Source organism: Myiozetetes cayanensis, unplaced genomic scaffold, assembly GCF_022539395.1.
Source record: "Myiozetetes cayanensis isolate MyiCay16 unplaced genomic scaffold, myiCay2020 scf22, whole genome shotgun sequence".
Classification (NCBI taxonomy): domain Eukaryota; kingdom Metazoa; phylum Chordata; class Aves; order Passeriformes; family Tyrannidae; genus Myiozetetes; species Myiozetetes cayanensis.
The window spans coordinates 2,424,168-2,492,344 of record NW_026087434.1 but is presented as its reverse complement, the minus strand read 5'-3'; the positions used below and the strand labels follow the sequence as shown (position 1 = coordinate 2,492,344).

General features: G+C 51.3%; 4 protein-coding genes across 6 annotated transcripts in view; 2 read left to right on the top strand and 2 right to left on the bottom strand.

The window, feature by feature from the left end:
* The window catches only part of ARSG (arylsulfatase G), a 19,147-nt gene extending 13,131 nt beyond the window's left edge, over positions 1-6,016 (top strand). For both annotated transcript variants that reach the window (XM_050319270.1, XM_050319269.1), the window contains exons 10-12: positions 1,071-1,191; positions 4,296-4,386; positions 4,641-6,016. In XM_050319270.1, coding sequence (XP_050175227.1) covers positions 1,071-1,191; positions 4,296-4,386; positions 4,641-4,969 — 541 coding nt within the window. In that variant the 3' untranslated portion in view covers positions 4,970-6,016. The remainder of the gene's footprint in view (positions 1-1,070; positions 1,192-4,295; positions 4,387-4,640) is intronic.
* Positions 6,017-6,026: 10 nt separating this feature from the next.
* WIPI1 (WD repeat domain, phosphoinositide interacting 1) lies at positions 6,027-26,188 on the bottom strand. 2 transcript variants are annotated; one of them, XR_007629372.1, is made up of 13 exons: positions 26,061-26,188; positions 24,227-24,309; positions 22,742-22,911; positions 19,288-19,384; positions 16,023-16,120; positions 14,916-15,008; positions 14,574-14,644; positions 13,799-13,906; positions 13,274-13,438; positions 13,005-13,112; positions 11,583-11,704; positions 8,680-10,885; positions 6,027-6,608 (listed from the first exon to the last, which is right to left on the bottom strand). XR_007629372.1 is itself a non-coding variant. In XM_050319273.1 (13 exons), exons 1-13 carry the CDS (start codon positions 26,120-26,122, stop codon positions 6,561-6,563), a joined length of 1,326 nt encoding a protein of 441 aa, XP_050175230.1. In that variant the 5' UTR covers positions 26,123-26,188; the 3' UTR covers positions 6,027-6,560. The 2 variants fall into 2 exon arrangements, 1 of the variants encoding a protein (XP_050175230.1); XM_050319273.1 differs by having other exon boundaries at positions 10,785-10,885.
* Positions 26,189-35,174: 8,986 nt separating this feature from the next.
* On the top strand, positions 35,175-51,429 carry PRKAR1A (protein kinase cAMP-dependent type I regulatory subunit alpha). The gene is made up of 12 exons (XM_050319097.1): positions 35,175-35,271; positions 36,113-36,176; positions 37,651-37,829; positions 43,011-43,184; positions 43,764-43,855; positions 44,054-44,115; positions 44,619-44,665; positions 45,202-45,360; positions 45,809-45,869; positions 46,144-46,265; positions 46,932-47,013; positions 48,818-51,429. The coding sequence occupies exons 3-12, from the start codon at positions 37,653-37,655 to the stop codon at positions 48,988-48,990; spliced, it is 1,149 nt and encodes a 382-aa protein (XP_050175054.1). The 5' UTR covers positions 35,175-35,271; positions 36,113-36,176; positions 37,651-37,652; the 3' UTR covers positions 48,991-51,429.
* Positions 51,430-53,680: 2,251 nt separating this feature from the next.
* Positions 53,681-67,190, bottom strand: FAM20A (FAM20A golgi associated secretory pathway pseudokinase). Its single transcript, XM_050319096.1, has 11 exons — positions 66,841-67,190; positions 61,951-62,135; positions 61,749-61,799; positions 61,083-61,161; positions 60,539-60,631; positions 58,895-59,010; positions 58,264-58,444; positions 57,885-57,994; positions 57,496-57,577; positions 57,356-57,415; positions 53,681-54,351 (listed from the first exon to the last, which is right to left on the bottom strand). The coding sequence occupies exons 1-11, from the start codon at positions 67,164-67,166 to the stop codon at positions 54,087-54,089; spliced, it is 1,548 nt and encodes a 515-aa protein (XP_050175053.1). The 5' UTR covers positions 67,167-67,190; the 3' UTR covers positions 53,681-54,086.
* Between the last annotated feature and the right edge of the window lie 987 nt (positions 67,191-68,177).

Sequence of the window (68,177 nt, the reverse complement as noted above, 5' to 3'; positions counted from 1 at the left end):
TGGGGGGACCTGATGTGACCCCAGCGAGGTGCTGCAGGGGTGCTGCAGGGAGCCAGGATTTCTCTGGGCGCCTCCCGGCTCGCCTGGCCGCGGGGCTGGCTCCGTGAGCGCGCCGGCCGGGGCTGCCTCGCAGCAGTGTTTGTTCTTATTTGTTCTCTCCGTCTCTTAGCAGCTGAATTAAAACTTGTTGAGTGGGAGAACCGGGGGCCGTTGAGCCCGGGGCTCTTTTCTCTCCACTCAGCTGCCATCGTGCTCCAGGCAGGAGTTTTGTAGCCAGAAGGTTGTGCCCAGGCTGCGAAGGGCTGGCAGCAGGGCCAGGTGACCCCTGTCCCACCCCAGCCATGGTGGTGCTTGACCTCCACGCGGCGGGGATGTGCTGGAAGGTGGGGAATTGCCACGGCCAAGCTCTGCTTTGAGCCACGGACAGCAGGTGGAGAGGCAGTGGCTGTCCCTCTGCGCATCCCAAAGGAGCCAGGGGGACTGTGGATCACCTGCTCCTTCCCCACCGTGTGTCCCTCCACACCGGGGGAGCCCCGAGGGGTCCGTTGTGTCCGAGGCCCCTGCAGACGTGGGGGGCTGTGGGTGGGAGCGCTGTCGGGGTCGGGTGGGATTTGCTCCCGCTCCATCCCGGCCGTCCTGCCCGTGCAAAAGCCAAGCCCACATTTTCCCCGGGGCCGCGGGATGTGCTGTCGTTGGCGTGAAAACTCCCTGTGCTTGCACTTTCTCCGGAGGGGTGACCCGCTGCCTTCCCCCCGCGTGTCCGGGGGGCTCAGGAGGGGCTGCCCCGCCGTGCCCCGGCCCCGCGGGGGGAGGCACAGCCTGGCTGAACCTGCAGCGCCTGGCGAGCAGCCGGCTGGGGTGGGAGAGACGTGGAGCCGGGGCTTGCCAGGGCCAGAGCCAGGCTGGAAGCCGGGTTTAACCTCTTCAGCTGCTGGGGTGGGTGCTGGGAAGCAGCTGCCATCCCCCCGCTCAAGGCACTTTTGAGGGGTGGCAGGGTGCAGGTTGGGCTGGGGGGGAACTCTTCAAGGATTCTTGTTCCTTGCACTGATGGCAGCCACCTCTTTCCCCAGCACCCTGGACATCTTCCCCACGCTGGTGGCCCTGGCTGGGGCGGCCCTGCCCCCTAACAGGCGCTTTGACGGCTTGGATGTGTCCCCAGTTCTCTTTGGGCGGTCAGATGAGGGGCACAAGGTAAGGCAGAGCCACCCCCTCAGTGACACCCCACTCCTGACAGCAGGTCCCTGAGCTAAAACAGGTACGTGTGGGTGGAAAAAGGCTCAGAGCTGGTGATGTGTGGACCCATGGGAGCATCACTCCCAGACCTGGAGGAGGAGGAGGAGGGCAGCTGGAGATGGCTGGGTGCTGTACCAGGCTGGGCTTGGGATATCAGGGTAAAAGGGCTTTGGGTTAATGAAGACTGCTTTGTGTCTCACTCACAAATCTGGGATTATGGGTAGAAATGCCTGTGCATGCAGCTTGGCACCTTCCTGTGTGCCACCATCCCAGGGACACCATCCTGGGGATGCTCAGGCCTGTGGCAGCCCGTGGTGCTCTGCGTGGTGTGTCTCGTTCCCAATCACAAAGGTACATCAGTGTGGGGAAGAGAAGATCCCAGGGGCTCAAACCTAGTTGTATCCCTTTATTTATCATGCCAGATGAAGGTGGAACAAAGCCCTCCTCCCAGCTCCATGGCTGGGGAAAGTGTTACCGTGTCCATCGGGGCAGCCCACCCTGTATCCCAGAGCTCTGTCCATACAACCAGCTGGTGCCAGCTCCTTTAAGCCCAAAAACCCACAGTTTGCAGGACAAGCAGGATGGCCACACGTTTGTCTCAGAGTTCCATGAGATTTTTGCAGAACCAAAAGATAAAGAAAGGAAAAAAAAAAAAAGTGGCTCTAATAGCAGTCCCATGGATGAATCCTGATTTTGCTTTTAAAGTCCACCCTCCTGCGAGCACCGTGAGCCAGCTCCCAGCGGGATCCTGGATTTGCTTTCTGTGTCCATCAGGGGTTTGGTATTTGCTTTGTATTTATGGAACCCTCTGCTGAACTGGGAGATGAAGCAGGGAAGCGGATGGGATGTGGCCAGCGTGCTCTGCTGTGTTCCTTGGGATTAACCCTCCTCTGCACGTGCAGTGCTGGGAGGAGGGGACTGGTGGTTTGCTGGGAATGGTGGTTTGCTGGGAATGGTGGTTTGCTGGGAATGGTGGTTTGCTGGAGGTGATGGTTTACTGGGAGCAATAGTTTGCTGGGAGCAATGGCATGCTGAGAGCAATGGTTTATTGGGAGTGATGGTTTGCTGGGAGCAGTGGTGTGTGGAGAGTGATGGTTTAGTGGGAAGGATGGTTTGCAGGCAGCAGTGGTGTGCTGGGAGCAGTGGTTTGCTCGGTGTCAGGGCTGAATGGGAGAGGGATGCACAACTGCACCGAATTCAGGCAATGGGTTGCCTGGGGAGAAAAGGCTTTTCACTCCCCTCCCTTTCCAGTTTTTTATTTATTGAAATAACAAAGTCACAGCTTAATGGAAGAGTTCCAGACCTGGGAATGTTTCTTGAAAGGGCTCAATCGAAACAAGCTCCTTAATTATGCAGTAAATTATAACAGATTTCCTTAGTGAGGGGTTTTAAGAGGTTTAGGAACGTGGTTGTTGGTAGGAAGGGAGGTTTGAGTGCCCTTACACGAGGCTGGCAGTATCCCAGCTGTGCTGCTAAAGGTGTAGGCAAAGCTTTAAAGCTGGAGGCAGATTAATTGGTTCAGTTCCCATTTTTGGCTTCATGGGGCCTTGAATATTTGCTGATTCCTGCTTTGGAGCTGTTTTATCCTGACCGAGGAGCGTCAGCAGAAGGGGACTCTGCTGCAGAGGTTCCTCCTTGCAGCAGCTCACACTGCACCACCTCTTCCACTTTACACCCTTCTATTTCTTTCCCCTAAAACATAAATATTAAACCAAATTCCAAAAGGTGATAAAGGAAACTGAGAGCATTTGGAAATCACCCCCTACCTTGAATCCTGGCGTTTTTTGGATGAGGTACCAACTGGGCCCTGAAGACAGTGGCCACATCCAGACCAGGCAGCACAGGATGGACATCTCTGGGTGCCCAGGGGGGCTGGAATGCTCCGTGCTGGGCAGTGTGGGATGGACATCTGGGTGCTCTGTGCCGGGCACCTGCTCAGGCACTGCCACGCTCATCAGCTGTGAGTGCTGTTACTAAACTTGGCACCACAGCTGCCTACAACTCCAGCAGATGTTTCTAATCTTTTTAGCACAGTGGAAATTTCTTGAATCACTTTTAAACTCGAATCCCAGGGAGGAAACCTCAAGTGACTCATCCCTCAGTGAAGCCGCTGGCTCCGCGGCAGATCTGATCTGAGCAGAGGAGCTGCTGGACGGGCCAGCTCACTTGTCTCCTCTCTCCCGTGTGCCAGAGCAGCTGTCCTGTGTGGATCAAGTGTCCTCAATACCAAGGGGGAGAGATTTGACCCACCCTTCCCTCCTTCCCTTCCTTCTCAGCCCGTTCCCTGTGCTGTTGTCAGGGAAGGGAGCCCTCGCACAGCGGGGTGAGTCAGCGGTGGAGACAGACACGGGATGATGTTCCAGCACCTCACCTTCCCGTGTGGCCTCTGCATGAGCTCACCCTCAGCTCGGGGCTGGCTCCTGGCTCCAGGCAGGGATTTGGCTCCCTTGGAGCACCCAGGGGGTGGGTGACAGAGCGCCTGGGACCATCCCGGCTCCCAAATGTTGCACAGGCATTCAGTGGTAGGACAAGGGGGAATGGTTTTACATGAAAAGAGGGGGGATTTGGGTTAGATGTTAGGAAGAAATTTTTCCCTGTGAGGGTGGGGGGGGCTCTGGCACAGGTTGCCCAGGGAAGCTGTGGCTGCCCCATCTCTAGAAATGTCCAAGGCCAGGTTGGACAGGGCTTGGAGCACCCTGGGATAGTGGAAGATGTCCCTGCCCATGGCAGGAGGTTGGAACTAGATGAGGTCCCTTCCAACCCAAACTGTAAGATTCTAGGATATTCTGTCCTGCTCTGCTGAAGGCCTCTGCACCTTTGTGATCACCTTCTTGACATAGAATTGATCTGGGGAGGTAAATTCAGAGGATCCTGAAGAACCAGGAAGGCAAAGGGAGATGTTGGTGTTTCCTTGGGTCCTTCTGCCACCATCCCACCCTTCAGCAATCAAAACTCTGTTGGTTGCTCAGTCCAGGGGGTGAGTGGTGGCTGCAAATAGATGCACAGGTGGAGCAGGTTTTCCCTGCCATGGGCTGACAGGCACTTTTCTGTCCTTCCTTCAGGTTCTGCTCCACCCCAACAGTGGGGCAGCTGGGAAGGTCGGCGAGATCGAGGCGCTGAGGCTGGCTCAGTACAAGGCCTTTTACACCACAGGTATTGTGTCCCTGCTAGAGACTGTAAAGTCTGGGAGGACGCTTCTGGAATTCTTGGATCCCTGCAGATACAGGTGGAAACCAGCCCAGGTTAATTCAAGCAAGAGCCAGCCCAGCTCTGCAGCCTGGCATTGTTGGCCCCAGAAACGTTCTTGGGCTAAGAGCTGGGACAGGGTGGGCCTGGGCCGTGAGGAGTACAGAGGTGATCCCTGGGCAGCCCATAACTCCAGGGTTTTTCCCTCACTTCCTCCCTAGGAGGGGCGATGGCTTGCGATGGGAGCACTGGGCCGGCTGAGCATCACCAACCACCCCTCGTTTTCAACCTGGATCGCGACGTCCAGGAGCAGGAGCCTTTGGACGTGGCATCCAGAGAGTACCAGGCCGTGCTGCCCGTGATCAGCAGGGCTTATGCCCGGGCCCTGGAGGACATTGCAGCAGACAACGTGTCGGTTGCAGATTATTCCAGGGATCAGGCCGTGATTCCCTGCTGCAACGCGCAGCACGTGGCCTGCCGGTGCCGCGGGGCTCCCGCGGCCACGCTGGGTTTTCACACGGAGGGAAGAGCAACACGGCTTTGTCTCTAAGCAAATAATTGCTCAGGCTGCTCCTTTGCCAGTCTGGTGTCTGTGAATGGGATGTGCTGGCTCCAGGCTGGCCGTGGGTGGAGGCTGGGTCACCTCTGCTCCGTGCAGGAAGCAGGGAGGTGAGTTGGTTGTGGCTCTGGGGCAGCACACAGAGGGTCCCCTTCGCTGCAGAGCAGGGCGCTGCAGCACCTGCTGGCCCTGGGCATGTGGAAGGCTTTCTGTAGGGCTCTTCAGCTGGGAGAGAGCCAGCTCTTGGATTAAAACTGCCTTCTGTGAGAGCTGGCTTTTTGGGAGAGAATTCCTCTGGGAAATTTGCTTGGCTTTCCCTCCAAAATGGGAGTTACAGGAGCGGCTGGTGGGGGCACAGGGCAGGGCAGGACGGGGCCTCTGAGCAAACATCCCTTCTGGTGCTGAGAACCTGGAAGTCTGTGGCTGCAGAGGGAAAATTCCCGGCTGGCACGAGGTGAGCGCTCTGGGAAATGGAGCACCTGCCCCAGCAGCTGCCTGGGGAGGTTTGTTAGTGGGGCCATGGTTAGACCCAACTGTCTGTGGAAGGAAAGGGGTCCTGGGCTGTCCCTCAGAGCTGCTCTCCGTGTGGGCAGGATGCTCAGCTTGTCCTGCCCAGCAGAGCTCAGGGACTCTGCTGTGACACACCCGAGCTCCAGTGTTTGGGAAGGGCTTTTTCTGGGAAGGTGTGGGGGAAGAGGTGGTGCCAGGGGCACGGGTGGGATGAAACAGCTCTTATGGGGCCATTTCTGGGCAGGTGCAAAGGCCTGGGGAGATGCAAAGGCAGAAATGAAGGTGCAACTGCAACTTATGAAACCACTGGGATTTCTCAGCAGCCGAGCGAGGGTTTTCTGAAACAATTTTGGATTCTGATTTACACACCCAGATCTTTTTTTGGCTGAGCTTAAGTGAACTTGTGTGGACTTGGCCAGGTGGGTCAGGTCCTGTGGGAGCAGCTGTCCTCCCCCCCCCAGCTCCCAAACCCACTCTCCCACTCCCAAAACTTAATCCAGACTGACATCTTTAGGGCCCCACAAAGAACAGCAGAAGCTGCCAGGGACAGACTGTGACTTTATTCTGTCTTTAAACATAGCAAATGGCATCTTCTCTAATATCACTGCAAAAATACTTTGCCTGGGTTAAAATAGTATGTATATACTGTACAAAGACATAAGTTTAATATCTCTTCCTATAAGTACATTTATACACATAAAACAGCATAAATTAGAAAAGGGACAAAAATGGGTATATAAAATTCTGGTTACATACAAATCTGATTAAATTAGCATTTACACTGTGGTTCTAACATAGGGTTTGTTAAACAGAGCAATGTGCATACAGTACATTGACACCCCACCCAATTTGTACAGCACAAATTAAACCAGGGGCTATGACAGGGCCAGGTACTCACTCACACACACTGTAGGAGAAAGCATGGCCCACCTCAGATTTTTTTCTTTTCTTTTCTTTTTTTTTTTTTTTTTTTTTTGTTCTCATCTTGGGGACTCTCAGATGTGTTCTTCGAAATTCCTGGCTTTTTCCGAGCGCTCCCGACAGCCTGTCCTCCGTGGATGTTTGCTCCTCATCACGACCTCTTGGCCTTGCCCGGCTGACCTCCACGGCTCAGGATTATCTACCAAAATCAAAACAGAGCTGCCTTACTTTTCCCAGCAACAGGGAGCGTTTCCAGTTGGTTTTACGCACATGGGAGGAAAAGGGGGAGGGATGTCCCGCAGTGTTTTACTTTCCATTCAAAGGCAGATTTGTGAGAGGTTTATTTATTTACTCTCTTCCCCCTCCCCTTCCCCCCCCCTCCCCAAATTTACAGTCCTGGGAACGGGAACCATCTGGTTTGATGATAAGTGTGTCTTGCCTCTGGCTGGCATTGGGCTGAGCACAGCCACGCTGGTGGGAGTGAAGCCCATTTGCCTCGCTGAGTCCTCCCAAAAAGCTCCGCTCTGGCATGGCAGGAGGGGACAGGCGTGTGCTGGGTATCACCATGTCTCTCTGGATGGATCCCAGAGTAGGACACCCACGTGTTAGACAGCATTAGGACAGGGAAAGCCCAGCCCAAGGACCAGCAAAGCCTCTGAGTGAAAGAGTGAAGCAGGAGCAGAGAAGAACATGCAGCAGCAAGGACCCTGATCCAGTTCCCATCAGCTACTCGTGCCATGGAGACCCTGGGGTAAGATGTGCCCCTGCTCCTGGGTGAGGCTTGGGCAGCGCTGTGGGGCTGCTGCAGCACCTCAGGCAGGTGCTTGTGGGCACCAACCATGAGCCCAGGCACAGATCCCCCCTTTCCCAGCTCCAGCCTTGCCGGACGTGACCTGTGAGGGATGTGAACCTGGAGCCCCAGCTGGGCTCTCCCAGCTCCTCCTCCCAGGAGTTTCAGGACCATCACTCGCTTGGTTTGGAGGCATTGACACAGGACTGCATGATTCCCAGGGGACCTAAGATAATGTACTGATAAGCTGGGCTTAATCCTGCAAGCCCCAGCTGCCCAAAATGCCAGTCTGATCTACCAGGGCAGGAGCAAGAGGCCATTCAGGCTCTGCCAAACTCATTCATCCCCCATGAAACACAATTACAAGTAGAGCTTCACTGGAAAACCTGTGGCCTTTCCTCTGCTAACAGCCAGTTGTTGGAAAAAAAAAATCACTTAAAATAATTAGTGTCCATATCCCTGCAACAGGATGAGTGAAACCCCATCCAGCAAACACCGAGGAGGAATCTGGGCAACCACAGAGCCAAAGGTGTATCTGCAACCTGGTTTCTTGTATTAAGCTCCGTGGTTTGGAGCAGCAGAGGGGTGGGTGGACTCCAGGCTGGGGTACTGATTTCTCCCCCTTTGCAGACTCCCCCCTGAATTTCTCCTTCCTACAGGCAGCAGTGTCCTTTGGCAGCACAGCAAGCTGCCCAAACCATTTTTGGAGTAGCCAAAAATCGATATGAAAGAGATGGGTTTTAAGAGTGACAGAGTATCAGTGAGGGGAAGCTGTCTTTGAAGAGGTGACCACTCTATGTAATGTCACCTGACTTAATGAAATGGCTCTTTTGATAAAGCCTTCTCATCACCTCTGGCCCCTGCAGCCAAATGCAGGCTGGATCATGTTTGCCTGGAAAAGCACCGAGCAATCCGCTGGAACAAATCACCTTTCCTACTGAATCCCAGGATATTTAAGAGGATTCCCTGGCTGCACTCCTCAGGTGCACACAGGCCGTGCTGCTTGCAGAGTCCTGTAGGATTTCATCTGCCAAACCTCACAGCACTACCCCAGAACTGTTCTGACCATGCCTTGGTGGGAACAGCCACTACAGTGGGTCCCAAAAGTGGAGCTGGCCAAGTGATGCCCTGCCTGGCCCAACACACACACCAACAGCTCCCACCACCACTGGAAACCTTCCTCATTGATGCACCCTCAGAACAGGGGCAGCTGACCAGAAAAACAGCTGTAATTGCCACAACCATTTGCAGCCAGAGCTGGGTTTGACTCTTCCCACCCCGTGAAACCTCCTGACCCTGCAGGGCGAGGGCTCCGCAGCCCCCTCCCCACACATCCTGCACGGCACCTGCTCCTCACCCACGGCTTCAGCCCACTGTCCACCTCCATAACACCTCAGTCCTTCCTGCCTCACATCAACAGTGACCTGGGAGTGCTTAATCCACCCCATCAATGCAGGAGATGTCATTGAACTGGTTTAACCTCTTGCCACGGGATCCTTCTGCAGTCCTGGCACAAATCAGCAGCAACATCCACGTTCCCTCTTGTGAGGCCACTTTTTACGAGTCCTCCTTGGGCTTCTTATCTCTTCTCTGATCTGTCCCTCCTTCCACTTAATGAAGAGGCAGTTTCTGACAGACTTCATGTCAGGCTGAAGCTGTTTTTCCTCACCCTTTAAGAGTTGAGCCTCTGAAGTCTCGCTTGAGGTCAAGGGAAGACAAGATGTTTCAAAATGGAGAGGAACTGTGGGGTTTGAGCACTGCTGTTTCTCCAGAGCCATGTCTGAGTTCAAAGCCATACCGTGGGCTGCGGGTGAATATTCCATTTTGTCACAAGTTTTGAGGTTTTTTAAATGTCTTTTTGTTGCACACTGGAAAACAAACAAAACCCTTCCCATGTTTCCGCAAAGCAGAACGCTGTCAAAACATTTTTGTTGGATAAGGTCAGGTTTTCTGTCCCTCCTTCTCCACACAGGAGCGGTGACCGACGCCTGAAACCCCCCTCGGACGCGTCATCGAGACCGAGTATCTCAGTGCTGAGAAAACAGCCAACTTCAGTGAAATTCAGAGCACCAAAACATCCTGCCCAGCTCTCCTTGTGCGCTCACCCTGCGAGGGGCAAACCCAAAACCCGACTGCAGGGCCTTTATCTGGAAGGTCCACTCGCTAAGCCACCGTATCGGGGAGTATTTCCCTCCCACACCTCCTCCTCCCGCACATCACACACGTCACTTGCTCTGCCGGGTCGATGGCAGGATTTGGGGAGATCAAAGTTCATTTAATGAAGCACCTGCTGTGGTACAGCAGGGGTCTGGGGCTGCTTTTGCACGGCCCAGCCCCAGCAGGGAGGCTCGTTCAGGAGCAGCGTGGTTCCTGCCTGCTGGGCATTCGCTTGTCCCCGAACCACAAGTTCAAGAGCAGGTTCAGCAGAAGGAAACAAAGGATTTCTCTCTGGCCCTGCTGCTCCTTCCAGCTTCTCCGTGGCCACACAGCTTGACCAGAGGGGAGACATTTTAAATTTCCTTCATGGCTAATGGTGTGGGACAAGTAGGAAACCCCTGCTCCCAGTTTGCAGCAGATGAAGTTAGAGGTAATGGAAGAGAAACGGTCTGAAGGTTATGTGACTGGAGCTGGATTTAGGTGGTGTTTGTTCAAAGGGAGTCATGAACCAGTCACCTTTTATCTAAGCAGCACTTTGCATCAGTTAACAGGAACGTGCCTTACAGAGGTCAGCTCAGCACATGGAACAAACCCTGGGATAAAGTTTTTACTTCCTCCTTTTCAGGCAAAACTCCAACAGCAGGATATTTAAAAACCAAGTAAGGGATTCCAAAGCCTGTCAAGGCTGCAACCTGAAATCCATTACAATATTCTGCTGTATTAATGCATTACTGTTATGAAGACACCACTGATTACAACCAGATCACAGCACAGACCAACATCTGTCCAGTTAGGGGTTAGATACTTAACACAGTAAATGAGTGTGGAATAGGAAAAAGAAGCCAGAAAGACACTGCCAGGCTTGAGTTAGATTTAAAAATCCAGTATCTCCTTCCAAGGGTAACTGAGAAAGTGCCATATAAAAATCATAAAATGGTTTCAAACTCTCTTGCTCCTTTCATCTTTGTACTTGGAAAAGGAGTTTTCTTCTCAGTTAGCTTGGAAATGGAGAGTCTGGTGAGGTTCAGGTACATTCCAGCTGCATTCCATAAACTAATACAACTGACTGTAAATGCAACAGGGAGTATTAAGTTTTTATTTCTAAATGATGGTATTGTTCCAGTTAAAACTAGTCCTGGGAATACTAGAAATCTGCTCAAGGCACAAAGGCTATGTCTGCATCTGGCCATAGCAAGTTTGTTCAGATCCACCTCTAATTAACAGGTTTGATCATCTTTGCCCCATCCCCAGATGCCACTTAGTGGGGGTGTCACTTTCCTGGCACTGTCCCTACAACTAATTCAGTTATTTTGGGCTTCACAGCGAGCTGGGACAAGGAGGGGGCAATGGGATCTCTTCTGCAAGAGGTTACTACTTCCTTCTGAGCACGAGGGCTGAGCTGCAGTTTTAGGGGTCCCGAATGCTCACAGGAGGGAACTCATTCTCATCGTCCAGACAGACCGGTCCCGTGGCAAACTCGTGCTCTGGGATCACCTCTCCTCGCAGGGCCCCGCCGTCCTCCGAGTAGCCTGCCCAGGGAAAACCACAAAAAACGTTGTGGGTGAGTGGATGGAAGGAGGCTGGAAACAAACAGCAGGCACTGTGCCATCGCCTCTTTAGCACAGAGCTCTGGGGGACTAAGGAAAAGGAAGGTATCTCCATCGGCAGTATGGATTAGGGATGGAGTAATGGCAGCTTTCCTCCTCCTACCGTGAACGTGAGCACCGATTTCAGAGTAAGATCTACCTGCGTGTGGACCTTAGATTAGGGAATATAGTAAGATAGTCACCCAGTGTTTCCCTGCAGCAGTTTATTGCTGGCTTTGTGGGTAAGTTATAACAGGTTCAGAGGATCTGTAGCGACGTCGCCACAAAAACAGTGAGACCTGACTTCTACACCCACGGGTTCAGCTCCTGGAAACCACCTGGCAGCAGCTGCTGGCTCACAAACTGGAGCTCAGGTGTGGCTCCTGCTCTGCCTTGGGCCCATGTGGCACAGCTCTGCACCAGGAGGAGCAGTGCTGGCACAGGCTCCCAGGAAAGCAGAGCAGAAAACACCCGGCCTGTTTTTGTCACAGGGGATGAACCAGGTGAGCTCCAAAGTCCTGCTGCCCCGGTTTGCACTGCACAAGAGGTGATTCTGGTTGAGCCCTTGGAATCTTGCACCCTTTCCACTTTGCCCCAGGTGGCCTTGTGGCTTCTGCCCAAGGCAGGCAGATGTGCTTACCTGGCATGGTCGAAGTTGAAGGCACTGTACTTGGTCTGGCTACAGTTGCTGCATAAGATTGAGGTACTGGAGGCTGAAGGTCGTTTTCTTTGTTCTCCTCCAACTTTCCTGAGCCAAGCAGACTAATTTTACAGGAGCAAGAGAGGGAAGAAGAGTTAGTTCTGATCCCAACTGTTCCTCCCCAGCTCCAGATAAGACAAGCCCATGCATCCACGTCTCCTGAAGAACATCACCCATCCACACCACCGCATCCGTGCCCTGCCTGCAGCCCCAGCAGTGCTGCAGACAGGGGAGCATTGTGCTCCACAAGGAAAGCAGGGGGGAAGCAGGAGATAGGGAAAGCACCACTTCGGCTGGAGGACAATGCTGGCACGGGAACAGAAGGCAACAGATTGACCACAAGAGCTTTAGGTTACAAAGGCAAACAGTGTTTCTAATCACAGGGGGGGCTCCGAAGGGCTTCCAACAGGAGAGGACTAGATGGGAAAAGCAGCCCTGGCTAGTTTAGGACGGAGTTTGAGCAGAGATATCGTGTGATGTAATGCAGCTCATGACCCAAGGGCCCTTTTCAGTCCTCTGATGCTCCGAGGAGCCCACATGACAAAGCTGGGGGCAGGCGGGCGGCCGGCGCGCGCTGGACAGCGCAGCTTTGAAGTGCTTTTGTTTTGTGGCTTTTCAAAAAGCTGCTGGCATTTCCCTGGCTGGCAGCCACCTCCCGGCTCAGAGCACATGTTGCATCTCACCCCACCCCAAAGGCTTCACATCTGGAGCCAAGGAGCCCCAGATGTGTGTGTGTGTGTATGGAGTTACGTGCTCCATGGAATTTGCATACGAAATGAACAGGCTCTGCTTCCACAGAATCACTGAATCACTGGGGTTGGGAAAGACCTCCAGGAACACTGAGTCCTGATCTCCACCTTGTCAACAAACCCAGAATGCCAGGTCCTTGAACACCTCCAGGGATGGTGACTCCACCACCTCCCTTGGCAGCCCCTTCCCATGCCTGACCACCCTTTCCGTGAAGAAATTCCTTCTGCTTTGGCACTGGAGAAGATCCCAGTGTCACCTACCCCCAAAATCAGCTTTCCATCTCCCCCTCACACCTGGAGAAGATGCTCTGCTCTCCTGGTCAGCGCTCTCTGCCAGAGGCATCTCCTAAGGCACAGCCTGCCCACTTCTGCTGTCTAGGCTGAGATATCCCACAGCTGCCAAGGAATCTGAGATGTCTCTGATTTCTTCTGCAAGAAGCCCCTTGTCCTTGCCTGCTGATGTGGTTCCCACCCACACCTGTCAGACCAAGCGCCTCAAATCACAAAGTCAGTTCTAACGTTCCTGCTCCACTTTGTGCTGTCACAGGTGAGATTTCCCTTCAGGTTTTAAAAGATCACCCTCTGCTTGAGGTGTGGCTGCAGGAACAGTTACCTGTGATTCTTGATTAAGACACACTCCCCTCCATCCTGTGGGTCCAGGTTGTAGATATAGAGATGTCCATCTGATGTCGTCACCAACAGCCGAGGCAGCTTCTGAATCCTGGTGAGAAAAGCACCGTGAGCCGCCAAAAAAACCCTCACACACCGACACAGCACCCACACCGCGTGGCCTGCAGGCACAGGGACGAGGTAAGGGGCCAGGGGGGTGGTGTTTGGCAGAGACAGGTGTGCCTGGCACGGGGGTGCAGTGCCAGTACGTACGTGGAGAGGGCACAGATGTTCCTCTGTCCGGAGATGTTCAGGCGGACGGTGGCAAAGGCTCTGTCCTGGCTCATCATGCCCGACACCTGAGCAGGGAGGTAGTTGGTGGCAGCCTGGAACATCTTCCCCATGTAACCACTCCAGGTTGGAGGCTCCTCTGGCCGGCTGAGGGGGTCACAAGGCGGCATCAGTGGGGTCGCAAAGCATCAGGGACAGAGCACATGGTCCTGATCTCGCACCGGTGAAGGGTTTGTTTGGGGCACCTGCGCGTTGTGCACCAGACTGGCTGGATACACAGGAAGGAGGGACAGTGGAAGCTCATAAAGCCAGAGCAGGCCTGGAGAGCCTGACAGCAGGGATGCAGAGTGTGGCTGTTCAAGGACTGGGTCCCTCAGGACACAAAGCCAAAGAGTTTGCAGCTGGTGCTGCTCATGGAGAGGACGTGGTGAGGACATGGAGGCCAGCTGTGGAGAAGCAGACCTTTGAAGCAGAGCCAGGCAGGTTAAGCCAGGCTAATCCTCTCACCTGTCCGTGAGATGCTCCAGTTTGAAGATGTGCACGGTCTCCGTGTTGCTGGAAGCACAGAGGAACTGGGAATCCATGCTGAACACCAGGGAGCTGATGTTCACGTACCTGGAGCCAAGCAAGGACAGCACTGGTCACTCCATGGCACATTGCTCAGGGCAACTGTTGGGTTTGGCTCACAGAGAAGAGGATGGGGAGGAAGGAGACCCATCCACCCTGCCCAGCTGCTGCTGAGCCCGTGGGCTCAGGGACCAGCACTTCTCTAATCCCTTTGCTCAGCAGATCTGGGGGTTGCCTCGAGCTAGTGACAAACAACCAGAGAGGTGGAAATGTCCTTGCTCGCAGAGCTGCCTGTGGAGGGAACATCTGTGCTGGCCTCATTAAACCTTCTGGTGCTGCAAAGGCCAGGGAGGACATCCAAAGGGCTGGATAGTGGGCATACCCTGCGGCATCCCCTGCGCAGGCTGAGCAGGGACAGGGTGTCCGATAATTTTGGGGACTTCATTATTTCAAGTGAGAAACAAAAAAGGCCAAGGTAAATGGAGTGACTCCACTTCTGTTCCCTGCCATGCCCTGCTCTGTGACACACAGGGAATCACTGAGCTGGCCTGAGGCTGCCTGGCACAGTGACATTTCGAGCTGATACGTTTGCTCTTGTTTTCCTTCTGCAAAAGATGCCAAAGGCACCAGGATCTGACGCTGCCCTGCCCCTCTGTTTACATTTGGGCTCCTGGAGCCCTCTGCGTGCTCGTCACCCACAGAAGAATGAACTGACCTTTTCATCCCCCGCCGGAATTCATAGAGCTTTTGCCCCCCAGGAATGGAAAATACACGAATGACTGTGCCCTGCAAAAAATGCAAAGGGAAATATCACGCAGGAGCAGGCCAAGGAGCGAGAGCCCTTTCCCTGACACACCCAGGAAACTCAGGACGTGCGAAGGCTCCTCCTGTTTGCCAGCTGGGCTCCATCTGATCCCCGTACACTGGCAGGGTATCCCTCAGTGCCCCTTCTCTCCTGGCTGTGTTTAAGCTCAGAGGTCCTGATGCACCAGAGCTGGCTGGGACCCCCCTGCCAGCCCTGGGCAGAGGGAGGGTGTTTGCAGCCACGCTCACTCACTTTTTCAGAAGCACTTGCCAACTTGGAGCCGGTGGAGTTGAAGGCGAGAGCGGCCAGAGGCCCGTCGTGGGCAGGGATGGTGCAGGCTGTTTTCTGTAGGGCAGAAGGCAATGTGAGTGCAAAGGGACATGTTTCTCCTTGGACTGTGTGTGAGGGCAGGGCGTTCCCTGCCTCGCACCCTATCCAGGCCTGCTGATAGGGATTCATGAGATTGTACTGTGCTGATGGTATCTCTTCAACACCCTCAGCAGTTTATCTCTGCCCTGCCTTGTGCTCACTCCCCACCTACTGTGGCCACTGTGATTACAGACAGCTCACCTCAGGGGCAGAGAACCTCAGCTCCCCGCCTCTCCAGGTTTCAGGATCACAACTGCGCCCTCTTGGAAGCCTGGCACGTGTTTGTGAGGATCAGAGCTGGCCTCCCTGCATCTCACTGTGCTGCACAGCGAGTCCTGCTGCAGCAACACCTCCCTGGTGCCTGCAGGGAGCCCTGGCCCTCCCTGCACCTCTCACAGCAGCAGTGACAGTGTTTTCCCCCTGTGCTCTGCTCCTCCCCTGCTGCAGATCCTCGGCTCCCGCTGCACGTACGGAGCCACAGCCTTATGTAACCCAAAGCCCTGGCATAAACAGCAGATAATCATGACCCTGCATCCAGCCAGGGACAGGTTTCCTGAGGGGACTTTGGACACTTTGCCCTCTCTGTGACTTTGGGTCCGGCATCCCTTCCAGCCCATGGCAGAGCAGCTGCTCCAGGTTCTGTGCTGTGCCTGGAGCAGCTCCAACGCTTCCTGAGCTACACTGGTCACATCACTCCCATGGGATACGCTGCTGACGCTCCTACAGGAACCCCAGTGCCAGCCTGGCAGCGGCCCTGGGGCTGCAGGGCAGTGGGTCATGTTTTCCTGAATATCTGCACTGGGAGATGCCCTGATCTCAGAGGCTGTCAGCTCCGAGCACGGAGGGGGATGGGGAATGTGCCTCCCAGGCAATTCCCTCGCAGCCCAGCTCGGTGGAGCGTATTTATTCATCCTTCCCCAGGGCCCCGTTGGCTTTGCTGCGGCTCTGTTTGTTTTCAGGCGGTATCCAAAGGCCGGGCTTCGCGCTTACCAAAGTATTTCCGTCGTAAAGCGCGATCTCTCCGCTGGTCGCGCTGCCGGGATAAGCCAAGTAGGAGTTGGCGTGGTTGATCGAGAGAGCGCACAGACCTGGCAGGGAGAGAGGGACACGGCTCAGGCTGCGTGCTGGGGGGAGGAGGAACGCGCATCCACGGCCACGGGCACGGCAGGGGGCTCGGGCTCTGTCTCATTTTGGGACCGTCCAGCACCGGGCGTGGAGCGCTGGAAACGCCTCGGCCGTGGGGACACCTGGTGGCATGGGACAGAACGGCTGCCTGGGCCCTGCCAGCCTCCTGCCAGACACTGCACAGGTCCTGTCCTCCATCATCCCCTTGGAGAAGGCAGGAAGATGTGCACAGGGTGCAGGGTGCCGGGTTGGAAGCTCAGAGGAGCAGCACAGCGTGGATGCGGCCCCGCCACGCAGCCTGGCATGTGAAGGCTGGCAGGGCAAGGCAGTGCCCTTTCCTTCTGCCCTGAATGGAAAAGGGAAGCAGAGAAAGACAAAGGAAATGCCCCAGCTGTGCAGGGAGCTTCCGGCTGACAAGGAACTCGAACGTAGCTAAATTTCAAGCACGGGGAGAATTCTTCCCCTTAAGAGCCGTCTGGTTTTGTGCCAACACGAGCATGACGGTTCCCAAACGCCCCTTTGAAAGGGAGCAGGAACTACAGGATGAGACAGGGATGGATGGATACGTGTGCGGGTACATCCACCCGCCTGTCCCCCAAGTGACCTCGGAAAAGAGCATCCCTTCCTGCCTCTCATTTCTGCTGCTGGCCCGGGATCCATCCCGGTGAATCCTGTCACACACGGAACGTGTCTCACTCGCTTCCTGCGCCACATCCGCGCGCTCACCGTCCTCCCAGATCCGACCCAGGGCTCCGGCACGACCTGAGCTTCCTGACCCGCGCCGGGGGTCCCACCATGTCCCACGTGCGGAGGAAGCCGTGGGGTTAAAGGCACCGGGGGTGCTGCCACGGCCCCAAACAGGACACCCACACGCCGCACGTACACGGACCGTCCTGCCGTGCAACCCCCCGGGTCAGGACACGGCCCTGGCCCCGGCCCAGCCGCGGGGAAGGATCGGCCGGAGCTCTCGCTTTAGGTCATTGTTTATAACTAAACAAAGAGCCCTGGAGGCAGCCAGGAGCTGCAGGATCAGCCAGGGGCCCCAGGGATCCACTCGCCGTCCATCCAGAGTCATGTGCACCATGCCAGGGATGGCGCACCGGGGAGAGGCACGAGGAGCGCGGCGGGCGAAGTGCAGGCAATTAAAAGGCAATTAAAGAGGGAGGGATGGGAGGAAGGCAAAGACAGCCCAGAGACTTTGCTCGTGAGGAGCATCCTGTCTTTTCCGGATGGTGTTCCCCCAGCTCAGGCAGCACGGGGGGGATGAGCACAGCCCTTTCTCTCGGAGGAGGGTTTAGGGACGGCTGGAGCGGAACAAAGCGAGCTCTGAGCGGCTGGTGTGAGTCACCCGCTCCCTCTGCTCCCGCCTGGCCGGGAGAGGCGGGCGGGAAACCAGGCCAGGGCAAAACACAGATGTGAGTGTACTGGGCTGACCTCAGGGACACACAAAGAACAAGGATCACCAGGGCCACGGGCAGCCTTTGAAGGTGCTCCTCTCCTCCTATCTCCTGTGGCAGCCCCACAGCCATGAGGAGGGTTGGTGCCTGCAGCGGTGGGCTCAGGAGGGAGGAGGGAGGCAGGCACCGCTCAGGATGGCACCTCTGGGAGTGCCACATCACAGGTGGCTTCCTCAAGCAGCATGGAAAAATGCTACAGTGTCTGGGAAGCCCGGCCTTGCCCCCAGGCCAGCAGGTCCAGGCACATCGGGGGCTTGGGGGGAGCCACATGAGGTGGTGTCCAAACCTGCAGTCATTCCCCAGATGGAACACATGCCACCACGAGCACTGTGACCTCCTCAGTGCAAATCCTGCCCCTGAGATGAACCACATGAAAAACAACAGACTTGGCCACTGTGGGCGTTTTCCTCTCCTGCACGGAGAAGGCTGGACTGGGAGCCAGGTGCTGGCCAGGCACAGCCAGAGATCTCACAGGGACTGCCTGGTGTGGGTGCAGCAAACCCTGGTCCTCCCTGTGCTGGTGTTACTGTGCCCAGGGCACACAGTTCAGGGGTGGTGGCTTTTTTGTGCTCCTACATCCCTCTGGCACAGATCCCCACTCCAAAAAGGGTTGTACAAAGAGCAGTGGACTGCCTTGACCTCCTGGACACACCATCCTTGGGGTCAGAGCTGGGACCAAAGCAGATGGCACAGGGACAACAGGAGCAGGCGTGGCACCACACGGGTCACTCAGCTCATTTCAGTGACAGCTGCTGCAGTAAAAGGGCTTTAAAGCACTAAGCCCATGTGAAGCCTGTGATCCTCAGCAGCCCAGTCCTGCCCCAGCTGATTGCTGCTGCTCTTAAACCATGACCTGGTCCTCCAGCCCCGCTGCAGAGCAGCTCCAGGCCCGGGTATCCCTGCCCATCCTGCCGCTGCTGGCCCTTCTCGGGAAGGTTTTAAACTTTAATTATATTTGCAGCGTTTAGTATGTTTAATCCTCATGGAGAGGCCATCTGTTGAGACCTGAAGTAGGTCAGGGGAGCTGCCTGGGAGAGCATCCTTTGAAAGCCCAGAAGCCAAGCGTGAGCACATCAGCAGCTTCCCAAGCAGCAGCCCATGAAATGATGCTGCAGCTGCGACGGGCCGGGATGTCACAGCCACGCAGGGCAGCGCTGCCGTGGGCACCCTGCCAAGATTCCCTCTCCACAGCTAAAAATAACTCCTCTCCCATCAGCAGGAAAGCCGGATTCACCCTGGGCCGCACAGAGAGGATCTGTCCTGAGGCCACCTGCCCTGTCCGTGGAATAATATCAGGTGGCAGCCCAGGGCTCCTGGGAATTCCCCAGCAGGGAATTAGTGCTGTGGGTTCTGGCTGTGGGTTCTGCCCTGGGTGATCTTCACAGCACGGATCACTCTGGGAGCTGACCCCAAGGGGAAGTCAAACCCTGCTGCCCATCCCTGCTCCTCTTTCATGCTTCTGCTCAGGACAGAGACGGGTTTTGCTCCAAACAGAGCCAGGTTTTGCTCAGGATAGAGCCAGGTTTCTGCTCTCCCAAGCCCATGGATTGCCTCCCTCCATTCCTGGCTCCCCAGTACTGAATTAGGATACACAAGCCACAGCCTGGTTTAAATTCTAACCCGAGTGTTGTGGCTCTACAAAGCTCCCTTTCACACAGTTCTTCCACACTTACCTGTTGTGTTTGGAGGTGTATCCAGGATAGTCTTCAAAAGCTTCATGTCCTTAATGTTATGGATGTAAATTGACTCCTCCAGGCAAACAACCAGCCTCTGCAAGGACACAAAAGGACATGCACAGAACCTCACCAGCACGGGCATGCTGCTCCCACAGTGCACTAACCCAAACCTCTGGTGTCAGAGAAACTCAACAGGAATTTCTCACACACCAAAATGTAGCAAAAATGGGATCTCTGCTTCTCCATCCCCTCTCACTGGACAGCATTTGGGTTTCTGAGAGTTTTTGCATCTGACCTTGCTTTAGAAAGCAGGTAAAACATCATGATGACGTCTCTGCTCCTCCAAGGGCTGATCTTCCACATCCCCAGGAGCAACAGGAAGGCACAATCAGGGTTACACCCCACCACTGCCATCTACCCCTACCCCAAATTTTCTTAGCAGTTCTTTTCAGAGCAAATTACTCTTTGATCATAGAGACCTGGCTGCAGAGAGGCTGCAGTCCTGCTTGTCTGTGTGCCTCCAGATGGGAACACAGGCCTTTTGCCCTGACTTTTTCTTGATTTGGGAGCAAATATTGCTGGGCCTGCCACTGCTGCCAAACCTGATGCATCTGTTCAGCACATTGATGCTCCCTTCCCATTTGGAATCAGCCAAGGGCAGGAAAGGCAGAAAGGAGCAGGGAAGCCTGATGCAGTGACCTTAGCACTGGGCCACCATCTCTGAGGCCGCTCAGCTTTGTGTCTCGGTCTCAGATCTTGGTCCAGATCTCTCAGTGTTACCACGGTGAGGTTTTGCACAGAGGCTTTTTTTGGGACCAAGGCTTTGGGTCTGGCTGAAGGGTTGTGCCTCCCAAGCCCAGCAAGTGCACAGCTTCACCTCTGCTAGTGCCAAGTGTCCAGAAACCCTGAAAACCTCCCAATAAACACCGAGGGCCAGACTCCATCCAGGCTCCTCAAGCTGGAGCACCCAAATCCAAGTACAGGAAGCCTCCACCTCTTTAGAAATGAGGCCACTTATTTAGTATCTAAATGTGGAGCTTAGTCACTAACTTGAAACACCCACATTAGAAAATCTTTGCCTTGCTCCACCATTACTCTCAGATCAAACTCTTTCCCACTTCTATTCCTGCTAACCACAGCATCTGGGGCTGTGTCAGAGCCATTTTGCATTTCCAGGAAGACTTTGCCTTTTCTCCAGTAACAGCCATCAACTTTGCAAGCAGAGTAATATTTACACAGCTGATTTCAGCAAAGCCACCATGTGCCTTCCCAGAACGGGCTGCTGTTGATGTCCAGGTGAAGGGAGGTTTCCAGATGATGGCAAAGCAGCAGCCAGAGATGTTGGCACCCACAGGGACAAAATCCAGGAAAGTGATGGGTTTGGGAGGTGAAGAGGCAAAGGAGGTCTGGACAAGCTCACCAGGAACTGGAGAGGGCTGGTTCTCTCCTGCCCTCCATGCCGAGGTCAGTGGGATGGGATTTATCCTCTCTGAGGACACAGATGGAGCCTCAGAGGAGGTGCTGGTGCTGTGGTTGCTCCACGGGGTTAAGGCACTGCTAATTGTACAGAAATCTCACCAGATTTTTCTTTAGTTTGACACAGATCAGGTTGGATAACTGAGCTGTGTTTTCAGCCAGAAAAACACCTCAAACCTCTCCAAAGAGCTCAGCAGGGTTTCATCAGCGAATGAAAACCCAGGGAGGTTTCAGGAGCTTCTCACTGGTTGCACAGCACAGATTACTCCCCACCTTGAGACAAATCACACCTTAACACACTTCAGTTATCATGGAGCTTGGAACAAAGAATTCCTATGGATCAACAACAACTGAGGGACTTGCTTGTTGGCACAACAAGGGCTTTTTTCACAGAGAGATCAAATTGAAATATGCACTGTTTGTTTGAGACCTGTTCCTGGTTAGTTTATTTTCCTGTGTTAATGCTTTGTGTGGGATCTGTCCTCCTGTGGACTTCCAGTGGAGCACAGCTTTTCTCCAGAAGCCCAGGCAAGGGTTCAGGTGTCACACCACATGCTGAACCTGACAGCCACCAGTTTAACTCTTGAACGTAGATTATAACAGTGATTTCTCTTCAATCTACCCAAATTGCACCAGGGAATGTTTTGACTGGATTTGGGGGAAAATTTCTTCATGGAAAGGGTTATTAAGCATTGGAGCAGGCTGCCCAGGGCAGTGGTGGAGTCCCCATCCCTGCAGGGATTTAAGAGACACGTGGATGTGGCACCTGGGGACGTGGGGCAGTGGTTGGACTCTGTGATTTCACTGGTCTTCTCCAACACAAATGACTCTCATATTCCATGTTTCTAAGCATCTGTAGCATCTTCAGATCTCTCCAGGTGTGTCTGTGTTACAGCCAGAGGGTGAGCTCAGCCCAGGATTTGAACCCAAGCTCCCCACGCAGCCAAAGAACGTGAATGCAAGGCTGGGATTGTGCATCCCCTTCAGGCAAACTCCAGAGCAGCACATGGGGAATAGCCTGAACTTATTTTACTCGCACTAATCCCCCAGAGCTGCTAAGCAGAACCTCCCAGTTTATTTTTATACACACACACAGCTATCTGCAATTCAAAGGAAGTCCTTCTTTTGCCAGTTCCATTGTAAGTTTAAGTGAAAAAAATCAATTTAGGACAGATTTAATTGTAGTACAGGAACTCTTGGTCAAAGGCAGCTTTACTGGAAGCTCAACCCAGAGAGTCCTACTGCAGGTCTTACTGTTGCTAACTGAGGAGAGCTGATTATATACAATTACCCAGACTGCTTATTTCTTCATTGTAAAATGTCCTCTGCCTCTTAGGGCATATACTTGGAAAATAATTATGGACAAAAGGAAAAGATGACTTAAAAACCTCCAAAAGGGCTCAGGGCTGCACGAGGCTGTGTCAGTTCAGAGAATAACACCCTAAAAGCCTTCTTCTAAGTGGCCTGGATGGATTTTATACCCTTAAAAGCAAACCAAGGCTGCTAGCAGTACTGGAGAAGCAGCCTTTTGCCTCATCCACGGAGTTCAAGCTACTCCTGGGTTTTGTTACCAACTTTGAAGGTCTTATTTGCAACCAAGATGGCAGAGGCGGGCCTGGAGTCAGGATGTGGAACCCACGGGAGGGAGGGGAGGTGAAAAGGTGTTTTTTTGGCAGGGCTGCACCCTGAATAGGCAAGAAGGCAGATGACAAAGAGCCTTTGTGTAACTGCTACGAAAACAAGGACTTGGCCTCGTTTTACTGCAGGAAGGAGTTGTGGCAGATGATAATCCACAGCCCCTGCTCCTGTCACCGGGGCTGGAGAGGAGCTGGTAGGAGAGGACAGGCACCCACCCCTCCAGTGCCACCCACAGTGTCCCTGCAAACCTCCCCAGGCTGGTCCCAGCTGGAAAGGCAGCACCAGCAAAGAGCCAGAGCGGGATAACTCTGGATAACCCCCTTCCCTGGCCTCTCACCTGACGGTTCAGCCGGATGGACAGGATGTTACTGGAATAGCTGTAGTTGCAGATCTCTGTGCCTTTCTTGAAGTGGTAGACATTCATTTGCTGTGGCTTGGCATGACTGACCACAACCACAAGGCTGCTGGAGAACAGGCGCTCCACGATGTAAACATCTGGGATTTCATCTGGGCACACAAGGAAAGCAAGGCAGGGCCTTTCAGCTGGGCTGGTGGTTGGTTTGAGAGCAGCAACAAGACTCAGATCAAGAGGGAACGGGGTTGGAAGGCTCAGGGCAAAGGTGCCCAACACCTGCTTTTGTGATAAGTGTCTCATGTCTGGCACAAAGCAATTAGTTCAAAGCAGGAAAGGGTTAATGAACACTCCCCTGAAGGCTGAAATTAAGACAGTGCTGTTGTGCCTACCCAGGGCAGAGCCCTCCAGTTGAAGCCAATCCTTGGGCCCCCCAGCTGCAGTTAATCCTTGGGAATGGGATACAAAAAGAGGAGCTCACAGCAGTCTGGCCAGGGATTTTCCTGGAGGGAAGGAGCAGACTGGGGCTGCTGAGGTAAGGAATGAGCTGTGTGTGGCTCCCTGTTTATCCTGTGTGGTGTCTGGTTTCCTCCCAGCCTCCCTGGGGGAGCAAACAGTGGTTTGGTGAGTCTTGCAGAGGCTGTTTGGGATGACTCCTGTTGTGCTGAGAAGGCACCATTGCAGTGGTCCTGGTGGGCCTGCACCCCAATCCTCAGGGGCTGTGATGTCCAGTGGAGGGGGCCCTGAATGATGCTCAGTTTGGGCTGTGCTGGGGTCCAAGGGCTGCCCCACAGCTGTGATGTGGGACTGCTTGTGCCTCAGCCCATCACCCTGAGTGTGACCCCAGCAGGGATGTTTCTCTTTGGCCTGGCTGGGGACAATCCAAACTCCTGAATAGTTTTTGACATAAATCTGCAGTTTGCTGCTGTACAGGAGAGCAGCCTGGACTCTGCTGAGATGATGCAGCTCTGTCTGGTTGCTCAGTCTCCTTCTATGGCCACTAAGAGGGAGATGAGCCTCTCCCAGCTGGGAAGTGTTATCTTTAGAGCATCTCAGCTGAAACACTTCTGGCCTGAACCAGACTGGAGTCCATGCTCCACGAGGCCAGACTTGTTTGGGGCTGTTAAGTGTATTGCATGCTGCTCTGAGCACAGCTAATAACTGCAGACCTGCTGTGAGTGACCTTCTTACACGGGAAACCTGTTAAAAACATCTTGCTTGTAAATACCACACTGGATTAAAGAGCCTGTGAGTTGTCCAGCAGCTGTGCTGGGAGCCTGTGGTCTCCTGTCCATGCATGTCAAACAGGCTAGTGGGGAGCTACCTCTGCATGCTGGTTTTCAGCACAAAGTGCTGCTGCCAGACTGACAGCAGTGGAAAAGAAGCTGGATTCTAACAGTGCTGAAGGACTCCCACAAGTTTAAAGTGCTGCTTGGTCAATAATCCTCCCCAGTGAAACAGGACACTTACTGCTTTCATGGACCTGGTCCAGTTGTTCCACAGAACTTAAGGAGAAAAGTCTGTATCCAGTTGTGGTTCCAATTGCCAGGGAGCTGCAAAGACAAAGCAAAAACCTGCTAGTTCAGATCTTAAGGTGACAGGAGGAGCCCCTGCAGGGATGGTGTGCTGATTTTGACTGGAATACAGTCTTTTTTTTTTTCCATATTAGTTTGTGTGGGGCTGTGTTTTGGGTTTGTGCTGAGCACAGTGTTGATAACAGGAGGATGTTTTCATTGTTGCTGAGCTGTGCTTGCACAGAGCCAAGGCCTTTTCTGCTCCTCACCCCACCAGTGGGGAGGCTGGGGGGGCACAAGGAGCTGGGAGAGGGGACACAGCCAGGACAGCTGACCCCAGGGATATCCCAAATCATATGGGGTGTAAAGATGGGATGAAAGGGGGAAGTTTGGAGTGATGGTGTTTGTCTTCCCTGTTATCCATGATGGAGCCCTGCTGACCTGGGAATGGCTGAGCACCTGCCTGCCATGGGAAGTGGGGAATGAATTCCTTGTTTCACTTTGCTTGTGTGTGGCTTTAGCTTTAAATTATCTTCATCTCAGCCCATAAGTTTTTTTGCTCTTCCCATTTTGTGTCTCTCTCCACCCCACTGGGAGTGAGGAGCTGGCTGGGAGGAACTTAGACCCTGACACAGAGGAAGGGGGTCATTCCTGGCACAGTGGTTGATCTGTGAAGGCACAACTTCAGTTCCCCCTCTCAACCTAAACCCAAGAATCCAGTTTTCCATCTGAGGCTGTTGTAGCCTACAAAAGGCACCTTATCCCTGTGAGACAGGGGATATCCCTGAGCAAACTCCTCCACTGCTATGGTCCTGTGGCTGCTGGAGGGACAAACAGTTCCACATCCACCTGGGAGGCTGCAGACAGGACCTTTGGGACACAGAAGGGGCTGATCCACCTGTACTGGCACAGTGACTTGTCAGGGCTGGGGAAGCTTTGCTCTCACTGTTAAAGGGTGCTAGAGGTGCTGTCTCTGCTCAGTTCCAGATGTGGAAAGCAGCAGCATCCAGGTCTCAAAGCAGCCAGCCCATAATACTAATGCACAGCGTTGGTGCCGGTGGCAGCGACCAGCAGCTTCACGTCAGCAGCACCTCGGCATCCCTCAAAGCACCCTTTGTTTGGACACACCAATGCAAAGCAGGGCTGCGAAGGGAACGACATTTCCAGGTGCGATCTGGGTTATCTCTGATCCTTATCTCGCTGCCCGGGACCTGGGCTGGGACTGCCAGGGCTTCAGCGCCCCGGGAGCTTCCTTGTCCCTCTGGGAAACGGTTCTGACACTTGGAGCAGGTGAAGCGCCGGTCACCGAGGGTGCGGGGATGGGAGGAAACTCCCGGGAGGCTCCCGGGAAACCCTCCGGCACGGGCTGCTCGCCAAGAGCCGGCTCTTGGTGGCCCCGGGCGACCGACGTGGCCACGCACCGGTGCGCGGACACAGCCCCGGGACCACGTCACCGCCCTGCCCATCCCAAAACGCTTCCCAAACTGCGGATGGGAGGGAGGGAGGGAGGGAGGGGGATGTTTAAAACCCAGCGATCCCTCTGCGCTTGTGCATCCCTCGGGACCCGAGCCGGGGGCATCGGGGGTGTTTACCCAGAGCCGGGCGTGGCCGGGGGATGAAGCGCCTCTCCCAGCGATGGATGGGGGTGGGGTGGGGTCAATCCTGCCGGGAATGCCGTTCCGAGGGGGCAGGGTGCTGGCCCCGCGCCGCGCTCCGGGGGCCGCGGGGGCCGCACCGGCTGTTCCCGGCTGCCACCTCCCGCCCCGCCCCGCGGCTGCCGCCCCGCTTACGTGCAGTCCTGGTTGTAGGAGAAGCAGCCGAGCGCCGGCGGGGCCCCGGCCGCGGCCTCCATGGAGCGGGCGCGGCGCTCGGGCCGCTCCGGCCCCCGCGGCCGCCGCGCCTGCCCCGCCCCGCAACGCGCCGCCCATTGGCCCGCGCCGCGCTGATGGACGCGCCGGGCGACCAATGGAGAGGGAGCGGTGTTGGGGGGGTCCCGCCCCCGGCACTGACGGATCGGGCCGCGATTGGCTGGCGCGGGGGAGCGGCCGCGCGGGGCCACGTGGTGATGTTGTGGTTGCATCAGACGCGCGCGGGCAGATTTTGGGGATGGGGGGGGGGGGAACATCTGGGCGGCACATCTGGGGCAAGGGCGGGTCCTGCCGTGGTGCCAGGGTGGGAGACGGGACTGCCTTTAGGGCAGCGGTGGGCGAGGAAAAACCGGTGGTGACACCCCCGTGACGCCGCTGCCCGGAAAATCAACAGCCCTCGTCTCCGCTTCCTTGGATAAACAGCGCTTTGGAGAGATTGGTTTTCCCCCTTTTTTACGGCGTTGACATCATAACCCTGATGGCATTCTTGCTCAGCGCCGCTGCTGCCTTGTGGGGTGGAATCTTCCAGGGGAAACAGCAAGGAAACCAAACCCCAGGGCCGGTCGCTGAACGACAAACGTTCCACGAGCCAGGGCGATGACTTTAACAGCGCACGGCAAGGCAGGGGCAGAGCCTGCAAACCCCCTCATTAGATGAGTAATGCTCATGTGAGCGCTGAAGTCATTGGCCCCACATCACTTGATGTGCACCGCAGGACTCCTGGAAAAAGAGCCACAGGCAATACCATCTCCATGAGGCAGATTCCGTGTGGACACATCCATCTGCCTGGATTAACCCCCCCCTTTGCAGCGTGTGGGCCTTCGAGTGTCTGTAATATTCCCCTGTTACAGGGTTTGAAACCTGCAGCTGAGAGGATGATTGGTTTGGGGGAGGAAGTTTGAAAACACCCAGCTTCAAAAGGCCACTTTGGAGGGAGGTGGATGGTGGATCATCCCTAGGACACAAAGCACGGGAGTGACACTGCAGGGGAATAATTTGAAATACATCATGTTTGGGAGGGAAAACATCTCCTGTTCAAAGAGGCCTAGGGGGAAGTTCTAATAAAACCCAAAAATACGAAACAGAAAAAGCTGGTTTTGAATGTGCTGAAACTGTCCCTGTGGAACAGCACAGTCTGATTTTGAAACAGGGATGTCAGACAGAAAATGGGGTTGTGGAGCAGGAAAAAGTTTAAAAACAAACCCAAGCCCCCTCCAACAAACAAAAGCAGGGAGACAGTGCCTTGTGTTTCAAAAAGCAGTTTCTGAGCAGTGGCTACAGTTGGATTTTGCTGCTTGGGCAATCACCATGGTTTTAAAATGAAACCTTGATAAGGCATCTGAGACTTGGGCAACACGGTTTTTGTAGCTTTACTGATGCAACCATCAGTTGGTCAATCTTCCTTCGAGTCATTGCAGTGGCTGTTTAACCAGCAGAGGTGGGAGAAACAAAGATTTCTTGTCCTCTGCTGTCATGAAAAGCTGTGGTGGCATTTGGAGCAGGAGCTGCTGTTGGGTGCAACCATGTCACCCTCATGGATGGGGCTGGAAGAGCAGGGCCACCATCAGGGCAAGCTTCTCCTTTGGCTGGAATGGCTTCCATGTGCTAGTGAAGTCTCACAGAGCCCTTGGAAGTCTCAGGATCTGTGCTGTGGAAGTTTGGAGCACTTGGGCTTTGGGTGTGAAATAGAAGCTGAGGTTCTCTGTGTGGAAACTGTGAGTGTTTCTGGTTAAAAAAATGAGATGTCTCTGATGCCTCAATCACAAAGAAACAGCTGAAGTGTTTCTTCAGGAACCCAGCTTTGGAGGAAGGTGGTAATTAGGGTAGCAGCTAAATCCCAGGATTTTTCTTGGGATCTGGGTGTGTGTCACACCTTGGGAAAATGGTCTGGCCAAGGCAGCAGAGAGCCATGCCAGACACCAGAGGGACTGTCCTTGCTCTGGTGCACATGTTTGCTGGGAAGAATATACCAGGAGTTGGCCTCCCTTTCCTGACAATCCTGTGACTGCAGCAACTATTGACAGGAACAACCTCAACTCAGTCATTAACTCTAAACCCAGTGCAGAGTGTGCCCTGACTGGGAATATTTCTCAGTGCTGACAATGTGGTGTGACAGATGTTGGTTTGTGATCCCCACCCTGGCTGTTTGCACTGAGGCTTTAAAGAGGAAACAGGAGTTGAAGGAGCTGGGAAACCAGTGCTGTGCCCAGAAGGGCCTCTCCCAGCCAGGGCATCCTGCCTGCTGCCATTCCACATGGGAAGGCTTTGGCACCTTTTTATGGCTTTTAGGCTTTTGCCTGGCTCACTGTTTAAATTCCAGCTAAGTTCTTCCCTCTCTCAGGTAAAAAAGTCTGCTCCTGCTGATGTCTTTGGTATTTTAAATCTGCTACAAAAGAATAATAATAATTTAAAAAGGCCTTGGCATAGCTAAATCTGTTAAATATCTGATATTCCTGATAATCGGGAGCTCATTGAGGAACTTGGGACTGCCAGGGGGAAAATAGGCAGGAGGGAACAGGCAAAAGGGGAATGTCTAATGGAAACCACTTTTTGCTTGTGGAAGGAATGGAAAGAGGTGCCACAGAGGTGTTTTCTTTGCTCTTTTCTGTCCCCCTTCCTGAGTGAATCATGACTGGGGAGGTGGAGGAGGAAGAACGGGCTGCAACCCCAGTTTTAGGGACTTTGATAGCATGAACTGTGGAGCACTAAACTGCCAATCCCGGCTGTTTTAGGATCTCCAGACTGACAATAAATGCTGCCATCTGGTGCCCCGAGCCCGGCTGCACAAGGGGTTCGTTCCAGGCCAGCATCAGTTCATGGTGATGCTTCCACGCAGGACTCGTTACATCCTGCTCTGGGGATTATCCCATGGATTATCTGCACCTCCCTGAGCAGGAGAAAACACTGACATCAGAGAGAGTCGAGCAGTCCTGCTAATAGAATGGTATAGAAAGGAAAGTGGAGGTGTGTGTGCCATGTGCACACAAGAAGTCTGGTCACACTCTGTTTAAGGTACAGAAATTGGGAAAGATTCATGGAGACCTTGAGAGCCACGTGCTGGCACCGACACCACCCGGGTCAGGGAAGGACAGGAGCAGCCCTGGCAGACCCCACAGCCAGTCTGGATGTCACCAAGGTTCTGAGAGCTTTGCTTCTGGTAGTTTTTTCCTTTTGGTTTTAGATTCCAGCCCAGTCCCAGATCCTGCCATGGAGGGAGCTGTGTTTGAGCAGCCCTTTCAGACGTGCTTGACGAGGTCAGGGGAGAGCTTGCAACCTATTGCTGCACTTCCTTGTGAGTTGGATTAATGCTCCTTATCTTGTCCTGGCTCTGGCAAATACTCCATTTCCCTAAGTAGCATTAGGACATCACACTCGCCCTGGTCATGGATTATCTCAGGGGCTTGAGACACTGCTCACAGGAAGGGAACACACTGAGGGGGGTTGTCCTCCTGTCTCTTTGGTCTGCAAACTGGACTCTTCAAAGTCTTGGAGCGTTTTCAGCTGAGAACCACAAGACCTGTACCACAGGGAGCAAAGGAGTTAAAGCTGGAAAGGGGAGAGAGAAATTTGTACCTTCCTTTTAACTCTTGGAGACAGTACTAAGTGTAATTCCTCTGTAATTATTTAAAGATCAAAAAATGTTCTGACGTGAGAGCTCAGAACAAGTAACTTTGCAGGGGGGAGACTGGGAGCACCAGGAGGTCCTGACAGACAGAGGAACATTGGATTCAAACCACACTGGATCAGTTGTCCTGTGACTGGCCCAAAGCTTGTTCAAGCAATTCAATTACTGATCCCCATTACTGGAGCAGGCAAACCTCTCATGAGCCTGGATTCCTCCTCAGCCCAGAGGGTGCTTTTATCCTCGTTCTGCTGGAGATGGAGCAAGGCTAAGTGACTGACACGGGAGAGGCTGGAAATCGGTAGCAGAGCAGGAAACTGGAGCTACATGTCTCCATCTTCTTGCTGCTTCAGATGTAAGTGTTACAGCTGGAGGATGAAGAAAGGCTCTATCTTATTCCTGTGGGCACACAGCGCAGGCCAAGCAAGCCTGAGCTGACATTTCAAAGACCTTTTGTTTTTCAAGTGGGTTCCTTCCATCTGGGAAAATGTTCTATTATCTTGGGGGGGGGGAGGCAGCAGCTTGCATCAGAAATGGCTCGATTCTGTAGCCAGTTTGTCAGAAGTCGGTCCAGACATTGTTTGGATGTCAGTCCAGACCAAGGAGAGTGGATCTGACCCCTGTGTTTACTTTGCCACCTGCTTTCAGGGAAAAGCACACAAGCAAAACTGACTGTTTTGAATGCTTTTATGTGCCTTTATCTTGCAAGGGAACTGTGTCACAGATGATGCTCAGAGAGGGAGCTCTCCCCAGACTGTGTTAAAAGCACGGGAACTGAGGGTTCTTTTCGGTGGGGGCATTTACATTCTGTTACAAAAGAAACACTGGTAGGATTTCACATGCGTTCCCGGAAAAGAAGTCAACAGTAGCTGCACACTATCTCATTGCTCTTTAACTTGGTTTGCGTCAGAGAGATCCCAAAGTCAAGAACCACATTTGCAGATGCTTGGGCAGTTCATGAACTGCTGAGGCTGCCCAGGGGTTGTGTAAAGTTAACGAGGCAGAACAAAGGCTGTTCACATCCAAACTGCAGGAGGCACAGACCTGATCTCCCCTCTCTCTGGAGACATGAGCCTCACAGGGGCTTTTTTTTTTTTTTTTTTTTTTCCCCTGCTTCAGATGCTGTTTTCTGTCTCCCAGGTCTTGTGGAGCAGCCTAACCCTGACCTGAACTGCTTCCCACTGTGCTAATCCCTGTCCTCACTTGGAGCTGAGGAGGGGAGAGCCCTTGAAGCCCTTCAGCTTGTGCACAGACACCTAAGCAAGGAGTTCCCAAGGAATATTGTCAGGAGAGCGCTCTGAAACTTCTTGCCCCCGCTGTTGAGTTGCAAGTTAATCACTGGCTTAGACACAACTCCTGAGGTGAGAAGAGAGAACGCTGAGTTCAAGTTCAGCACTGTTGGGTGGCAGGAAGGGCACCCTTATCAGTGTCAGGGTTTAATCAGTGGCTTTTTCCAAATGTCATTGAGCCCTTTGTTGAGCAAACACAGGAGAGCTGTGTGACATAGCTCAGGCAATGATGACATCCCCTCCCTCACAGTGAGCTCTTCAGCACTGACTCAGGAGGTGGAATATTCCCAATGTTGCCCCCTGGGTGCTGGGATCCTTCCAGCTGGGAAGCACTGCTGGGTGTCTGCCGGGCTGTGTTGCAGCAGGCACGTCTGGCACATGGAAATGGATTCCCCAGACTGGTCTATCTTCAAGATCTGGACACTTGAGGGCATTTTTTTTTTCTTGGCTCTTGGTTCCTCTCTTTTGAGTCTTACCAGTCATTTTCTTCTTCAAAGTAACATATGGAAATGATTTGGGATGTGCTCACAGCAAATGTTCTGCACTGTGGGGGCCATTTCTCACAACTGGCTGCCCATCTGACGTGACCAAAGCTTCCACACACCATCTTTCGGGGTCCAGAGAGGTTTTCAGCCCACAGGTCACGATGGGGTTAGGGCAGGAAGCTCAGCTACTGTATGTTTTTGGATCATATCAATTCCTTGCTCTGTTGCCCTATCACCTTTCATGTGACAAAATTACAGATGTTGATACCAGATTATTTGCACTGTAGCTCAGCCAGAGGCTCGGGCTGCCTGACAAAACACTGTGCATTGCTGGGTGTGGGGTGGCAAGTGCCCTTCTGTCCTTGCATGCAAGTAGGACACTGAGGTGTCAGGTTCCTGCAGTGGCTTGTACATCGAGGGTGGTAGATGGGCATGATTTAATGTGTAAAACTCTGTGTGACACGAACATTGGCTGCTTCAAACTTGTTTGATTCATCTCCTTTCAACTCCAGTGGTCCGAGATGACGAGTCCTCACCGAACACGGTGCTAATTTGGGGTGGTACCTTCAGCAGAAGCCCCTGGTACTCCAGCTCCTATCTAGCATTCCAGTTCCCCACAGACACTCCTAATTTTGCTGCCACTGACGTACCTTTCAAGCAGCATTTGCTGTTCCATGCACACAGTGGGGGTAGATGACGTCTGTCATCTCATTTCCCATCTTGACTCACACAACTCTTTCCCCCTGAGCTCCCCAGTCACTGCCCTGCTGTTATTCCTGGCAGTGCTGCTGCTCATGGAGGTGTTTTTTCTGGCCCAGTGATCTATGATTTTTGTGGGGTTTTTTTAAAACTCATTTTCCTTTCAGATTTACTTCCTCTGTGAACGCTGCCGTGTTTACTCTTGCAGGGTAACACTGAGTCAGGATCTCTGTGGGGTTTGCATCACTGCACGGTGGGGAGCAGAATGTAGAGCCTTTACTCTCCCCCTCCACTCTCTCCTGTGACCTGGAATGCTGTGTCCAGTTCTGGTGCCCCCAACATAAGGACATGGAACTGTTGGGGCAAGCCCTGGCACAGGTTTCATGGAGAAGCTGTGGCTGCCCCATCCCTGGAAGTGTCCAAGGCCAGGTTGGAAGGGGCTTGGAGAAACCTGGGATAGTGGAAGGTGTCCCTGCCCATAGCAGGAGATAGGAACAAGATGATCTTTGAGGTCCCTTCCAAGCCAAACCATTCCATGATTCTACTTCTTTCCTTCCCAGAGATCATTCTTAGCTTCTATCAGTGTTGATCCCCACGTTGATAAATAGCACTATAAAAGTTAGACTAATAAATCCAGTCTTTGTAAGAACTTCTGGGAAGCTTTGTTAAAAAGCAAACAAATTATCTTCCCACTTGGGATATTTCAGATGCTTTTTACAGACAAATTTATGGGTTTTTTTTGTATGAGACCAGGAATATGTGTCCTACATGCAAAATGGAGAGGAGCCAAATGCTTAAGAATGATGAGGGGGCGTTATCAGCCAGGTGATGAAGGAATTGTGATGATCCAGGGATAAGGAAAAAAATAAACTATACAAATGGTTCTATGGAGTTGCTATTGAATGGAACCAGAAGCAGCCAGTACAGCCCTCACCTTACCCCTCCTCATGGGCTGTGTCACACCACGTCTCTCGTGCCTGTTGTACGTTCCCTGGCAGCCTGGGCACCTCTCCTCTGCTCTCCAGCAGCCACAGCCCCGGGCAGTGGATTGCTCCACGAGAAACCGATGCATGGAGTCGTTTGAAATGAAAGTTGTGGGAACAGCGCTGACGGCAACGCGGGTTATTCGCTCGGGAATGTTTAATTAGACGGTTAAGAGCGGGGCCTGACTGTAATTCAGACCAGACCAAGTGGAACTGGGCTTTGTTTGGTGTCGAGCTTCTCTCAACGTCTTCAGTAGTGTGAGAATTCACACAGGGAGATGTGGGAACACAAACTTAGGGAAGAGGGATTTAACCTGGAGTGATCAATCGGTGCTGACTCATGGGGAAGTCGTGCCCAGCTGGGCAGGAGGGACCTCGGGTTGGCATCACAAGGCTCCTCCTGGAAGCTGGTCCTGTTCCCTTCTTTCTTCTCCTGCCCTGCTGGCTGCAGAGCTCAGGGTTGCCCCACTGCTGCACAGCAGAACTCTTGTTTTCCTAACGGAGGGAACGCTGCAGAACGGGTTTTACATGCGGGCCTGAGCTTTGTTCCACATGGGATCCATCCCAAAACAGCACCGGGGCTTGCCCAGACAAGGAGGAGGGAGATGGGACAACAGCAGGCAGCTTGGGGAAAAAAAAAAAAAAGAAAAAAAAGAAAAGGGAAGATAAAAAGCCAAAAAAGAAATGTCTAGGTGGGAAAGCAGACAACTTTTTGTGGTGTTCAGAAACTTCTGGTAGTTTCCAGTTACAGAAATATTGTAACAGGGTGAGCAAGATTTGGTATTTACTGACACCATACTCTGACAGTGTTTCACAATTATTAGTGATCCCTATTTGTATTTTCTGTAAAAGTACCAGATTTTTGGCCTAGTGTCGGAAAATCCTGGACCCAGGTTTCAAATGAACAGAAATCATCAAAGGTTTGAGGGATGTGAGCTCAGGGGCTGGATTGGGTCTATCAGAAATGCAGCTCCAAGATCTACACCTCTACATCTATTACCTTTTATTTCTTTAATATGAGAGCTAATAAATAAAACCCACCACAGCAGGTAGTTCCTGATGGCTCATATGTCACTGCACAAGCACCAATTTCTCCTCATAGCAGAATATAACCCTGGTTACTGGAATTATTTCAGTTGTATATTCCATGACTATCCCAAAAGGAGCTCAGCACTGCTGAATGTGAGTCAAAATGTTGTAACACTGACTTTATGAAGCTGAGTTTTATTCTCAGTTGTAAGATCAGCAGATGCACAATTCAGGGTTCATTTTAGGGACTGTTTCTTTAGGGGATCCCACTCCATCCATCCCATCCTGCTCCTCTCAGCCATTCCCACTCCCCTCTGCCATTGAATCCCATTGTACCCCAGTCCCATCCTGCTGTCCCCAGGGGATTCTGTTCATCCCATCCCATCTTTATCCATCCTATCTTTATCCATCCCATCATCCCATCCCATCCCATCATTCCCATCCCATCCCATCCCATCATTCCCACCCCATCCCATCCCATCCCATCCCACCCCATCATTCCCATCCCATCCCATCCCATCCCATCCCATCCCATCCCATCCAATCCCATCAATCCCATCCCATCCCATCCCATCAATCCCATCCCATCCCATCATTCCCATCCCATCCCATCCCACCATTACATCCCATCCCATCCCATCCCATCATTCCCATCCCATCATTCCCATCCCATCATTCCCATCCCATCCCATCATTCCCATCCCATCTCATCCCATCATTCCCACCCCATCCCATCCCATCCCATCCCATCCCATCCCATCCCATCCCCTCAGCCATCGCCCCCCTGCCCCCAACACCGCTCCCCTCCGTGGCCGCGCGCCTTAAAGCGGCCACCGCCTCCCTCCCCTCTCCCCCACCTCATCCCCGCCGCGCTCCCTCCGTTGCCCCTTTAAGGTTGCCGCGGCGACCGCGCTGGGGCCGAGAGCGAGGCGCATTGACGTCAGGCGGGCGGGGCCCGGTGTGTTTCGGTGCGGCGGCTGCAGCGAGGCCGGGCCGGGCCGTGCGGGCCCCGCGGAGCCGCCGCCGGTGAGGGCTGGGGGCCGGGAGGGGCTGTGGGGGCCGGGCCGGGCCCCGGGGGACGCGAACCGGGCGGGAGGGCGCGGCTGCGGCCTCGGGGCGGGGCGGGAGCCGCCCGGGGCTGCGCGGGGGCAGCGGCGGCGCCGCGGCCAGGGGCCCACCCGGGCCTGTGGGGAGGGGCTGGGCCGGTTGTGTCCCCCCCACGTCCCCGGGGGAGTCCCGGGTGGGGGGTCGTGATGGGGCCTTACCGGGGGGCCCGGGTCTTGGCTGGGCTGGGCTGGGCTTGGTGGAAGGAGGGGCGGGGGGAGGTGGGTTGGGAAAGCTTTGGGAATAAGCAGGGGGAAAAAAAAAAAAAAAAAAAAAGCCTCGTAGAAACACTGGAGGTTTCACCCTGCCCGTGACATTTCGTTTTCCGTGCCGGGGTCGCCCGGCTCGTGTGCTGCTCGCAGGGTGTCCCCAGGGCTGTTTGATTGGCGCTGACCTTCGGGTGCGGGGCTGCGGAACAAAAGGGGCCACTGGAGAAGTTTTTTTTTTTTTGGGCGCTTTCTCAGCCCTTGCGAAGGCCACGCTTTTGGTGTTTATGCAACACAAAATGCACGTGTGTGTGTGTGTGTGCTTGAGCGGGGATTAGGCGTGACAGGAGTGAAACCTGTCCGAAGTGTTGGCAGTTCGGAGTTAACTCCCTAATCTCCAGCAGCAGAATTCGCAGGGACACAGCCTTGTGTTGCCTCTGTGCCCTGGGTTTCTCTGCTGCTGCCTCAGCAGGATGAAACCCATGACGTGACTTGGGTGACTTGTCATTTCTGAAAGATGTTTTGACTGGATCCCTTTTTTTTTCCCCTTTCAAAAGCTGATCCTGGGATCAACATCTCTTACTGCATATTAATAAGCTGCTGCCACGGTCTCTGTACCAGGTAACTTCCTTTATATTTCATCAGAAATGCCCTGAGAAAGTTCTTTCCCATTTCTTTAGATCTCACAGTGTTAATTCCCTTATGAAAAAAAAAAATGACATGAAATGTCTTTATGTATATCTATGCATATTTACCCATATATGTATATATGTATATATATGTGTAAATATATGTTTAAAAATGGTTCTGTAGCCTTGTTGATCTAGGCTAGGCACTAAGTGCCCACCAAAGCTGCTCCATCACTCCCCTCCTCAACTGGACAAGGGAAGGAAAATAAAAGGAAAGGCTCGTGGATTGAGATAAGTCACCAATTGCCATCACAGGCAAAACAGACTTGACTTGGGGAAGCTGGTGATAAATTAAACCAATCAAATTGGAGTAGGATAATGAGAAATAAACCCAGATCTTACAAACGCCTTCCTGCCCTCCTTCCTTCTTCCCAGCCTTAACTTAACTCCTGGCCCTTCTCCAACCTCTAGAGCACCTTCTGCCCCTCCTGCACTGACCTTGGGGTCTGCAGGGCTGTTTCTCTCACATATTCCCCACTCCTTTCTCCAGCTGAAGTATCCATTTCCCCCTGTCTGCCTAAATACATCATCCCAGAGGCTCTGCATCTGTCACTGGTGGGCTTGGCCTTGGCCAGGGCTGGTTTCATCTTTGGCTCCATGGGACACGGGGGACACATCCAGCAGCTTCTCACAGAAGTCCCCTAGTAGCCCTCCCACTACCAAACCCAATACAACCCTGAAAGGGGGGAAAAAACTGCCTACAAACATTTTTGAAAGTGTCCCACCTGCCTCTGTAAAGCCTTGTAAAAGCCTGGCACCATCACAGATGTGTTTAAAGCTGCACCCTTCATGATTTGTAGTTGAAAAAGTATTTTGGGGATTGCAGTGTACCCATGAAATAAGTTATGAAGGAGGGACCAGTTTAAACCGGAGAGGGGGGTTTTTTAGGAGTGGTGCTTCTAATTCCATAACTTCCGTTAGCAGGCTCTGCCTTGACATTTGGAGAACTGGCTGTGGCTTCGGCCTTAACATGTTTCCCTTCCGAATAGTTGCCATTCTGGCCTCTCAGATTTCCAGCTTCCACCCACCTCTCCCTTGGCCACCGTCCCCCTGACCCCACACAGGAGCCTCCAGCCCTACAAGATACACAGTTTAAGCAGCAGCAACTTCAGGTGGAATCTTCCCTGGCTGGGAGTGCTCACAGGGCTTGGGTTGTTGAAGCTTTGTCATCTCAAGCAGGTGCTTTTCCTTCTGTGGCCGTAGAGCCCCCAGATTTTTGGATTTCTGTTCTAGGTGTTAAATAAGTTCCCAGCCTTTTCTTTCACGGTTTAGCTTAGTTCCTGCTCTGGCGGGTAAAGGTAGTTTTATGCTGTGATATCAGCAAGATAACACAGCATAACTTTCTTTTGGGCAGCAGCATTTTTGTTTCCATGAGTTATTTAACTTTGTCTTTCTCTTCCCTTCAGCAATGGCAGCTTCCAGCAGCAGCAGCAGCGAGGAGGAGCGTAGCCTTCGGGAGTGTGAACTTTACATCCAAAAACACAACATCCAGCAGCTTCTGAAGGATTGTATTGTACAGTTATGCACAGTGAGACCTGAAAGACCCATGGGATTCATCAGAGAGTACTTTGAAAGATTGGAGAAGGTAATAATACAGCGTGGGAGGGAAGGAGGGTGGGACAACCTGAATTTAAATTTGCGCTCGTGATTTAGGGGCTGAGCTGCAGATTTGACCAGTGTCTGTGTGCTGGCTGTTTGAAATTGGAAATGGTGCTTTTGGAAAAAAAAAAATCATGTTCTCCAGCAGTTTGTACACCTCTGTCATACCAAAGCATGTAGGACAGAGCATAAGCTGACAAGGAGACTTATCCAGCTGGGATGCAGATGTAATCCCAGTCCAGTGCTTACTCATAGGAGCTGATTGTCAGCGTGCACGAGGGTGTTTGTGGCTGGATGACTGTGGAGTTTGACCTTGGATGGGCACTGCTGATGTCATTTGGCTTCTTGCATTGAGACAACTGGTTTTCAATAATTGGGGTAGAGCACAGAAGTGGTGCCAGTCGTGTTATCCAGGCCTAGTGAAGCCAAATGGAAGTATTTGCATTCCAGATCTCTGGAAGGGCAAGCCTGTTCCTGCCTTCTCTAGGGAGTTCAGTGTTCTGCTTTGTTGTTCGTCTTGCATTTGTCCTGAGGTGTCTTTGGTGTTTTTGTTGCTGTTGGAAGCATTCTGGGATGTTGGGAATGGAAACCCTTCGCAGCTGAAACAGTGATTTCCCGTTCTTTTGAGCTGTCAATTGTGTGTATTGATATCCAGGCAGGTGGGAAAAGAAGCTGCAATGGAAATGGGAAGTTTAAAGTCTTGTGCAGAGGAAAGGTTGGGTACAGTGACTGTGCTCAGGATATGGGATTTGTAAATAATGCAGCTGTGACCTTGTACAGCAGTGTTTGCAAGTGCTGCTTTCAGGACTTGCTGTACATGGGAGTTATACCTTTTTCATATTTATTTTTTTTTTAATTCTACCTCGTTGCTAATTGCAGATGTAAATAAAAGACATTAACACTAGAGAGCATAAATATGTGCAGTGGAAATTGTATTTTAATGGAAGTTTTTAAGGTAAATACTAGAAAATGACCCAAAGGTGCAAACTAACCTGCTATAACCACAATGTATTTGAGGAACATTTTGCTTATGAAGAGAACAAAAGCTCTCACTTTCTTTTTGTGAGTGTGTGTAGTTGCAGCAGTTAATCATTAGGTTCCTAAAAATACATTGCCTCCTTCCTCACCTTGGATTCTGAGTTTTGAAGTACTGAGAGGTTAATAATTTGTAACACATCACCACAGGTATTGATATACAAGGTTTTACAAAGTAAACTGCATTACTGTGCTTAGAATAAATTGCAAACCAAGTCAAACATGGGGATATAAAATGTAGTAGATTTATGGTCAACATGCAATATTTAAGATTGAAGGAAACTTAATTTTTCCTTTAGCAAGACAAGTCCAGCTCTGAATTTAATGATATGTATGCTGGAATTGAGTAAGTTGATGATTTTATTCTGGTGCAAACTGGCTGTGTACTCCATCAGCCTACAAGGAAGCTGAAAATTAAACTGCCTAGGTCATGCTTTTTGCCCTGAAATTGCTCTTACAGTTTTGGTCAGGGTCTATTATCATGGGCTGTACAACCCACCAGTGCAGCTGGAGCTACAAGTGAAACTGGAGAGTTTTTCTTCTTTCCTGAATTTAAAAATTGCTGCAGCTTCCCGTGGGTGACTTCCCCACCCAGCCTGATGTGCATTTTACCCAGGTAAAGTGTACCTTCCCAGCTGTCAAGTAACGGAACTGAACATCCTGTGCTGGCTCCAAACTCCCTGATATCCGTGTCTGGAAAGCACAAATGCTCAGTGCTGTCATTAACCAACTCCAACCCAGTAATTAGCTCTGGTAGAGCAAAAATGATTTGAAACTGAATCTGCCTCACCTTCCAAAAGTCATGTCTGTCACACATTTATCAAAGCAGAGCAACTTTTTAATGTGCTTTCTAAATCTGTTCAGCTGTTTGACTTTATCTCCACCTCAGTTTGATCCAGTCTGCTTTTTTTTAAGACTGACTTTTGAGGGAACACCACTGAAAGCTGAAGTGAGGCTGCTATTTTCCCCTCTGTTCTCCTGACAAGTCATCTCTCCCACTGCACACAAACAGAGCTGATTCACTGGCATGTTATTAAAATACGTCGCAGACATTTAAGCACACTTTAGAGTTTCTGTTCAGAAACATTAAAATTGCTGCCTCCAAGGTTGTTACAGCTACTACAGGAATTACAGATATCCTCCTCTGGGTTATGAAAGCTGTTGGGTGAATCCAGTTACTACACATTGATTGTATAAATGGTTTTGTTGTATCTGGTTTGGTGGACTAAGGCCTCTGGTTTTTTTTTGCTGTGCAAATGTCTGGTGATACCAATGCATGCTAAAAGCTCCAATAGCTCCCCAGTGCTGGGCTTGGCTGTGTAATGTAGCTTGAGCTATGGAAATTTAATGTACAGATCAATAGTACAGCCTGGCAGAAGAATCCTGGATATTGGACATCACTGTCCTCTGGAATAAGTGCATATGTGCAGTACAGTTATGTGCATATTAGAGAAAGCTGGAATTAGGAAATGTGATTGACATGGAGTCACTGAACCTGTTCCCCACCACCTGCTGTGCCTCCACAGACACAGGTCTGAGTATTTTCCCATTTTCCAAAGTGTTTCTTTTGCAAAACATGATAATTCAGAAAGGTATACTGTGCAGTTGTGAATTAATGGCAGGCCTTTTTTTTTTTCCAAATGCTTTTTAAGCTTCTGAATATTTGGAGTTTTTTAAATAGATGGAGAGCTGATATAAATGAAATACTGATTAGCCAGAAGAAGTTGAGATTGTGTGTGGGGTAATGACAACTTGCAGGTTATACAGTGTACAGTGTAATTGTGAAGCTCTTCTTCAGTAGCTGATAGGCTTAAATATGTGTGTGAAGTGTCATCACTTTAATATTTCTTTCTTGTAATCATTGAAATGGACTTAATGCATATTTGTTACTTGTCAGAAAAAATAAAATTTACATTTAGTAATCACTGACACTAAAACTTTGAACTGCTTCATCAGCTGAAAGGCCAGGATCTAAACTTGGATGTAATAAATAGACTAACTTTATTCCTAAATCTTTCTCAAGTCCTGGGAATGATTATACTGGTCAGTGCAGAGCAAACTGAGAGCCTCTGTCCACTGTATGTTTAATTTGAGGAGCTTCTAAACCTGAACAGACACATTTTTATCATAAACACTGGCTGAATTCAAAGGTAGCTGAGAATAACAACTGCCACTCTTTTCACCAGGTCCTACTGTCATTTTTCTCTGACCTGGTGGTGTAATTAATGTGGCTTAGTATCAGAAATTATAGAAGGTGTATTTTAAAAGGATGGAAACAATGAGATTTTAGGATATCACTCCATGGCACAGGGTGGTCTTGCAATATGTAATGTGAATATCTGGAGATTTACAGTTTAGTTGACGTGGTGGTGTTTGGACTTGATGATCTTGGATACCTTTTTGGATCCTATTTTATGGTTCTGTTCTGTGTTTTGTCTCATTCAGGTAGAACCTTCCTCTTGGTGAGGGTGTAAATAGACTACTTAAAATAGCAGGTATATTCTAAATAAATACATTCTTACCCACCTCTAGTTTGTTTCTGTGTTCATGCCCCACCTTAATATACTAAAAGGAAGTATATTAATGTTAAATTTTGTATCAGCAGAAGTTACCAGTTGTATTTTTTCTGTCAGTGCAGTTTCCTTGCCCCCTGAGTGGGGCATTGCCCTGGTGAGTCTTTGAGCAGTGTTTGGACTCACAGCTGCCTCACCAAATGCTGCTTGAAGTGCTTCAGTCTCTGATCACAGTAGTCAATATTTTACGTGATACTGGAAAAAACACAGCAGCTGGTGTTCACTTTTTGAATAAGTGTCATTTTTTTTGTGTATGTGAACAAACAGGTTTCTGTGGTTGGTGGTGTTTTCCCACTCTGGAGAGGCAGTTTAGACCAAACACTTATTACCGCTCAGGCTGGTTTTAATTTCATCTCTGTCGAGACTTGCTCCTCTAAAACCAGGCGATAGAGACAAGTTCTAAAATACCTTTTGCTCCCACCCTGGTGAAATGTGGCACCATTTTATCAATGGGCAGAGAGCAGGAAGTGAAACGTGAGTCCACGGAGCAGCACTTGCTCCTTGGCTCCGGGAGAGGTGGAATGTAAATCCGGGAATGGTTTCCTGAGGGCCCTTCCCTCGCAGTGGTGTTGTTATCCATGGCCTCCCTGCACCTCCGGAGCCAGGCAGCTCTGCCCAGCTGGGATCAAGGACGCTGGGACAAACCCAGCTTTTACAAGGGCTGGAGCTCTTGGAGAACAGAAGACTCCTTGTTCTTTTACAGAATGTCCCAAAACTCTGTTTCCTAATGCTGGGAGTGTCATCTGAGCTGTTATGGTGCAAATGCTCTGACTCCAGGGTTGGCTGACTTTGTTTTTAGGCTGATTTTAGTTGGTTAAGGTGAATCTTCTGAAGAATCAGATTTCTGTGTGTCAAGATAGGCTTTGTCTTAGTGTAAATACCCTGGTCTGCTACAGTATCACTACAACACGACAGGTAATTGAGGGAAATAAGGAAAACACAATGTTCAAAGGTGACAAATCTGTGGCTTCCCTAAAAGAAATTCCTAGTCTGGCCTTCAGCATCCTTCCTCCAGCTCTTCTGTAAGTGGTGTTCATGTTTCTTTCTCCTAAAATAAACATTGGCTAATGAGTATCAAGTTGGTCCATGGCTCGACCTGTTTCAAAAGCTTCTCATGTAACATGGATTTCTGAGGAATTGCTCCTCTGTCTTTCAAGTCCTCTCAGCTGAGGGAGGAACTGTGGGGTTTGCAGCTGGGGAGGTGCCTCCAGCATTTGGGGAATGTCTTCATCAGAAAGATGATACCAGTGTCTTGGCAGAAAGTAGAATCCACTTGTTTACACTGATAGTTTAATAAATTAAGTATAACTTACTGAAAGAAACACCATTGTGATATGATTGTTATGAATGAGAGGCATATCCACCATCTGTTTTGACAGGCCTTTGATCTTGGATGCTGCAGTCTCCTGTTTGCCTTAATGTGGGAATTATAGTACACAGGAAGCTCCCTTGGGCTGGCAGGAGAAACTGGAACATGATATATGACTGCCTTTTTTTTTTTTTTTTTTTTTTGTCTGTACTGTATTAAGTGACACAAACATGTCTCCCTTCCTGTTTAGGAGGAAACAAAACAGTTGTTGAATCAACTGAAGTCTGGTTCTCGCTCAGACTCCCGGGAGGATGAAATCTCTCCCCCTCCTCCCCTCAACCCTGTGGTGAAGTATCGATCACGACGTGGGGCCATCAGTGCAGAAGTCTACACAGAAGAGGATGCTGCATCCTATGTTAGAAAGGTGTCTGGCTTTTCAAAGTTGCTAAGAATTACATCTGCAGGCCAAGGGTTTATCTGAGCCCACCTTCTACCCAGAGTATTAAATAAATAAGTAAATAATTACTCCATCCACCTGTGTGGATGGAGTAAACTGTCTTGCAGTTAAAACATTTATGCATTGCTTAGACCTGTTGCCTTTGAAGTGATATATAATTAGATGTACATATATATGTTACATATAAACAAAGTGTTTCAGCAGCTGCACCAACATAAATTTGGCCTGATGGCAGAGCAGAATTGCTGCTATTCACAGGAAAACACAGGTTGAACAGATACTTGTCCTCTTGCAAAAAAAAACTTGTAAACTGAGCATGGAATGATGCTTTTACAGATGCATAACATAATAGAAGGTTCTATTTACCTGGTGTTCAAACTGGCTGTAAACATTGACTTGTGTTTGGGTTTATACCTATAGTGCTTGAAAGAAACTGGAAATACTCAGCCAATGTTTTGTAGCAGTTAAAATAATGTATTTACCTTGTGAAATGCACAGATTTGGTAGGAAAAAATTAGTCAGTTGCTTTTTCTGATCGTGTCCTAGGTTATTCCAAAAGATTATAAGACTATGGCTGCTTTGGCAAAAGCTATTGAGAAGAATGTGCTGTTCACCCATCTCGATGATAATGAAAGAAGGTAGGAGGGAATCTCTGGAGTGTTAAAAAGTTTCTGGAAGGGCAGACTGCAGAGTGGATGTGTCACAGTGTCCAAAACTGCACAGGCAATGGTCAGTGTAGCCATGCAGATGCTACAGGAGCAGTTTTGGTGGGTGAGGGGTGTGAATATGTGGAGTTGTCCAGGCTTTTGTCTAATTTTGGTGTCCCTCTTCTTCAGTGACATCTTTGATGCCATGTTCCCTGTCACTTACATCGCAGGAGAGACTGTCATACAGCAAGGCAAGTCACAGTGTTTGCTCTGCTGAAGGATTTGAGGATGGGGAGCATGCTCTGGCCTGGTGTTCTTGTTAGTTTTTGGGGTTTTTTGGAATACAAAAACATTGCCTGGCTGCAGTGACCCTTTCTTGTTGTGCTCCCTGAAGCACAGCTCGTTCTGAAGGGAGGAGTGGAGCAAGGATAGGAGGATGTGGTTTCATTGCATATATTATCTGTTGGGAATATCATTTGGTGACTCTGTAGAACATGTTATGTCAGTTTATGGATCCAGTACTCCTGGAATTGCTGCTGATCTCCCAGATACCAGTAGATGTCCTCTTTCCCAGGGCTGAGAGGAGTGTGAAAGCAGCAAAATGTGAAATTTCACCCTGCAAGCTGTGCAAAAATCTGTCAACCTTATTGGAGTTTCAGCATCATGGTTGTCAGAGATGGCAGTTCTGTGAAATGTGAATGTCTGCATAGATTTACTCCTTTTAGTGTGTATTCAATTTATTTTTCTTCTTTAGGTGATGAAGGTGATAACTTCTACGTTGTTGATCAAGGAGAAATGGATGTAAGCATTACTGGTAGTTTATTAATGATATGTTCATTCCTAGCAGAAGAATACTCTGATATTTGCAGGCCTCTTCTACAGGCTCTGCCTTTAGCAGCTTTTCTTATATTAAATCCTTACTTGTAGGAGCTTATTTTGCTCCTGAATGGCTCAGTCTGGCTGCAAGGACTATGAGTTGGTTTGGGTTTGAAGATCAATGATTTGGACACCAACACAACAGAAATGTTTTACATGTGCAGGGTGGAGTCTGCTTGAGATGTGGGATGGGCTTTTTATTTTCCAGTCCAGCTAATTCACAGCTCTCTCTGACAGAGACCTTGTTGAGATGTTATTTCCTGTCAGAGGAGTTCACACGTGTAGAGCCTGTGCACGTGACGTGGGAGAGACAGTGAAAGTAAAAGTGGTGCTGGGGTTGGGAGTGCTGATAAAGCCCTGGGGTGGTCAAGTGTACAGATGTGGGAATTTCCCTGTGCTGTGGAGAGAGGGCAGCAGGGGCTCGGGGTGTCTGTGACCACCAGGATGCTCTTGCCTTTCAGGTTTATGTGAACAGTGAGTGGGCCACCAGCGTTGGGGAGGGTGGGAGCTTTGGAGAACTCGCCCTCATTTATGGAACCCCTCGCGCTGCAACCGTCAAAGCCAAGACGAACGTGAAGTTGTGGGGCATCGACAGAGACAGCTACAGGAGGATCCTGATGGCAAGTACCCTCCAGAACTTGGAATTAGGCTTTTTGGGTTTACTTATGCTGGTCATCTGACCTTCTGCCTGTGCCTGTCCTTCGCTGGAATTATTTATTCCAAATCCTGCTATCTCTTTTGTAATCAGAAAGCTGATTACTCAACATGCACATCTCAGGCACAGGGCAAGGGAGAATCTTGCATTAGTGAGCAAAACAATACCAGAGCAGTATTAACTGAGAATGTAACAAGGCTGCAATAAATGCTGAGTACTGTATGAACGTTGCTCAACTGAAACATTACTGAAATAACTCAATTTCAAAACACTTAATCTTGTGGGTTTGGGGTCTGTGAGACAGGATGCAGTATGTCTGGTTAAATTTATTTTTGTCTTGAGTTTTATTTGAAGAAGAAAGAAAACTGACTTTGTGTGCTTGGATTTTTTCTTTCTTTTTTTTTTTTTTGTAGGGCAATACTTTGAGAAAGAGAAATATGTATGAGAAATTCCTTAGTAAAGTATCTATATTGGGTAAGTGAGAAGATTTTGTTCTGAAGTGGAATAAATTGTAATGAAGCTGTTACCCAACATCATGATGATTTCAGGCTGTTGTGGCAATTCATGACAAGTGGCTGCAAACCCTGTATTGCTTTTCTGCATCAATCCCAAATGACTCTTAATTCAGGTCTTCATATCTGATGCACAAATTTAGCCAAAAATACCTTGACCTCTGTATAAATACAGAGCAAAAAGTGTGATTTGTTCCTTGAGAAGACACTCTGTTAACAAACTGTTACCTCTGTAGAATCTCTGGACAAGTGGGAGCGTCTCACTGTAGCTGATGCTTTGGAACCGGTACAGTTTGAGGATGGGCAGAAGATTGTGGTCCAGGGAGAGCCAGGAGATGAGTTCTTTATTATCTTGGAGGTAAGTGAGGTCAAAATTAAAAGCTCAGAACTTGACTTCTTTTTTTTTTTTTTTTTTTTTTTTTTTCAAATTCTATCCCTAAACAACCACTTGGAGAAGAACAAAACACAAGAGTGTCCTTACAGAGGATCCCTAAAGAAATATCTTTTTGCTGGACATGCAAAAGCTTGTATTTAGTTTTGCTATTTTTACAAATGGCACTTCCAGCAAAAAAAGCAACAAGTTTCTGGCTGAAACCAGTTTTAATTTTTCAGGGTAGAGGAGACCTGTTCTAAATAGCTAATAACATCTTGCTAGAGGTATCATTGTCTTCTGTCTGGTGTTTTGGGGGGTTTTTTGCTGGTCATACTATAATATTCTTACTGTTAGGAGGAAAACCAGGAAGAAATTGGTTCTGTGTGCAATGTAAACACCCAAGACATTTTATGCTTGGAGAGGAGGAAGGAGCAGCTGCTTTTATAGAGCAGTTGGGTGACCTGTGCAAGGACTGTGAAGTGCTTTTTTAACTGAGGCATTGTAACAGTTATTTCTGCAAAGCAGCTCATTCTGGGTGGAAATTCCGTGTATTGATTTGATTGGAATTAAACAATTTATTGAAGTTAATGCTGGAGTTTGTTGGAATGAAGCACTTCCAGCTGTTTGATGGCTGTGATTTGTTTGCTGCAGGGCACAGCTGCAGTGTTACAGCGCCGGTCAGAAAACGAGGAGTTCGTGGAAGTGGGCAGACTGGGACCTTCTGATTACTTTGGTGAGTCCCACAGTGACAGCTGTGCTTACATCTCCGCTGTCACCATTTTACCTGTGCTGTGTGGATGGTAGGGATGAGATGGATTTGCTTAATTACCACTTTGGACTCCCGTGGTTTCACCCAGAGTCAGGTGAGTCCCAGAGTCACTTGGCATTCAGGTGTGCACACATGTCACAAGGTGTGATGGTTCCAGACTACTTTTCTGGAGCAGAGACCTGGTGGTGGTTTGGTCTGACCTCCCTGCCGTGAGCAGAGCTAAATTTGAAATTGCATCATTCTGCTCAGGGCTGTGTCCAGTTGAGTCTCTCCTGTCTCCAGGGATGGAGATCCCACAACCTCTCTGGGCAATTTCTTTTGCTGTTTAACCAGTCCTGTTGTGAAGAGTTTTTTTTCTCTTTATGCCTGACAAGAATTTCCTGTTCTGCAGCTTGTTGCTTTCTCTCTGCCTTTCACTGTGCAGGGAGCAGTGTGGGTTTGCATTTGTAGTCACTCACTGTGTAGCAGAAGACAGCAGTAAGATAATCAGATTCCCTCCATGGCCTTCTCTCCTTCAGGTCAGAAAACAACCTGGTCAGAACCTACTATTTAATGGTTAAATATTGCCCTCTCCCCCTCTCTCTCAAAACCCCTAACTTTTTTTCTCATGTTTAAGGTAGTTCCTCTTTAGGGTTCTCCCCCCTTGCTAAAACCTTTTGATTGTCCAGGTTTTCAGCTCTGTAGATGATAAAATCAGCAAATTCTGTGTTGCAAGGCCTGAAGTGGGATGGACTCAAGTGCACTGGCTCTGCCCAAAGCTCTGCTTAGCTCAGGATCTAGGACTAGCCTTCATTCTGTGTATGTCATTTCAGTATTTTCTAATATTTCCCTCAATATTCTCTTGAGTTTCCCACTCCTGAACTAAATAATATCCTGGCCATGGTGTTCAGGTGCTGCAGAACTGTCCCCTCTGGGGTTTAACTCTCCCTTAGAACCTCCTTATCCTTTTGCAAGCCTGTTTTTTTGGAGGCCAGTGAGTTCAGGAGCTTTAATTGGGCACAGAGGAAAAGTTTTTCTTCTCATTTCTTTGGAACATCCCTTCTGATAACACAGGCAAATGTATTTTCCAAGGAGCTCTGAGTTCTCTCCTCAGTCCCGGGCACAAAGAGAACCAACTCAACTGCTTAAATACAAACAATCCAACCCAGAAGTTGGTGCTGTGGTTTCTTCCACTCTGTTGCTGGGAATTTTGGGGCTTGTTATCACCAACAGAAACAGGGGCTTGTTGAAAACTTCATTTCCAAATACATTGTTAAGCAGTTGAGACAGAGCTTTTGGCGTGTTTGTGCAAAACTTATAAAGTGGGAATCCAATGAGACTTCAAGTTGCTCATCTTCCACAGCCAAGTCCAATTCTTTATTTTGGCCACCTGTGGGTTAAAGGCTTCTGTCTTGTGCATTAATGAGTGTTTTTGTTTGTTTTTTTACTTCAGTACCATGCTTGTGTTGTCCCAAGTTTCCTAGAAATACCAGAACCGAGCAGTAACTTACCTGTTAGAAAAACAAATACTTGTTGACTAGGAAAATGACGTGATGAATTGAAACACGACCTTTCCCCAGACGGAACCAGTGTTGAAATTCCTTAGGCTTTCTTCAGAGAGACTTGAAGGTGGACAGGGTTATTAATAACAAAATCATCAAGTAGTTCTTTTAAACAGTTGCTTTCAATGTAACTACGCAGACACTTGCCCTGAGCGGTTTGAGGTACAACAGGGTGCTTTCTTTGCCTGCTGGTTTGTAACCCTGTCCACACTTTTCTGCTGCCCCAGGTGAGATTGCTCTGCTGATGAACCGTCCTCGTGCTGCCACAGTCGTTGCTCGTGGCCCCTTGAAATGTGTGAAGCTGGACCGGCCCCGGTTCGAGCGTGTCCTGGGCCCCTGCTCGGACATTCTCAAGAGGAACATCCAGCAGTACAACAGTTTTGTATCACTGTCTGTCTGAAACCTTCCTCCCTGTCCAAGCCATGCTTCACGAATGCAGACTGCTTCATTTCCCTTGTGCACAGCCACATTTGCCACTTGGCATTTGCAGCTTCCTGTCTGGTTTAAAAAAAAAAAAAAAGAAAAAAAGAAAAAAAAAGAAAAAAGAAAAAGAAAAAAAAGAGAGAGAGAGGAAAAAAAAAAGAGAGAAAAAAATTAACTGCTTATCATGGCACTGTCATTAATTTAGGGCATATTATTTCTGTGCTCTCTGTCCCATTAAATTAATAGCAAAAGTTCTATGGAGACGTTTGCTTCTCTCTGTGCACCAGTGTCCAACTCAGGCCAGGGCAGCCTTGCTTCAGCAAGGGAGAGACCTCCTGGCACCATGCCATTGCCATACAGTAAGGAGGTGACAGGAAAGGGAGGGAAAAAAAAAAATCCTTGTGAAGGTGTTTCTCAAATTGTTGGACAGGTTTTAAGGCTGTGGTCATCACCTGCTGTATTTCTTTTCACACAAGAACTTGCCCTTGTAATTGAGCTTCTTGGGGCTTGGGGTTTTCTGGGTTTCTTTATTTTTTTGTTTTGTTTTGTTTTTCATTTTCTGGGTACTGTAATCCTGGGTTCAATCGTGAGGCATCAGCTGCTAAGAAAGCCACAGTTGGAATTTACCAGTATAATTGTACCTGTGTCCACTGGTTTAAGATTGCTTAGTTCTGTTTTTGTCAAGTGTAAAATCAAAAGCTTTCAAAGCTAATAGTTCTGGTGAACTACTGCAGTTGTTAATTCATTTGCTGACTTGCTGCAACTGATCTTTTTCTCTTGTTGTTTCTTCAGCCATAGATTTGCCATTTAAAACTCTTCCTGTTCCAAGTGGCAAGAACCAAATGTTACATTCAATGCCTGACTGGTCTCTAGTTCATAGATTGGTGTAAGAATGTGCAGCTGTCCAGCTGTTAGTAATGTTTTGAGTGCTTAGGTTGGTGTAGAAGTTGAAAGCAAACATTTGATTTTCCCTGTGACTTGTTTTGTTAATCCTCAGTTGACTTTAAAAATAATCATCATCAGTTCAGGTGACCCTTTGTTACCAGGGAAAATAAATGCTGAGTATTTCTGGCCAGCATCAGTTGCAGGTGGCTGGTCTGTAGAGATCCATTATTCTTGGTAGAGAACGTGAGGCAGAAAAAACTGAATGTTTAAACTTTCCTGCAACACTCCGTTGTTTTAAGTTTTTAAACCTGTCCATTCACAATTTTTTTTTTAAATGGTTCATTATAAACCTAGTTTGAATCCAAGAGGTGTTTGGATTTCTTTTCTTGCTTATGGAATTTCCACCACACGTGTTTCATACTCAGTCCTTCTTTTTTTTCCTTTTTTCCAAGTTCATCCTGTCGCAGAGTCTTAAATGTATTTCAGTATTTCCCAGCTCTGTGTTCCATTGCTCTGTGCTCACCGAGACTTCCCCAAAGTTTTTACTGAATTCCACGGTTCAATAATTGTAGGCAATTTTTAAGGTTTCCTTTAAACTGTAATTTATATAAAGTAGCATAGGTTTGTATTGGGGAGTGACAGCAAGCAGTCTGGCATTTGTTGTGCAACTACTCTTAACGACGGAGCCCTCGTTTTATTTCCTTTCTGAGGTGATAAGGATTCAAATCCAACATTCTCCCAGGCATGTAGAGCATCAGGAAGAGTCTGCTCCTTGATGCAGAATAATACTGGAGGTATCAAGCCTTTACAAAAGGTTTCAGAGTATTTCTGAACCCGAAATCCCAAGAAGGGGATTGAAATGCCTGTGGTTTGAGTTCTCAAGTCAGGAGATGTTGAGTAGAGGATTTCTGCCAGAGTCCTTAAGGAATAAGCAAATGCTACCTTTTTTTGGTTCTTTTTTTTTTTCCCTTTGTTTTTGGTAAAAATTTTTTTCTTAAATTTTGACTCTCTGCAGGTTTTTTCTTCATATGTGTTCTTTGTGTTACATTAAAGCACCAAAAACTGTGTAAACCAGTTAGAGCTCCACAGAAAAAAAAAAAATGCACATTTTTTTTATATGAGGCTTTCTAATCAAGTTTCACTACTGCATCTTTTTAGCTTGCTGTTTACTCCCTTTTGTAGTTTTACCTACAAGATTTTAAGATAAATCAGCTAAGTCTGAGTTAAATATTAAACACAGTTATAGCTTTACCTTTGTGTGCAATTTCAATATGTTGGAAACCACAATTGGCATAGTTTTGCCTTAGCTAACATTCAGGGCTTTAGAAGTAATTTTTTGCTAGTCTATCTTCAGCAAATTGATGAAGTCTATTGCCCTAGGAAGCTATAGTCAACCAGAGGACCATTTTTGTATTGTTACCTGACTCTATAAGTCTGATTTACTGTATGTGCTAATATATTATATTATATTCCTTTTGTTATAGATTGTCCTAATGGCAGGTAAAGCAATAAAATGATTTAAATTCTTAAATGCAATCAGTCTCTTTTGTTTTATTCCCATCCCTGTGTTGTGTTTTCCTTTGGCTTTAGAGGATGTGTCATGAATGAGGCAGTAGAAACTAAGCAGCTTAATGGATTAGTTTGGTGTTAACTCCACAGGGTTGAGTTCAGGTCCTGAACCTTCCCCTTGGAGCCTGTGGAGAGCTTGGTCTCCACGTGCCAGCCTGGGAATTCCTCTGGAGCTCTGGCATGACTGATTTTTGCAGTGAGAAGGCCCCTGTGTCCTGTTTAAACATCTCAGCCACTTGGTGCTGCTTTGATCTCTTCCAGTTGGTAATTCCCAGCCCAGACACGATTATTGGAGCTCGGGAGCTGCCCTAAGTTGGCCACTCCCACCTCTGCACACCCTTAGTGAAGGTTTGGAGCATTGTGGTGATTAATCATGAACGAGTTCTGGTGGGCAGACAGCGGGAAGGGGAGGAGGGGGATTTTCAGCTCTGATGAAGAAGGGAAACATTTGGAGAGTGATGACCTGAAGCAGCTCAGACTGGATCCTGACTGGATCACCCCACTCTGAAGATACATTAAAAATGTATCTATAACGTAAAAGAGAATAAAAATGAGAAGAAAGCAACCTTGCAACCCTGTTAGTGTAGCAGCCGTTCAAATATCCATTTGTTTCCCTGCCCTCCCTTTCCCCATCCTCTTGACTGAAAGAAAACCAGGATTTTTATTACCTAAAAAAACCAGGCTGAAACCAAAACTTTATCACCTAAAGTGAAACTTGAAAACCTCCACTTCCAGCCTTATAAACTCTACACTATATAATGTTACTTTTAAGCTTATCTTCTGTTGCCACGTTCTTCCTGTTGGAGCAGCCAACACTCACCACTCCATGACAACAACCGAGTTAATTCTGGGCTCGTCCTGTGTGGTGAGAGCACAAGAAGTCACCGGTAGAGGGAGATAAAACTTTGGGAGTTCGTTGTGCTGTGCTGAAAAAACCAACACTGAACATGCTGAGAGGGAGTTAAATCCTCTTATTTTCATCTGTCCACAGGAATAAAAAGGTCTGTAAGTCCTCAGTGTAAAGATTTCTGATTAGGACTGTGGAAAAGCTGGAAATGGAAGGACGTGGCTGGATCACAAGTTGGGAGAGACTGAAGGAGCCTGGAGTGGGGGTTTTGGTGGGTTTGTGTGGCAGTTCTGGTGGGTTTGTGTGGGTTTTTTTGCTAACCTTTGTCTCTTCAGAATAATTGAGGAATTTCTTCACTGAGAAACTCTCCAAACTTCCTAAGACGTATAAATGGGCACCTGGAGGGGCACACTCAAATTGCAACTCCAGCCTTTTGTATTTTTGTGTTGTCAAACTATTGTGGAGCTGAATTGAGCACCCTGGGAAAAATGAGAGCTGTGGCCTTTGTTCAGGCTTTGTTCTTTCCTTGCACCATCCAGGCTCTTACTGTCTTCTGTCACCCAGTTCCCTTTAGGTTGGGCAAAATTCCAGCCCCTGACAAAATGAGCCAGTGGTAGATGCAGCAGCCCCCTGGGAACCTCTTAACTGCTGCCTGACAGCACTTGTACTTGGTGGTTTTAGGATTCCCTGGAAGGTCTGCAATGCTGTAGGTGGGTTTTGTTTAACTTAAAAGGTTAGTTTAGAATGAGCTTGTAGTAATTGGTTGTGGTGTGGGGTTTTTTTTTTTTGTTGGCTTTTTTCCCCCTTAAGGATGATAAATTATCAACAGAGCTCTCAGCTACTTTTCCCAGGCTGCCAAAAGGCTCAGTGGAATCGTTTCTGAACAGTTAGAGGGAAAAGCTATTAAAGAGAGCTTCAGTAATCCAGTTATTCCTAAACTTTGTTGTTGGGAGGTCAGGGGAAAACTGGAAAATGAAATACCTACAATAACTCTTCCTGCTCTTTTGATCTCCAGGTTCTATTGCATGTCCTCAAAATGCATGGGGGGGGAGGACACCATTTCTTTTTTCCAGGGAATTATGACAACTGAAGTGATTCTAAAGTTATCATTTAAATGGTTTAAAGGAGATGACTTGAGATGGATGCCCCCCTTTGGCAGAATGTTTTCACCAGGCATGGGTGTGTTCCTGAATTGTAAATACAGTTGTGTGTTTCAGAGCAGTTTGATTTTTGGGGTTGATGGTGAGTAAGTGCAGGTGCTCTTTGGTCTGACCAAGCTGAGTCAATGTGTTGTCTCAATGGCAGGCACTGCCTTTGTGAAGTAATATTGCTCTTTTCTCACACACAGTCTTGGTTACAGAACAAATAAGAGGAAAATGCTCTTGGCATCTCTTTATTCAACCCCCTGTCCTCGGATCTGTTTGTGTCCTTCACCAGGACCGGGATCCCCCTGCAGGTCGAGCAAACCAAGGCCATGTGTTCCCCCACCCTCCCAAGGGCAGGACCAACTCCAGAACAGCAGATCACTGCTATTCCACCACAGAGCTGGTGTTTGGGGTGCAAAGATCTGCTGTGGTCACACCAACACCCTGGCCGAGCACAGCAGCTCTCGTTGAGCACCAGCACAGAAGCCCAGTGTGATTCTTGAGGATCTTCTGAAGGGTTTCCCCTCCCAGTCTGCAAGTGTTTGCAGGTGGAAATCACCAGCTGTTAAACCCTGCCACTTGCCCTGCAGGGGTTTTCCCTACCTCTGAGCACGAGTTCAGGGCTGTTTAAGTGTCCAGCTTCGCTCTGTCTGACGCAGGAGCCTGGGGCCGAGTGGTGTCGTTGGCCACCACAGTGGCTTCTCCGTAGGTGTCGATGCACTTCCTCACAGCTTCCAGGATGAGCTGCAGCCGTCTGTCCAAGGCCAGGAGATGGGGCTCGGTGAGGACGGGGGCCAGGGGGTCCTGCAGGAGGGATTCCCTCATCACGTCGCTGAGCCGATACTCGGGCTCGGCCAAGAGCTGGAGCCGCAGTAACGTCGACCTCTTTATTCTGGAAAAAAGGGAATTGGACACCTTAATGCAAACCTCTTGCAGCCTCCCAGGAAAACCCAGCCCCCTGGCAGCAGGGGAAGGAGGGAGGGCAGAGATGGGTGAGGAAACTTAAACATTTTTGGAACAAGATCTTTCCCTTTTGGAAGGAAATGAAATTTTTTGCAGAAACCTTGTCTTCTTCCTTTGTTTTTCCAGGGTGTTTGTATTGCTGATTTCTGTCACCAGAGAGGAAAACATGCTCGAAGTTCTCAGTAGTGAGTGTTTTTCCTCTGAGTCAGAGATGGACCAGCTCCCCACGTTCCTGCAAGGGTGGTGCCATGTCCCCAGGGATGACATTTATGAGATAGGAGCAGAGGGGGAGGTAAATGAAGAGGCATAAATGAGAAAATATCTTCTGTCAAAACCCTGAGGAAACAGAGGAAGTATTTCCTGGAACTGATGTAACTGTGACTTTTCACCTTAAGAGGTACTGAGATTTAAATATGATTTCCCTTTGACAGAAAATGGGATGAAAAGCTACAATCTTGGATCACTTCTGGGAAACTAAGTATTCTGAAATCATTTGTTTAATCCTCAGCAAAAGTGTGTTGACTTCAGCATCTCTTAATCAGTGGGTTTAGTTACTGCTCTTTAAATTTTGAAAACAAAGTGGTCCATGTCTGTGGAACCCTTCAGGTTTTGCTGAGCCAGAATCTTCAGGTGCAAAAAGGTGTGGTCAGATCCATTTTGGGCAGCTCCAGAATTTGCCTCTGTATGGCTGTTGCTTCCCCAGGGCATTGATTGGGAATGTTGATCTGGCTCTCTGCAGCCATAACAGGCTGTGTGCTGTTTGGGAAAGGGTTGTGGCTGTGTCTGTGCCTGGATGAGCAGCCACTGGGCTGTACCAGGTGCTGGGGAGAATCACGGAATTGTTAAGGTTGGAAAAGACCTTTAAGATCATCATGCCCAACCATCAACCCAGCCACCACCATGTTCACTACTAAACCACGTCCTCAAGTGCCACATCCACACGTTCTTTGAACGCTTCCAGGGGTGGTGGCTCCTCCACTTCCCTGGGCAGCCTGTTCCAATGGTTTTAAACCCTTTTCCATGAAATTTTTTTCCTAATATCTACTCAAAATCGGGAGCAGCAGAGCGAGGTGGATGTCTGCACAAGGCAGGGGGAGGGGGACAGTGCCGTGACCAGCTGCACCATCCTCCTGCATTAGCAGTCCTGAAAAAAAATGATCAATTGATCAAGTGTGAAGGCTGGCAACGAGGCTTCAAATCCCAGCTGCGAGGTGCTGCTGCTGCCAGAGGAAGCAGTGCAGGGAGCAGATGTGCAGGAGCATCTGCGTGCTGTCCTCCGAGGCAGCGGGGTGGCCCAGGAGCTGCTGTGGGTAAACACCAGCTGTGTTTGCTCTGCTCCCAGCGGTGACAGGGCTTGGAGGTGGAGAACGGGATAGTCTGACCCCGTGGGGAAAGGCTGATTTAATGCTGCAGCAGTTGCACAACAAGCAGAGCACAGAGAGGAGGGTGAGATGGAAATCCTGCCCCGCTCTGCTCCCACAGGGCGGCTGTGACCCTGTGGCTGTGCTGAACTGCTGAACATTTCACCCACAGCCTTCCAGGGACTTCATTAGGTTAAGCAGGGGCTGTTTCCAAGCCTGTCTGTGCCTTGAGGAGGGTTTTGACCCTTTCAGGGAAAAGACCACTTCATGGCACGGCTGTATTTGTGCCATTCACTGTGGGAGAGGAGATCTGCAGGCTCCAGCGTGAGGGCTCAAGGGCTGGGGTGGGAGCTGTGAAAGGCAGCTAAAAATACCAGACAAATCTGCTGGAATCCAGACTTGGAGAAGAACTCAGCTGGGAAGGAGATGGATGTGTTTAACAGGGAAGTGAGCAGCTGTTCAGCATCCCTGTGGTTCCAGTGCTCCCTCTGTCTGGAGGGGCTGGAGGAGTTTGGTCCTCCTTACATGTACATGGCTTGGCTTTGTGTAGGAGCAAGGAGGTGACTCTGTGGGCTGAGTCCAGGTCAGGGCAGGCTGAAATTTGTGGCCTCTGTGTGCTTACTCAAGTAAACCTCTTGACTCCCTTTCCAAGTGGTTTTGGATGCTCCCCCACTCCAAATGCATTGGTTCTTGCGGGAAATGAGGTTTTGTGTGTCTCCCTCAGGCAGCACGAGTTGCTTTTACGCTGTTCTTGGTCCTGGTTGGTTTATGACAAGGTGCAGCTTGCAGGTTCTCTTACCACTGCCTTTTACAAGGAGAATTAAATTAAGAGCCCGTTTCTGGGAGGTGGATCTGGAAGAATGAGAATGATCTGACCTGTGGATATTACAGTTTGCAGATCAAATTAAAAGGCAGAGTTAATTTTAAACTGCACAAAATAGGAGCTCAGGAGGAGGATTCACTGCGAGCCTGCAATTATAAATGAAAAGGTTCCTTGGAGCAAATAACGGTTCTTAAAATTAGATCCAGTAATAGAGGTGTGTGGGGATAGTGCAGTTATCACCTCAAGGGTGAGATGGAGCAGGTACAGCAAGGAAAGAGGTTACACATCTCCTGAAAAGTAACCCCAGGGAAGAGCAGCTTTTTCTGTCTCTTAAATTTCCCTTTCAGCTGATGATTTATGTGAATTGATAAAGGGGGAAGACAGGGTTCGAATAGTTAAATTTATGAGCTTCCCCTTAATGCCATGGGAAGAGGAAACTTGATTAACTGGAAACCAGGATTTCGGATGGGGATTTCTGTGCTTTCTGATAGCACCTCATGTTGATGGGCTGGGAAATGCTAGGAGACCCTTCTGGAAGGGCTTGATCCAATGGGCAGCGTCGCCTGGTTTATCAGTGAATGCTTTTCCACTTGTATTCCTGTGTTCCAGCATCCAGCCTGCCCCTTGGATGGGATTAGCAGGGTCTTCCCTGCGCTGCTGGATGGAGCCAGGCCTGGGTGACTTCCAGCAGTTCCCATTACAGAGGGAACAGCAGCATTCCTGGGGAGGAAGGTGAAGCCAGCACTTACGTGCAACACTGGGACAGCGGAGCCAGGATGGAGGTTTCATCGTGGGAATGCCGCCCAAAGCTGGGGGTAAAGCAAAGAGCAGAGGGTTTAGTGCCTGCCCAGCCCCTTCCCTCCTCCCCTCCCTCCTCCTGCAGCCTCACCCTCTGGCATTGTCCAGGTGCAGGAGGAATCCATCGTCCCCGAACTTGGTGAACATTTCGTAGTGGTGCCGGTCCATGTTCCCTGGCAAAGGGCAGACAGAGGAACAGTTTCCCTTGCCTGTGACCTGGTGGGTTTCTAAACTATCCTATGCTTTCTTTCAGGTCTACATGAAACATGTGTTTAAGATGCTCACAGCTGCTGCTTTCACCTCGCTGGGGAGTGGGCTGGGGCGAGCCTGGAGGGGTGCCCTGTGGGGAGACAGCAGCCTCTCCAAACTGTCTCTGGGGGAGAAGGGATGGCCTTGGGAAACTCCATGGCATGGGAGAGAGGGCAAGAAGGCTGATGCTGAAGGCCTACATGGAAGCAGTGCCCTTTCCCCCCTTCATACCTATTAGGAAGTCAAAGATGGCCATGTCCACGATGTTGAGCAGCCGGTTGCCCTTGCTGTAGGGGTAGATCTCCCTCACTGTGTTGCAGTAGAGAGGATTCACTTCCCACCTGCAGGAATTGGAGAAGGGGGAGACTCACTCAGTTGCTGCTGCTGATGCGTCCCAGGAGTCCCCCAAAGCCTGGGCTTAAACCTCCCTCCCTGTGCTCGCAGGAGGCTGGAATTCAAACCCAGCCAGTGCCCAGGCTCTGGGAGTCATTAGATGAGTTATGGGCACCCTGAACCTTCCCCTGCCTGCACCATTTCCGTCCTTGTGCCCGTCCCCTCATGCCCCCCGCAGTGCAGATATTATGGGAAGCAGCATCATTTACCCACTTACTCCTCTTTTCCGTCAAACGAGTAGGAGCGGATCCAGGGGTTTGGGATGGAGAGCCGTGGCGCCAGGTTGAGGGAGGGCAGGAAGGCGGAGAGGGACCCTTCCAGGAGGTGAGGGTTCCCACACACCGCGTACTCCGTCTTGCACATGTAGGGGCACTTGGCAAAGAAGCAGACGTTGCTGGCTGGGAGGGGGGAAGAGAAAACGGGGATTTCCAGGAGGCTGTGAGGTGGCCTGGACTGACCCCTTCCTCACTGGGGGACGGTGGCTGTGTATGCTGTGACATAACCACGTCATGGATTGGGAAACTGCCAAATCGTGGGTTCTGTCTGATGGACAGACCTGGTCCCACGCTAAGGGAAAGGTTAGGAAAAGAGGGCAGGCGAATAGATCTGGGAGCTGATTCCAGCTGCAGGCTGGGAGAGGGGCACCTCTGCTGTAACCGTGTCTCTGTGCACCTGTTTCACCCAGGAATTTCATTTCTGCACCACAGCATGAGTCCTGCAGCCCCTGCTGCCTGCAGGTCCTGCCCTTCCTCCCACCACGGACCAGCTGAGGTTGGGCTGAGGTTGGAAGGGACCTTAAAGACCATCTGCATCATCACTTGCCTCACCCCAGCTCGCAGCTGCCCCACCTGGTGAGACGAAGAACACGCTCTGCAGGACCTCGTTCTTGGTGACCTCCAGGATCTCCCTGGTGACGTTGATCCACCTGCCAACCGTGGGCGGCACCCTCCGGAAATCCAGGATCCTGCACGGGGGCACAGTGCAAAGGGGCATTGCTGCACAGTGGGATGGCAGATGCTGCCCTCATCCCTTCTCTCAGGGAACCAGGAGCCTTCAGACCGCTGTACCCATGTGTTGTGGGTTTTTTTGTTTGTTTGTTTGGGGTTTTTTTGTTTGTTTTTTTTTTTCTCCCAGATTCTCTCAAGCAAAAAGCCACTTTGCCCCTCTGGGCCAAAATGTGGCTGAGTTTGGCTTTTGGTATTTTAATTTCTACTGCCTGCAACAATCTGGATGTTCTCCAGGATTCCTGTCTCTCTCCCTAACAGGTCTTGCCTCGGTTTCTCCCATCCCCTTGCACACAGGTGGGGTCCTTCAGGGGCCAGAACAGCCCTTCAGGCCCTTCTACAGTGTTGGGTTTGACACAGAGCAAAGATGTTGGTCCTGGTACAACGTGGCTGAGGAGGCACAGCCCTCTCAGAGCCACTCAAACCCCGCTGATTCCTCTAAAATATTCTTAAAAACCTCAGGGCCTGGGGCAGGAAGGCATTCCTGGCAGAGAGTGGGAAACTGCTGCTGATTGCTGAGTCAGTAACACGGGGTGAACCAGCTAATGCTCTGCTTTGCTCCTTGGGTAATGCCCTCTGCTCCTGGGAATTGGGCACAAAACAGGATTTAGCCTGTTACTTATTGAGCAACGTTTAAAGGAATAAAAAATATTTGCTCTCATCCAGCATCTTTCAGCTCTAAAAACCACAAAGCACTTCAGAAAAGCAGTCTGGCCTCATTTCTGTGGTGGTGGAGCTGCAGAGGGAGCTGCTGGCAGCTGAGTCAAGCAGAGTCACTGTGGTGATGTAGGGGCAGAACTGGGAAGGGAATTCAGCTCCCTTCGTTCCCTTGCTTGGAGTTTGAGCTGCAGGATTTAGTCTAGTCCTGCTTATCCTATAGGAATTGGAGATCCCCATTCACCATCACCATTGGGATCACCTTCCCTTGATGTTCAATACTCATCCCACTGAGGGCAGAAAGGCTGCTGCCCTCATCTTCTGAGAAGGGTGTATTTGATTTTATTAAATACAAACCCTGCTGGAAAGAGCTCTCAGGTTAATTGCTCATTTGCTGAGGGCTTAAAACTGCATCTCTGCAGTTTATCTCCATCCAAAACACACCTTGATTGCTGATTGAGTGTGTGACTCCCTCAGTGGGAGGGCAGTCAGGCTGCGCCCAGAGCTCAGCTTTGCACTTGGACGCAGGGGAGGGATGGTGTGTGTGTGGCTGTGTGACAGCCAGGTGATTGTCTGACCTGTTCCAACCTGTTCTCATGCAGTGGCCAAGACAAAGCTGACCCCTGGGGGGGTCAGGTGACAGCCAGAGCCACCCCATCCCCAAATAACAAATCAGCTCCCTGAGGGTGCAGCGGAGCAGTCCCTTCTCTGGGGCTGAGCAGGGCTCAGCACGGCTTTTCCCGTGCCAAAGCTCTCCGTGGGCAGAGGAGCAGGCCCTGGCAGCAGCAGCAGCAGGAGGAGGAGGAGGCAGGGGCTGTGGCAGGTCCTCACCTGTCCAGGTGGAAGGCGGCGATCTCCGCGTTGTGCCGCTGGAAGTCAACGAAGTAGAAAAAGTCCTCGGGAGTCTCTTCCTCGCGTTTCTGCCTGGGAGGGAGCAGGGGGTGAACCTCACCAAGCTGTTTAAAACTGTTTGAGGTGAGCAGGACCGATGGCTGCTTCTTGGAAACGCTCTTGGGAATCCCAGGAAGAACAAGGTCAGACCCCAGAGCCAGCTGGGGGGGAGGAGGAAACGAGCGGTCCTCAATGGCAAAGCTCTCAGGAGAACAAGTGTCCTTTGAGGTCTGGCATTTGTGAACTGAGAAATGTCCAACACCAACAGCAGTGTGGGAACACTGGTGTTTATCCACGTGTGCTCCTGGGATGGTGTGAGCAGCCAAAAATAATTAAACCTAATTAAACCTGTTGGGCTGTCCAGGTAGCTGAGGGCAGCAGGGGGAAGGTGTGGCAGTGGCGTGGCTGGCCCTGCCAAGGATGCTCCCACCCCTCACTCACTGCAGTGTTCTGGCTCTGCAGGGGGCTCTGATGGTGTCCTTACCTCATGGGCTTGAACATGGCCTTCCCAAAATCCTGGAACCTGAGGACCAGCTTCAGGTGGACCCCGCTGGGCTTCACAACTTGGGGAGGAAACAGGATGTCAACAGCCTGGGAACACCCCAGCTACACCCTCCATCTCAGCTCAGCTTTCCACCCCAGTAAGTGCATCCCATCACCCCTCCCAGCTGCTCCACTCTTTCCAGTTATTTTTCTTCTCCCCCTCTCCCTTGTGCCACAGGGATTTCCTTCCAGCCCCTCTCCCAACAGCCAGTAGAAACCTCCCCAGTAGAAACCAGTGGTGCACCAGTGTCCTGGTACCCACATCGAACAGGCCACTCATGGAAGTGGTGGAATCATCATCCCTGGAAGTGCTCAAAAGACATCTAAATGTGGCACTTGGGGACAGGCTTTAGTGGTGGGCCTTGCAGTGCTGGGGGAGCAGCTGGACTGGATGATTTTAGAAGTCTTTTTAGAAGTCTTTTCCAACCTTAAGGAGTCCATAGTCTGCAATCCCAGCCTCTGCTGGGGGGAGGGGTTTAATGGGAGGGAGAAGGGCCTGGCACTGCCTGGCTTTGCACTTCCCTGGCTGAGGCTGGGATGGAGGAGCTGGGGATGGGGCCATCCGAAGCAATGGGGTGCAGGGGCGAGCCCCAAGTGTCCCACTCACTCTGGCTGCAGTCACAGGCTCCCAGCAGTGCCTTCTCGTCCTGGCTGTAATCTGCAAGGGCAGGAGCAGTGGTGAGACCCCACTGGGCTCCATCCCCAGCTGCAGACCCCCCTCCCAGGCTCCAAAGGTTTGCAGAAGGGACCTGTGGGGGGTTGGAGCCCGCCCAGCCCTGCCCCAGCTCCTGCAGCAGGACGGTGCTCACCGGCACTGATGGTGGGGAACTCCTGCATGTCCCGGAGCAGCCTGTTAACCACGGGGCTGGAGCGGGGGTAGAGCCCATCCCGGCTGATGCCCAGGTGGAACTGCAGCCAGCTGGCTTCTGGCCGCAGCGGCACCGGCGCCGCAGGGGACGTCAGGTTGAGCTCCTCCCTGTAGAGCTTGTGTCTCCTGCAAGAGAGCAGTGACAGGGTGATGAGGATGAGCCAGGGGATGGAAGACCTTGCTGCTCCGAGCCTGGAGTCTGCTGAGAGTGGGGAGGGTGCCAGGAGCAGAGCTGGAGGGACGTGGGGTGGATGAGGACTCTGGGTGACAACCTGAGGGGAAACTGAGGCAGGGAGCAATGACTGGGATGGTCAGAGGTCTCACAAACTGTGCCAACTTCTGCCTCTGTAAAGCCCTGGAAAGCTGCCTCAGGGAAGCACGAGGGACTCTGTTGCCTTTTCCTCATCCTACCAGGACCTGGAGGGCATGACTGGAGCTCAGCTGCATCTCCAGCATCATGAAGAGCTGGTGTGGGATGGATACAGTGCTTTCCAGAGCAACTACAAGCTTCCTCCTGGCCAGGTTTGAGGAGGAGAGGTGATGTGACAGAAGGTAACTTGGGTCTCAACTGCTCAGTGAGGTGTCTGGGAAGCCCAGGAGAACAATGGGGTCTTGTCTGTCCTCAGAGGACAGTCTTTACAGTCATTGCATCTCTGACAGAATTTTTTTCCTGAAGCTGGAGGTCCCAGGAAGGAAAAAAAGTCACTGAGAGCCACAAATTGCAATTCCATGACCAGGTTCACAGCCCTCAGCTTGGTGAGCAGGGATGTGACAAGGCCATCCGGCAGCATCCTCTCTTAAAATCAAGGTCCTACCCACTCCTTTCTTGGCAGGTGGAGCTGGAGGGGCCTCCCAATTTCAGTGATAATCCAAACCCATCTCTGCACTCAGCATTTTCCTCAGCCTCAAGACCTCCGAGGTTGGGACCCCGACTCTGGAACGGAGAGGTCACTCATTCCAGCCGGCAGAGCGACAGTTTCTCATTAACACCGCCCGGGCCGTGCACGGAGCAGCCAGTCCTGACAGAGGGAAAGTTCAGTTTGCACTGAAAGGACACATCTGTGAGAGCAAACAGGAGCTGGGGGATGATAAGGAGTGGGACATTAAGCAAGGCTGGAGAGAGGGAAGTGCCACATGCCTGGCCAGACCTCAGCCAGAGCCTGAGCCCTGGGAAACGCTGCAGCAAGTGAGTGCTGACCATTCACCAAGGCATTTATCATCCAAGGAGCTGGCACTGGTGGCTGGAAAGGGCTCCTGTTGGTGTTTGGTTGTGGGTTTTTTTCCATCATCCTTCTCCATCCAAGCAGGTTAAACAGGGTGATTAGTCCAGTCTACCTGCCAAGCAAGGGATGAACCTTCCGGAGGTGAGGGACGTGTTTCAGTGGTATCCTGGGAAACATCTAGGAACTGGAGAGACAGGTTGTGTGTGCAGGTCACGGGAGCCTGTTCCCTCTCCCAGTTTGTTTGTCTTTCCATGGGGTCAGGTCAGCCACAGCACGAAGTCCACGTGTGCGTGGTCAGAGGGAATGGTGCTGGAGCATTTCCCTCCTGCTCCAGCTCTTTGCTCAGGCTGTCTGCAAAGGAGGCAGAAGCCCCTCTGTGCACAGGGATGTGGCCCTGGAATGCTGTCAGCTCCAGTGGATGTGCCCTGACCCTTCCATGCTGCTGCCTTGCACCAGGTTTCCCGTGGACAGTTCTTTGAGGCACAACCTTAACCCTCACCACAGCCAGGGACAATAAACCCCAGAGTGATGCAGAAGAATGACTCAGGATTTTTCCCTAGGGAGGCTGCCCAAATATTTTACCATATTTGCTCTCCTGCCTCCCATGCACACAGGCTGTTCCCCTGGGGTGGCAGAGAGCAAGGGATTACCAATGGGGAAAAAAATGCAGTGGTTATGCAAGGGGAGGCAGATCCCAGCCCTGCACCCACATGGGCCCTGCCCCGGGTGAGCCAGCCCCTTCCCAGCCTTCAAACCCAAAATACAGCTCCCTCTGCCTCCCTGTTTCCTTCAGGATTCCTGAAATATTTCCCTGTAAAAACAGATCTCTGCAAAAAGGCATAATGATATAAAAACAGGGTTCATTTTTACCCTGCTATAAAATAGCCCCAGGGTTGCCCTGGCTCTCAGCTGGGCTGGAGGGGGGGGCACAGCATGAGGTGACACTGGGCTCAGGCCACCAATGCCATGAGTTTGGGGTTTTGGAGCTGCTCCTTCCAGGATAAAAATAATCTCTGGAGTTTTAAAGGGTTTGGTTGTTTTTTTTTTTTGGTTTTGAAGAGGTGTGGATGGGTTTTTCTTGCTGTTTCCTCCCTGCATCCCCATCAGTCTCTCCAGCTGGTTCTGCATCCTGCAATCAAACTCCAGGTCCTGACTGAAGTGCTGGGGAACAGCACAGAGATGGGCAGCAGCCAGAGAGCTCCGTGGAGGGGGACAAGCACTGCCCTGCTCCCCTTGGCCATGGATATCCAAGCGGGATGTGTCCTGGGGCCACTCCAGGAGCTGGCAGAGTCCCTGTCCAGCTGATGTCCATCTGGCTGCAGAAATGAAGACAGACACGCTGTGCTGGAGATTAAGCTGCAGCTTGTTCCACTCAAGAGGAGCATCCTGCTGCTCCAAAAGCTGCTCTGCCAACAGCCAGACCCACGGGTGATGGAGAAACCCGTGCTGTCACCCTGTCATGCCGGAGGAGAGGATCCACATGGACACTCAGCTCTCACCCTCTCCTACCTGGATATGGAGCTGCTGCTGACTTCACTCTTGAGTCCTCAACAGCAGCAGCAGCTTTGCTAATCCCACGGATTGGGAGGGAAAGCCATGGATTCCTCACTCCCATGAGGACACTGCCCTTGGTCTCGGCAGTGACAGGGATGGCTCCTTCCCTGACCACGCTGGTGAGGACATGGGCTTTGCATGCTCCTGGTGAGGGGAGAATTCCTCCATCCCCCACAGCAAATTGATGGTCTTCTGAAAAGCACCAGCCCTGGCAAGTACCATCTGATTCTCTGTTGGATTTGCAGCACCAATTGTTGCTGGTAGGTTGTTGACTGCTTTGTGTCACCTCGGCCCGTCCGTGCTCCCCGGAGGTTTTACCCACTTGTGAGCATCACATATTTTATTTCAAAGTGACTGAGGAATAATCAATACCCAGCCTCCCTTTCCTTCCTGGAGGAGCAAAGCGAAGTCAGCCAAGGACAAACACGACGTTCCTCCCGGACACATCACAACCAGACCTCGGAGCAGGAGGGAACGGCTTTGTCACAAACACCACGTCGAGACAAAGTGGTAAATCAAATTGGGGAATGCCGACTTCTCACTGAACAGCCAGGGCTGTCCTGCAGGTGAGGTGTGGACATAATGCCAGCCCTGCAGAAAGAGCTCAGCACCAGGTGCTCAGGGCTTCTGATGGTGCAGCCATCAAGCTGTGAGCTGTTCCAGGGATACCCAAACCCACCATCCACGGACTTCAAGTGATGTGATGAAGGATCCAATGTGCTCCAGACTGACTCGAGCCAGGGAAGAGCCTCGTAGGGGTGACCCTGGCTGAGCACACAGGGCAGTTCCAGACCCTGGGCCACGGAGGTCGTTCTTTGTTTCCTTCCATTAACACTTCCCATCATCTCCTCCTGCGAATCTCCCGTGGAGCCAGCACTGGGTGAGTCCCGCAGGAAGAGCAGGGATGGGCACTGAAGTGGAGAAAGTGGGAGCTTGGGAATCCTGCCCACTTGGCTCAGTAGACATCAAACAGGTGGCAGCTGCTCTGGTGCTGGAAACCAAACTTGGGCAGTGGGGAAGTTCCAGGGCAGGGATTCCTGAGGTGGTCCCCAGGAGATGCTGCTGTCCCCTTGCAGTTGTCCTGTCCCTGTCCCATGGAGGGGGCAGTGAGGTGATGCTGTGAGCACTGGGAGCTCTGTGCTCCTTTGTATCCCAGTTTGTGCATGAATGGAACAGCTGTTGAGGTGCAGGGAGGAGCTGGGGGATCCTGGGGAATGCTGGATGTTTCCAGCTTGGTCCCAGCCCTCCTGCAAGGGCGGTTAGATCAGGGGTCCAGGGCCCAGTGGTTGGATCATGCTCATGTGGTCGATGTTCAGAGTTGGTGCTGAAGGTCACTGTCACTGTCCCCCTGCTTTGTGACAGTCCCACCCCAGGAGCAGGAGATGGGGGAAGTTTTCCTGCAGCTGTTGCAGGGGCTGGGAGAGGCAGCAGGAGGAGAACTCTGAGCTGGGGATCCCTTTTCCTGGGAATCTGACAGCAGAGACGGGCAGGAGACACCCCAGGAAGGTGCCCCCCAGCTCTGCCTGTCCATGGGGGGCTGGTTCTTGGGGAGGGGTGTGATGGGGAGGGCAGTGGGGCAGAGAGCCAGGACATGGGGTGCAAGCTCGACTGGGGGTGCCAGGGGACACCCAGGGGATTCCATTGCTATTCCCTGGCACGGAAGGCTTAAGCAGGGGAGGGGTGTGGGGGAGAGCTGCCCTGAAAGGGCAGGGGGTGCCTGGGAAAGGGGTAGCCAGGAGATGCTCATGCAGGAGGTGCCTGGGAAGGGCATACCCAGGAAATGCCCAGGAACGGGGGTGCCTGGGAAAGGGGTGCCCGGGAGATGCCCGGGAAAGGGGTACCCATGCAAGGGGTGCCCGGGAAGGGAGTGCCCAGGAGGTTCCCAAGAAAACGGTGCCCAGGAGATGTCCGGGAAGGGGTTGTCCGCGAAAGGGGTGCTCAGGAGATGCCCGCGCAGGGGGTGCCCGTGCAAGGAGTGCCCAGGAGATGCCCGGGGAGGGGATGCCCGCGCAGAGGGTGCCCGGTGCGGGGGGTGCCGCGGCGGCGGGACGCACCTGTTCCAGCGAGCCGCCTTCCGCCGGTAGTAGCGCAGGGCTTCGCGGGCGCCCAGCAGCGGCTCGGCGGGGCCCGGCGGGGCGGTGCGGTACAGCGGGTGGGCGAAGAGGCGGCGCAGCGCGGGGGCGGCGCGGGCGCGGGGCGGCGGGCGCGGGCCGGGGGTCCCGGCGGGGCGGCGGCGGCAGGGGCAGCCCCCCGGGGACGACGCCCTTTCCCCCGCCAGCTCCCGCCGCGCCCGCGGCCAGAGGTGGAAGTAGAGGTCGGCGGCCAGCAGAGCCCCGAGCAGCAGCAGCACGGCCGGGCGGTCCCGGCGCGGCCCCGGCATGGCCGGTGCGGGAGCTGCGGGACGGGGACGGGGACAGGGACGGGGACAGGGACGGGGACAGCGCCGGGCGCGCCGCCGGCGGCTCCCGGGGCAGAGCGCACGGGGGAGCTCGAGCGGCGGAGCCGGGGGGTGCGGGCACCTCGGGGCGGGGACCGGGCTGGGCTGCTCGGGGCCCGGGGCGGGGGATCGGGGGTTAGGGGGGACGGGAGCGTGGGAGTCGGCTCCGCAGAGGGGGTGACTCCTCCGGGTCGCGGTGCCGGCGAAGGGGATGCGCCCGAGGCGGTGCGGGGACCGAGCCGAGCCGCCCGCCCAGCCGGAGCACCGCCCGGCCGCCCAGCGCAGCCCCCCGGGCAGGTGGAGGGTCCCCCCCCAGCCCTCGGCTCCTCCGGGGGGCTTCGTCCCCTCTCCCGAAAGGTGGAAAGTCCGCCCGGCGGAGCCTTTGGCAGGAGCTGGAGGGCGGCGGGTGTCGCTGCTGCGGGGTCTCGGGGTGGGTGCGGGGATGGGGCGCTCGAACACCCCTGTGTGGCTGCGGGCTGAGCCCCGGAGTGGGGGGGTCTGTGCCCCCACAGCCCTCCCTCTGTGCTCTCCGGCGGATGGTTCAGACGCCGCTTGTGTTTTCTTAATTCCTAAAAAAACGCCCGATATAGTTGAGGAAACTCCTCCCTGCAGTTTGCTGGGAGAGGCTGGGCCGTGGGGATGTGCTTGGGCTGGGACCCACCGGGCTCATCCTGGGGGGATGGAGGACCCGGCTGCGAGCGGGGCGGGGAGCCCGGCGAGGGACAGGTTGGAGAGCACCAGGCCAAGGGAGGGGAACGGAGGAGAAACTGGCTGTAAACAAGGGGAGCGTGACCAGACTAGCCTGGCTCCAGCACCGTGCTGAAGGGAGAACAAAAAATAAACTGCAGAAAAAGTCGATTATGTTTTCAGCTGGCTGGAGCAGGGCTCAGGTCTGCGTGCAGCGCTGCCAGGGGAGGCTCTGGGAAGTGTCCTGGGATCAAGGGCTTGGGACTG

Coding starts and splice junctions, on each gene's coding strand:
- WIPI1 (XM_050319273.1), bottom strand. CDS start 26,122: ATGGAGGCCGCGGCCGGGGCCCCGCCGGCGCTCGGCTGCTTCTCCTAC. Junction 15,009..16,022: donor TTTACGACGGAAATACTTTG/GTAAGCGCGAAG, acceptor TCTGCCCTACAG/AAAACAGCCTGCACCATCCC. Junction 13,907..14,573: donor TTCCGGCGGGGGATGAAAAG/GTCAGTTCATTC, acceptor GCTTGGCTCCAG/GTACGTGAACATCAGCTCCC.
- PRKAR1A (XM_050319097.1), top strand. CDS start 37,653: ATGGCAGCTTCCAGCAGCAGCAGCAGCGAGGAGGAGCGTAGCCTTCGG. Junction 44,666..45,201: donor TTGATCAAGGAGAAATGGAT/GTAAGCATTACT, acceptor CTTGCCTTTCAG/GTTTATGTGAACAGTGAGTG. Junction 46,266..46,931: donor AGTTCTTTATTATCTTGGAG/GTAAGTGAGGTC, acceptor TGTTTGCTGCAG/GGCACAGCTGCAGTGTTACA.
- FAM20A (XM_050319096.1), bottom strand. CDS start 67,166: ATGCCGGGGCCGCGCCGGGACCGCCCGGCCGTGCTGCTGCTGCTCGGG. Junction 62,136..66,840: donor AAGGCGGCTCGCTGGAACAG/GTGCGTCCCGCC, acceptor GCTCTCTTGCAG/GAGACACAAGCTCTACAGGG. Junction 57,416..57,495: donor CACCTGGACAATGCCAGAGG/GTGAGGCTGCAG, acceptor CTTTACCCCCAG/CTTTGGGCGGCATTCCCACG.